We start from the raw sequence: 72,089 nt of genomic DNA on the forward strand, positions 1-72,089 counted from the left end.
ACTTCCAAAGTGTTTGTGTATTTAAGAATACCTTCTAGGAAATTAATATTGCATCTTCAACACATGCATGCTTCTCAAAATAAGAAAAAAAGAAAAGCTTTTTTTTTAAACAGAAGCAAAATAATAAAAAATACTTGTGATATATTTACTAATTGTTTAACTAGAAATTCTATGGAATTCAATTAAGAGTATTTATAATTAAATTCAATATAACTACATAAAGGTTCTTGAATGATGCCCATTTTTACCTGCTGAGGATCTGCCCACCTAAAATCATAAATGCAGCACATGATGTTAGAGAGCCAGTAATACAGACTGTTTCTAAGTCACTGAGGGGGGTGAGGATATATCAATTTATCTGACTTTAGTCAGGTCCTGTGTTACGTGGTGCAAAGCAAAGCTAAACTAGCAAAGAGAAAATTAATTGAACATTTTTAAGCAACAGAATAGGTGCTCTCAGAGAGAAATAAAAGTCAAGGGATAAGCTAAGGTTTGCAGAATAACCACTTCTCTCCTACCCAGGACGCAGAATGAATCAGAGTCTGCCTTTGTTCTTCTGCATCCCCGATCCCAGTTCCTCTCTGCTCAGATATATTAAATTTCTCGGCTATTCCTTGTAGTATATAGGAGAGCAAAATTAGGTCCTTTCTATAGAAAGGGGGAACAAGGGAAAGACAGTCTGAAAAGTCTGTCTTTAACATGCTTGATTTAAATTGGACATTGTATCATTCTGGGGGAGAAGGTGTTTCCTAGCCACAATTGTCCAAATACAAAGAATATATAATGCCATGGTTATGTTACACAGGATAAATTATCATCATACTAAGTCAGTTTTATTTCATATAGAACACTGCTATATACTGTGATAGGGTGAAATGCAAGTGTATATCATATTTTAAAATATATTTCATATATTCACTCAAAAAAATCAAATACTTGTTTTATAATTCCTTTACTATGTTTTATAGTTCTGGATTCAGATGGGCTTTTGGTGAGTAAAGTACTATTATAACAGCAGCAAAACTTGGCTATATCAACACACATAATACTAAAATATAATACTAAAAGAGTCTTAGGTGTATTCAAATATATCATATATTAGTATTTGTTTGAATGTACTTATTTAAAAGCAAGCTAAGTTATGCTAAAATTTATGAGACTTTCACTACAATAAACTTCTAAATTCTGTCCTTTTGGAGGAAGAAAGTATTTATTAAAACAGCCCGAAAGAATGTCTGTCTGAGAGCAACGTTTCATTTTTATAGCGTGCATTTCAGTTCCTCTTCTGCCCATAAAGATAAAATCGGGGAGAAAAAAACGCCGTCTTTGACACCACCCGCAACAAGGGGAGTAAAGAGCACAGGGCTTCTCCACGGATCCTGCAAGGAGCTGCTCCCAGCCAAGAGCCTCCAGGGAAGTCACCGAGACACGGAACTAATAGAGACATCTGCACATGCCGTTCCAAGAGGGATGCCTCACCACCAATATCCGCTTTGACAATAACACATTCTAATAGGTGCCTTACGAATGCTGCAAGACTAAAATTATAAAAATGTTGTCTGTGCAAACATTACTTTAAATTTGTTTTTTTTTTCCCCTCCTGTATTCAATACAAGGCTAAAAACGTAACAGCTTATCAAAATATCACGAATTTTAAGAGTTCACGAGCATCAGATACCTTAACTTGCTCATCAACTACTATTTGTCACAATTTCAGTCCCCTGACATTTCTCTGCTCAGCAGCAACAACGCTACTGTTTTTTCTCACTAGAGATTGTCAACACTGAGTTGCACTTACCCTCTTTGCCCCGAGACTTGCCCAAAGTCCTGAATTTTGGTACAAAATCGCCTCATCCTCAGCAGATTACCCACAACCTGCAGAATTTAAGTCTAACATATTCCAGCATGAATTAAATTAGGTCAACAAAAACACAGGAATTTCTCTGCTCTGACAACATGCAGAGACTGGTAGAGTCTTGAGCTTCTGCCCCTGATTTTAGGTACCAAATACTAAACTCCATTCCATGTCCTATCTAAGTACACTTGGCACAAGCCTCTCACCAAAAGGTTTGCTCCGGCAATAATCTCATCTCCATCTTCCACATATAATAAAAAAGCCATTTATTTCCTCTAACCTTTCTTGTTTCAAAAATCTGAATTTGGTCAAAAACTGTAGCTGTCTTTGAATATTGCAACACACCTCATTTTATAATAAACCAAATATTCAATATTGTTGGTATTAAAAGTTTGTTCTTAAGAAGATTCTTTGCTGAAAGTTGTTCCCCTTAAAAAGACAGCCTTTTTTAATGAATTCAACAAAGGAGGAGCAAACGGAAACACCAAAAGGCAAACACATTTTTTTTCCCAAACAATTACAATATTATTTTATGGGAAATCTGTTCTGTAACAATGAGAGAAAATTAGTGAGTATTCTATTCAGAGATACTGCAGGATGGATTAACATTTATGATCCAGAGTTCAGCGACTTGGATGTTTTCATTTCCTTTTTTTATATTAATTGGATTTTCCAGTATACACTGAAGTGGTAAAATGCATTTAATCAATATGCTTTGGGACTAAATTAGCAAAGTACTAATTTTGTTGTGCAAGGTTATATTATGTATTGTACATTTTTAATCACAGTATTCTCCGTTTATTTCTCATTTGCGAATCTTATGATCCCGCTGTGTATAATGCAAAGAGAAGAGTGAGTCACACAAAGCCTCATGAGTTTGAGAGAGGCAAAATGCTTTCAAAGGAGAGGGTTTATTGGCTTCTCATCCTAACCTGAACAGAACAACATGAAATTGTTCCACAATCACGTTGTCTGGTAGCTTGCAAGACCTCATGCAGCACTGTTACATTTTATTTTTTATTTTTATTTTTTTTTTAAAAAGAGAGAGATGCCTGGTGAAGAGATGTGGGTGCAGTTTTAGGGAGGCTGATCCTAAGTATTCCACCTGTCCCAGGTGTACCCTACATCCTGCCAGGTCAGGTGGCAAAGGAGCAGGAGACCAGGAACAGCCCTGATGGGCATCCTAGGGATACTCTGGCCCTCACGCAGCAGAGAAAGGAGGAGAAAGCTGAATACGCCGCTGCACAAAAGTTGAAAACTTCCACTAAACAACAGAATGGGGCAAAAAACGGCCGAGAAGGGAGCCTAGACCAGATACTGGATATTTTTGTCCCTGGGAAGGAAAGTCTCAGTGGAACGGGCAGACACTCCGAGCGCTCCCAGCCCTGGAGCTGGGCACAGGCAGGCAGGAGACCAGCCTGCCCCTTCAACGTGCCACCACGGGCAGAAGGGCAAGACCGAACACCAGGAATGATGGAGGAGGACGAACTGCAGGACAAGAGGCCAAGGTTCCTCAGCATGAACGTCAGACTTGGGCACTATGGGCTGGTACAGGTTGGATTCGGGTCAAGTGTGGCCAAAAGATCAGACCTCTGCAGAGCATAAAACGCAGAGCTCATTCAGCCTCAATGCTTCTGTGCTAGCCAGGACATAAAACCTGCCACCACAAAGCTACTGTGTTGTACCACTTGCCACCAGCACAGTGAATTTATACCGGGTCAGTGCTTTGCGCTGCAGGGCTACAGCCTTTTCGACCCAACGCCAGGAGCCCCAAACCCAAATTAATTACCTGGTCTGAGTCATTCCCTGGCCTGAGGAGGAAGGCTGTGGTTTACAAGAGCAGCAGACAGGAAAAATGCACCATGACCATTTAGCTGGGAATTTAAGTCCTGGGAATCGCTGAACATTCACAAACGGGACTCTACATACGGCAGGGGGAAACAGAGGTAGTTTGTGGGTTTTTCCAAACTGAGATTTACTTCAGTGGGACAAATTTAGTACCAAAACAGCATCCTACCCTCATCTAGAACATCTCATCTCCTCCCCTCTCCCCTGGAGCATGCCATTTGTGCCTTCAGACCCCTCTCTGCTGTCACCTCCGCTACAAATAAAGGAAGTGACATTTACGGTGCAACACTGCTAAAGGAAAGGCTGTTCACAAGATTCATTTTTAATCTGAGTCTTTTCAAAGAGAAGCACAGGTTAAAAAATAAAAATAAAATAAAGGGGTTGCTTTGGCAGCTGCCGAGGGCTGGCACCACATCCCCATTCCCGCGTGCCCGGAGGCACCAAGGTGCAACGTTTGCAGCACTTCTCAGGGGGTGCCTCTCCTCTACATCGGCTTATAACCACAGGCTGCACCCGAAAGGCACCAGGAGGTCTTGACTTTAATGGCTTGGGATGGAAAGTAATGATTTGCTCAGTAGTGGAGAACCAGTGTTAACTGTCTAAAATGGTGTGAATGGCTCAGATGTTCAAGGGCAGTCTATCAGGCACCAGACGGTGTTATCAGGATCACCTGTCTGTCAGCTGCATTACCTGCTTCCCCCCACCCAGTTCATTTGTTTTAAAGGAGTTATTGCATTTACTTCAAACGAGCCCAGCAACCAAAACAAAGCAAAAGCGGGTCCTGTTGAGGAGCTGCTTTTGCTTAAGGAGGAAAGGGGAAGAGGAACATATTTAAGCACAAAATTGTACAGAAAGGTTTAAAATTTGCAACTGATGCTGTGCACCAAGGAGATAAGAGCCTTCCAGACAAGTTAAAACGTACAGATATGCCAATCAGCCCCAGCTGGATTCAAGGGGCAGCGAGCGCAGGTTACTCGCATTACATCGGGCTATCTCAAGTTACTCCAATGACAATAATCACACACTTGTCTCATTGTGTCAACTTTTTAACAGGGGAAAAGCCATTGTCCACTTCAAGAGGAAACAGCAAAGCAAAGCAGATCAGATTATTCTCGAGTGAATTGTCAGGTTGAGGGAGAGCGCCGCTTATCTGATACCCACGCAGACACCGAGAGCAAACAGCTCACCTGGCTGCACACGGGGAGCCCTTCTCAAAGGCAAAAGACAAGCTGTCTCAATTATTAACAAACAAATTGGACAATCGAGCTGGAAATTTGCCTTCTTCCCTGAGAAAGCCGGAATAATTGGAGGTGGGGAGCGGCGGGGGAGCTGGTCTCTGATGGAGTCGGCACTGTTAAACTTTGGCTGCCCAGCAAAAAAAAAGCCTGTGTGAAAATACCGCGTCAAGGTTGCCTGGAATACAACCTTGGTGCCTCACTCAGACACAACACCCACTTCCAATCAGGTGAACTCTGGGGAAGAAACTTATGGGACACCTGGGAAAAGAAGTTTTTCTTACTCTTGCTTAGAGCCCTTTTGCCCTTTTCATCCCTTACAGCATCTGTGCTGTGGGCACTGAAACTGGCTGCAGGGCAACGTCAGCCCATTTGGGGTAATGAAAGCAGAAACACTTGAGGCTGCTACTAAAAATGAGAAAATATTAGCTGTAAGTGGGCAAGGATCCTGTTCTCCTCAAGCCCTCTAAGTTAGCAAAGGCAAAGACTGCTCATCAGGGCTTTGCATTTCAGCAGCTTGCACTCCGAGGCAACTAAATCATCCCCTCCACACGGATTTTAGCACAGTACACAGGCACCAGCCTCTGTGGGGGAATGACGTCTGCACTGTCAGCTCACATCAACTGGAAACTTTGAATTAGCTTCAGAGGGTATTGGGTCTGCTCTTTGCTGTCTGTAAAAGGCACACGATACCTCTTTCTTTAACCAGCTCTCCAAGGACGCTGACACAGCCCAAAGAAGGGCTGACCCCCTAAGCCAGTAAGGGCGCCGCTCATGAACTAACCTTCCCTTATAAAGGTCTCTCCTGGCTTTGTTACAGTCCGTGCCTTCCTACACAGTGGGCATCTATTTGACCAGCTGAACACAGCGAGGAGAATTCAGGTTTCAGAGGCACTCAAAGAGCTTCACACCACATCCTTCACTGGGCCACCCTTACAGTGCCCACGCAGTGAAGACAAGGAATCAATTGTTTTTTTTCCCCCCAAAGACGAGAAAAGTTCCTTTTGGGGGATAAAAGATGATAAAGCTAAGAGGCTTTTCTTGGTAAGAAGTGACAGTCAGCCACAGATAAAAGGACTAGAGTCTGTTTTCACTCACAATCCCCACCGACCAGTCCCTTAAAGAATAGCACTTGACCAGATTACTGCATAAATTTTTCTTCATAAAGGTACATTAATTTTCCCTTCTGACAGAGAAATTCTTATCAGGATCCAAGCAAACCTTTACAATCACAAATTAATGCCAAGAGAAAATTAGAATTTCTAATGCTAAACTAGCTTCATTCAATACCCAAACATTTTGGTGCACTTAGGAAATGTTCCTCCTAAATCTGATATGCCTATCAAACTCCATTTGCTTGTTCTTTTTCCCAAAAAAAGCTCTTGCAGAGTTGTGGGAGCTCTGAATATGAGCAAACTGCCCGCATTACAGCGTTAGCCAGTGGAGTAGCAGCACTACACTTCAGAAGTTGTGATGGACCTTACGCCCCGCTCTTGCCTTCTGCTCAGTTTTCTTCCATAACTTTATTTTGTAAGAAAAATACACGTACCTTCTTCAGCCTTTCTGCACGAATCTCTACAGCCAGGACTACTCTTGGCATAAGGTTGTTGATGCTGCATGTGCCCTGCCGGCCTTACAGCCGGCTCCCTTACAAGCCCGTGGTGCTGCACTGCGGAACCTCATTGAATCCGGGGCTAAGTGACTTTTACCCTATCGTTCCTCCAGCTCCACATATTTAAGTGCATATTTGCCGAGTGTCTCAACCACAATAACAGCAGTGCTTTCTTCAGATCTTGTGATGATTCACAACCACACATCTTGGATCAGGGCAGAGGCCCTAAATGTAAAGTCCAGCAGTGTGAATATGAAGATAATTAGTAATTGGAACTTTTGCTTTCTTTGAACTCTCAGATTCCCGGAAAAATATTACCAGAGCATTAAAGCAGAAAAAATAAGGCTTTTTTTTTCTTGACACCACCAAACTGTCTGCATCCTAACCTGAGCAGCCTTTGCATTTTTTATTTTCTTCCTGTACCCCTATAAAACAAGAAACATCATCTGTGGTTTTGGTACACACCGTGTACAGAAGTTTTGTACATCTGCCCCCCAGGCTTTTGTGTGTTCTCACTTCAAAGGTGCTGATCTCTTTTTAAATGTCCTTTTTGACGACTCAAATCTCTGATCTGGAAGTTAAAATTGACTAAATGGAGATCTGATAATCAGCAGTTTTACTTCCAGCCGCATCCTGTGCATGTGGTAATAAAAGCAGTGATTATCTTTGATATGGCTGATGATGTTACCAGGATAGCAGACATTCCAGCTGCTTAATTTAATTTCATATCCCAGTGATAGCATCTAATGGCTGTTTTTTAGCTAGTGCTCCAGATTTCATTTGGTAGTGGCCGTTGATACTAGCAAGGTAGTTTTGCCTTCCCAGGTGACTGCAGAGGCCCAGCAGAAGATGGCCCACCAGGCAACCATGCCCTGTTAAAACACCACTCTGTATCACCGATACTAAAAATACCATAAGTGATTAAACCAAAGAACTCTATCAAAAATAGAGCCTCTTAGGAGTACACATAATATCAGGAATTAGAGATGAGGAAATGGCCAAGGATCTTATTACACTAAAAAATAACAAACTAGTACACTGAAACTGTCTTTTCTGGACACAGAGTAAAGGCACATGAGAACAAACTAGAAATGCACTCTGAGACCATGTCCTATGCTTGCCACTTTTCAGACTTTGCTGCTGCAAGAAAAAACACGATCCTTCATTTTTGGAATTTGCTTTTATCCCATTTCCCTGTGTGAAGAAGATATCAGCATTCCTCCTTCCCTCTCAATTTCCATATCTACTCCCTGGGACTTGCTTTCTGTGCATTCCTGGCCTTTAAAGTGCTGAAACAACCATGAGAAATGAGCAGCTAATTAAGTCACATTGACTTTCAGAGCCTTCTTGAAATGCAGTGGATCCGTCAAAGTTTCTCTGTTTGGGGAGGCCTTATTTAGCACTGCTGTGATGAGGCACATTTCTGAGTCACTCTGGAAAATTGGATTAAAACCCAAGCCTCAGATCACAAACTAAAATGACGTCAGAAGCATTTGCCTCATCATTCGAGGACACCTCTGGTACAAAACAATTCAACCACCAGGTGAACAGAGAAACTGCTGAGCTTATCCAGCAGATTAGGAGGGGCGAGGGGATACACAGCCTCACATGATGCCTAGCTTTTGTATAAACCAGTAGCCCCTAGGATTCACAAGCACCAGGATATTTTTGAGAATACCTTATTTTATTTGTCTCTCATCACTAATATTTTTAGAATTAATTACAATCTTCTAGTTCTATCGCTAGAAGGGAATAGAACCTAGTAGACCAGAATAGAAAAATGTCAAATTTTGCAGAGCATTCAAGAGCATGGGACACAGATACTGAAAAAAAAAGCACAGCAATCCTAAAGACTGGTAAGTTTACCTTCTTTTTTGCCTGTCAAGAGAGATGCAGAGCCCTGAAAAGATGTTAGCTGCAGTCAGCCCAAAGTGATACACCCAGTTTATTTCCTGCATGGATCCCACACTGGGTATGGTCACCTGGGAAATCGCAGTTTCTCTTAGATGATGAATATAAAGGAAGACATAGGCAAGATGGAAGGGAGCAGAAAAAAATGGGTGAATCTTGGATGGAGAAACAAGCCAAGTCTTCCAGGGCCAGCACTGATCTGTTCCTGTGGGCTACTCTCCTCCTGGTGAGCTGCAGGTTGCAGCATATTTAATGATTTAATGATATTTAATGAGACGATTGCCTCTGCAAACTGTCAGTCACCCAGACACACAGAAAGGAAAGGTTTCCACTCCCTGCAAAGGACCTTGGAGCAGTATGTTCTGTTCAAGACCTGCTTCTAGTCTGGGAAAAAGTGAGAGCTACAGGATTCTTCACATGAGACCCAAAGCACTTCTTTTAAAGGAGAAGGCAGAGAATATAGAAATTATATTACGGCAAAGAAATCTTTCCCCCTCCATCATTTCTTTTTTTTTTCCCTCCTGTCCTCACTTTCTTGTCTTTTCTTCCCATCATTTAAACACACTTAATACTACCTGTCTTATTAAACTCTCCTGAACTGGATGCTGATAGCTTGTTGAAATAAAGGTATTTCTGTAGCCTGCTGCAGTTAGGATACATGATGAAAGCTGGTAGCTCTCATAAAAAATCCTGCTGAAGTCATTAGTAGCCTCCCAGAACAAGGGCTGTCAGCTAATGATGATTTCTTTTTGAAAAGGGATCTTGAAATTAAAATACCTGTATAAAAAGTACGCATAGGCCTAGGCACTAGGAACAGAGAAAGATTCTCGGGTGGAAGCCAGTGGGGCATTTTCCCTGGATGAGGTGGAGGCTAGGATAGGAAATAGGTAAATAATAATGAGAAGAGAGAAAATGGTGCTTAAAAGGCCGAAATTGGTGAAAATATACTACATTCTGCTAATATTAGACATAAACGTGTTTCTGGGGTGCATACGCAGGCCTTTGCAGGCCCGGCTCTGCCCGCACCCCTCGGCCCTCGCTGCGTGGAGCGCTGCGAATCGCCGGCCCCGTGCTCACCGCTTGGGAGACACTGCGGTGACCTTGGCAGTCGCAGGACCCAGCTGCCCCGCTCCAGGACGCGTCTCCGCAGCGGTGTCACGGGGTGGCAGCTCGTCGCGCGCAGCCGCCGCCTCGGCTCCGCTGACAGCCCTGCCTGTGGGGGCTGGCGCGGGGTCAGCGGCCGCCGCGCTGCTCTGTCCTCCTTGCAGTCACTTTGATTCCTGAGGACGAGGTGCATCCTCTTGACAAGATGCATCTGCAGGATTTGATTAGGGTAAAGCAAGTGTGCGGGGGGATCATATTCCTCCTCTGTGCACTGTGTTGGCTGCATGTGGCCCAACTGGTTTGTAAATGACATATAAAACTTGGAGGTTTCTAGGAAGGGACAAGATACAAGGGAATAACTGCCTACAAATCGTTTATTTTTACCAAGGAAAAAGAGCCAGCTTACCACAACTCCCTACTTAATCTATTTATTGGAAATAACATAATATAGATATTAATAAAATTGCATAAGCTAATTAAAGGCAAGCACCACACAGGAATCACCTGCATGCTTATTTTTAAAAGCACCATTACTAAAATAGCCTATTTTTATACTTTTTTTTGAGCAGTCAATTTTTAAAAAATGATACAATTGCTTCATGAAGCCTCTTGCATATATGAAGGGTCTATGAATATAAAACTGTATTAGGGCCAAATCCAGAAGTTCTTACCCAAGCAAAACTGATTTTAGTGGAAATAAAGCCTGATGGACTAAAGGATTTGGTCAGTAATTTATGGGACCCTTATCTCTGATCCACCTTCTAGGAAGGCTAGCTCGTGGTACAGAGCAATGTAATATGCTTAAATATCTATGATTAATTCGGGTAATCTGGTTTATAGAGCCCGCTTATGTAAATGAAAAGGATTTACCTTTATGTCTGAGATGAAAAAAATATGCATCAGATAGAGAGAACCACATATTACAGAAAATGGTCTGGCTGAATTGTATTAATGTCTCAAAAGTGTTGAGAAATGCTGTATCTTCTCCTTAAGCCAGTAATCATAGTGCCTACAAATTGCATATCTTATCCTACTTTACACATACACAGAAGTGGGCAGCGGTTATTTTGAAGGCCGTATATCTCTAATTTGTACTCCCTACAACACGCCTTTCAAAGCATAACAGAGAACTGCAGCTAAAGACTTTTAAAACGTGGCGAAGGCTGTGAAGGATTAATGCTTTACCTGGTAAATGGAGCGGAAGTCAACTATCAAAGCAAAGCAGCAACATTCCCGTGGTCCAGCCTTAAGCACTGGAGGTTTTCATGTGATGAAGTGGTAATTCAGTTCAAAGTATCACAGAGACTTTGGACTGAGAACTCCCTTTGTACATCTGTCCAACACAAGCTACAAAATTATAGATAATAAAGAGAGGACGGAGCAGCATGACCATTTTGTCTGATCCCTTCTATAACACAAAGCACAAGATTTCCAAGAGTTCTGGTTTGAGGGAAAGCCTGTCTTTTAATTCCAAGAGCCTTCTTCCACCTCCATTAGCACCTAAGAAAATCTTCCACCATCTTCCAATAGAGCAATCCTAAGAAACTTTGATGCAGATCCTTGACAAAGGATTCCCATACGATCGTGGGCTACCCATGCAGAGCAGCAAGAGCTTCCCCTTTTCCCATCAATATGTAGCTGTCCTGGCTAGTGGAGCAGTCACTAAGGAGCCTTCCAGGAAAGTGCAACTTAGAGCAACCTCAGGGCTGCCCTAACTCGTGCTTCAAACAAGCCTCCCATTTCCTTGCTTCAATAGCAAGTTCTGAAGGTGCACAACAAATACATACACCATAATAAATTACAGATTGGAAATTATTTTATACATATACACACACACACACATATATATGGAAAGTCACTGAACATCTGCCTATTACAAGCAAAATTCTGTTAGTTCAAGCACTTCCTATCTCTACAAAAAAAGTGGGATCATTTGCAAGGAGTAACTCTAACTTTTAAATCAAATCAGACTATGTAACATGCAATACTTTCTCAAAAAGAAAAAAACTGAAGGAAAACAAAGGCTGTGCAGCTTCTGAGCATGGCAGACATCACAAAAAGGAAAGGGGGGAGGGAGTTTTAGATTTAACTTGGACATAAAATATGATTTATTCCACCTAGCACTTGTAGAAAGACAACCGTGTCCTGCTATACTTGTGAAACAAACAAGATGATGTGGTTGAATGGGGTTAGACTATAACAGGCTTCAGCAGCACAAAGTTTAAGCTAATATTCTCTGCTTAGTGTAGGTTGCGATATTTACTGCACCTTGCAATACAATCCTAAATGCAATCCCCATAGGTAAAAGTTGAGTAAAACAATGTAAATAAGCAAAGACTCTGAATAAAGCTCTGATTTCATATTAAAGTAAAATCAACACTCTCAACCAATGGAGATGCTCATAAAGAGATAAAACACCTCAAAGCAAAGCATCTGTGTTTGTGCTGCTATTTCATGTCAAGGCAATTACAGTGATGCTATTAGGAAAGATCAGGGAGGGAGCAGTGTTGTCATATAAGAAGAGAAAACAAACCTTTAAGCAATCATGTAGAGCATGCAGAACATCTTAAAGCTGGTGGAGGAACAAAGCTTAGCACTGTCAGGGTATTGATCTGTTCCAGAAGGTGCAGAGTTCTGCACCAGTGTGATTGCCTTCCCTGCTGGGTTTAGAGAGGTCTGAAAGAATACAGTATTGATCTGGCCCAGTTCGTGAGAAGCGATAAACACGGACTCCAGTCCACCAGCTCTGAAAGAAAACTGTTGCAAAACAGCACAGCTCTTATGTGCACTCCTGCTCCATAGATAACAATGCACGCTCCATATCAATGTTCACACCAGCCCCAAAATAGTGCTGTCCAGTGCTAAGAATATCATACCTGAAGACTTAGCTTCTGTTCCCACTTTTCTCGTCTATCACAAGCTTCGCAGGAAGTGTAGGGCATTTTATCATCATGCATTCAGGAAATATTGAATATATAGGGGGGATCTGTCTTGAGACAGAAAATAAATCTAAAGTTCTGCATTACAAAAAAAAATCCACCAGTTTTCCCTCTGTTTCCTATTGTTTAATGTAATACAGTAAAGACTGAAGAATATTTCTAAATTTCTGTTAAAGATGGAATATCACTCATTTATTCTCTAGCCTGTAAGTTAAGTCTGACAGTCTTTGTGGATCTGTAACAACCAGGCATTCAAGAGAAAGCATTTCTGCTCCTAAATCCCCAGAACAAGGCTGCCCTGCAGCAAGCAGATTCATGTCTGTAAGTGCAGGTGGATGGAGAGGTCAGCATGCACCTGCATTTCCAAAGTCTTTGGCTGGAATTACCTCCTCTTTCTAGTGGTGTCATCGCTACTACAGTACTACAGGCACAGGTGGGGAGAGAAGAAAGATTTTAAGCCAGGTTGACAAATGATGCTACAAGCTTTAGGCAACCAAACTACAAAGATACAATGGGTTGTTAACGGGGCTCCGTGAAGTATTACAGAACCTAAGTATTTAGGGAGGGAGGGAAAAAAAGAAATCCAACTGTCACACAGAGTGTTTAGTATTTGACTCCTCTCCTGTGTTAGGCCACCTCAAAAAGCACATTGGCACAGATGCACTGAACCAGCACCTGTGAGATTTTGTTGTCTCCTCACAACTTGTTTTTTTGTGGCTGCTGTTGCAGTCTTGCTGAAGACTTCTGGGGCTTCCTTGAACTTTTCCTGCCTTAAGACAGAATCTCTTCGTGGCTGGCTCTGATCACTGGCGTGACCCCCGCACACCCCCAGCCGCGGGGTTTCACGCAGGGTGGACGCTGGACCTTGCCCCGGGGAGCCCAGGCTTCCATCTTCATGTTTTCACGCACAACTGAGAGCCGCAGGCGCTCGGTCAAATTTTCACAACCCATGAAGGCACTGCATTTCCAAAAGGATGAGCGCTGTGCTGCACGAGCCCCTTCACCCCGGGCTCTCAGGAGAACAATTCCCTGTTTTCTGTCCCCTTGGCACAGGTGCATAACCTCACCTGGGTGCCAGTTCTCTTCACACTCAAAGAATTCCCTCTCCTGCCTCTGCCAGGTCTGCTGAAAGATGCAGATGCATCTTCCTGCTAAGCAGATGCAGGTCTTTTTATCACATCACTTTCATAAACAATGCACAAACATTTTTTCTTTATTATTTTAGGGATTTTTTTCTCTTTTTGCAACTCTCATCACTGAGAACAAAAGAAAACTGTTTACCAGACATAGGCACCTGGCTTGGGTTTTGTGTTCCCTTTTACTCTCTGAATTCAACTCCATTTTTAAATAAAGAGACACAGAAGAAGCAGCAGACCTTGTGGGTCAGCCGGGTCAGCTTTCTCTATCGAGCAGGATTTTCCCATACACTCTGACCCCCTCAAGGATTTTATCTAGCCTGTTTTTTGAACACCTCTAATGATGGTGACTCAGCTACCTCACTAGGCAGCTTATTCAACTGTCCAGCCTAATTGCTCTTAGGTTCATTTTGTTTTTCTTTGTATGCAACATGATTTTTTTTTATTTTTATACCATTTCTTTGTCAAAGAAAGAGAAAGGCAACAAATAATTCCCTCCTCCAAATACTTCCCCTACCTTCCTATCTGGTAATATCTGTAAAGCATGGCAATACTATCATCATGGCTTCTTCATTTACCAAGTTATGTGAGAGCTGCACATGATTTGTTCAAGAGATCAATGAAAATAGCTGCAGATATCCTGGCATTCCTGTTTTCCTGGAGCAGTAAGGATGGTATCCCTCAGTGGTGTTCTCTTGAAGAATAAGAATGGGAAAGAGAAGCATCAGGGAAAATTAAATACTACTGTGGTAGTGATGGAACAAGTTTTCAGTCCATCTCCAAAACACTCATTTTCTTTAGTTCTTCAGTTCGGGGAGCAGCACCTGTAGAATAACTGGTAAGGTAGCAAGGTGTTCTCAAGTCTATGGGACAAATACACCAGTGAGAAAGATTGGGTCCCTTACTTCAGGACCAGAGATGCCATCACCCTCAGAAATCAACACCTTCACAAGGCTGGTAACTGGGCGTAGCTAGAACTTGCCATCAAAACTGGAGGAGCTCAAAGAGCTGCAGACAGGTCACCCATGATGATAACGCAGATTGCTACTTGAGGCCGCGCTCCGCAGCCTGGTGCACAAATTGGCACAAAGCAGACATAGCTCTGGCTGACAGACATGCACCTGCAAGAGGTTCCAAGCTCCCACCCAGTTTTGAGTTCAACATAGCCTAAAACATGGCTTGTAGCCCAGATCCAGTCACCTCATCAGCAAATGTAACCTCTTGTTTGGAAATAAAAATACCGATTGGCCCATGATCTTTAAAGGATTGCAGAGATTTATGACACCGATTAGTACTGAGGTAAAAAGCTGCAGAAAAGCCCAGCATTGAATGGGATTAATGAATATTTATGCTTTGTTTTATTATATTATTTTTGACATCATTCCAGTTTACCCCTATTTATTACGCTGAATGGTTAAAACTAGGATTGACTAAGCTAATTCTACTGAAAGAGAGGGTGAACATTGACCAGAGCTTGAAAAATGGAAAGTGCAAATATTTCTAGGTTGTGTTCCACTCTAGAGAATCCAACAAGAATGAAAAGAGGAAGAAAGAATCGATCAAAAGGGAGGAAGGAGAGCAGGGAAAAGGTGAAAAATGAAGCCACGTGGCAAAGAAAAATAAATAGATGGTGGATGTGAACTGAGAAAAACGCTCAGGTAAATAAATAGTGCCCTACTGCACAAAAGTGGTTAGGACAGCCACTTACGCAAGGTGTTACTTGTAACTCAAATTTAAGTACCAGCTGAGCAACTTATTTAAGCACCTATCTGCTTTTAAGATATCAGCCCCACCAAAGTCAACTAGTTCACCTTGCACTTAAGCACCTTACAGCTTGAGAGATGCCGAGACAGCCTTACCTTCAGCAAAGAGATCATTTTGAAAATCCCCTCAATAAAAACACGCACAGAGTGCCAGGTGTGAGAGTAGGAGGTGTCAGTGCCACTGAAGTGGAAGGCTCACGGGGAGAAGCATGTTCTGCCATCCCCTGTGCTCTCCCCCAAAAAACACAAGCTTGGAGAGGTTTGTGGAAGCTATAGGACAAAAACACCCTTTTGTCCCTAATTTATTTTATGTTAAAGGGTGGCAGATCAAGAGGTTGCTTTACATATACAAAAAAGATGCTCTGCTGTCTGTCATCCACGCAGGCATGCATGTACAAACACCATTTTATGCAATAAAAGAACACTAACCCGGGGCTTATAATTTTTTCCCCCTTGTTCTTTATAAAATGACGCTTATTTTCCTAGCCTAGCATTCTAGGAAAAATTCAAAGACTGTATTTAGATCCCCTATGGGGAAAAAGGCAGTGGGGGGGAATAGGCTTCTCCACAGCCACTAAACGAGAGGAGGGCAGAGTTGCAGCGGAGTTACTGAAGTGAACAACCTCGGTCTGACCAAAAGGAGTCGTTTAATTTTAGGTACTCCCCAAAGGTTTTATTCCTCTTGGCTGCCAGGCCAGGAATGTCAGGCGTGTTGAGATGGGGCACCCTGGAAAGTGCTGAGCGTGAAAGGCAGCAAACAGGTTCCGCATGACTGCTGTTAGGTCTGGGAGCCTCCACGGAGAGCTGCACTCTTTGACCAGATAGGTGTGAACCAAAGAGGGGACTGGGTCATCTCTTTTCAAAGTTTTCTTTGCTTTACAAAGGCTTAAAGATTCCCCCCCTGCCCCCACCCTAGAAGCTCAAATGGCTCCAAACCTTCAGTTTGAAAAGAAATTAAAACAGCAAAAAAAAAATAGAAGCACTTTCTCTTTACAAATAAAGCACACAACAGAGAGAAACCCAGCAGGGGAAGAGAAGCCCTTATTCTGATAGATCCAGCAGCATTTTCTAGGCATTAACTAGACCTAAGGCCACAACGAAGTTTGTCACTGAGTGTGTCACAGAGCAGATATCTCTAAACCTCAAGGTTTAGAAACTGTAATATCTGCAAGGAAAGAATTGTCTTCTGCTATGGATATACATAGCATCACACACAACAAGGTCTGGCTCTTGACAAAGGTCTCCAGCTGATGTTGTAACACAAATAACTAACGGGAATGAGATGGAAACTGTGCTCTAATCCTCCCACTGGCTATTGTAGAAAGACATTGAGACTTGGGGAGAAAAGGAACAGAATTCATACCCTCCACACACACGGCTGCAGTGTCACAGCCTGGGTACCACTAGTGTAGGTCCAGCCCCGTGCCCACTAAAGAAAACACACAGACTTGAACCATTTTCACCGGCCTGAGCAACCCATCACCAATTCCGCATGGAAATTCATGGATTATGAAGCTGCATGAACACAGACCTAGGGGCCATATCTGGCCCAGTACAGGGCTCCTCAACATGTACTGGCAATAAACTTCTGGGCATTTGCCTACTTATAGATGCCACTCACAGGACCAGGAATTTTCTAATGGAGCAAGGTCTTACCCAAACGCTTGGAATCAGGAAAAATATCATGAAAAGTAAGGATGGACAGGATAGGATGAGTAATTAAGATGAGCTACTTCATAGACTATCATTCTAAAATCAGAGGAGCAAGATGAATCTAGCCTAAAAAACATCAACTGAGGTTGAATTTGATAATTGTTACAGCTAATTTATGGGTGACATGAACTTAAAAATAATCTTTGCACATTCACTTTTATTTCAGATTTTGCTAAAAATCAGTATAGTTCTCAGAAATGTAAAATCCTTTTATTTGTTGTTTGTTTTGCAAACATCTTCCTCGTCTTACATGCATGTAAAACCTAAGGAGAGCAACTTTCCTGCCCTGCCAGCCACACACCACGATTTTCACATGGTCAAATGCCACAAGTCACATATCGGGGCCAAGGGAAGATTTGGGAGCGCTTCAGAGGAAGGAGATGACAACAGCCACCAAGGGCAGGTACCCCCAGCCCTTGGTGGATGGGCCAAGAGGGGCATCGCAGCTGCACATGAAGGCAACACAACAGTCACGGGGAATTCACAGTCCAAGCACCGGCCACCTGGATCCAGCAGCAGCATCTGCACCAACCAATACTGCTTGATACCAAATCTTCCATTTACTTTAAGGGCTTTTGGCAGACCTTTTCCACAGGATTTGGCTACATCTGCTGCAAATTTTCAAGGGCTTAAAATTTTTACTAGAATAACATGGCCGCTATTTTTCTAAACACCTACATGGAATAAGCTAAAAGTAGCAGAGCAGATACGTAAAGCAAAGCATATTGAGATTCTAGGTTTGGTCTTTTATGCAGACAACAAATTGTTGCCTGGCCATAAGTACTATATGAATCACTCCTACTTAAATCAATGAATTTCTTCCTCTGAACTCTATTTTTAAATGACTTGATGGCGCAAGAAGCTGAGTTTCAAACTGCTGCCGATTTGTATGAAAATCAGAAGCATTTATCCTTTGTGGAAACACCAGTCTTCAGCAGACAGGACCACTTGAGTGCAACAAGGAACTTTCAAGAATCCTTGTTAGTCCCTTCCGATAACAAGACGGTAAAGAGTCAGTTCTGAAGGCAAATAGCAATTCATCACAGGACTGAAAATGCACAGATCAAAGGTCAATTGCCAGTTTTGCCATACACTTATATAACCTCATACAAGTCATTGCATGCGTGCCTTGACTCCTTACTTATCAAATAAAGCTAATACCCATCTTCTCCCTCCACCCTTTGCTTACATGGACTGTAAGCATTTTAACTTAGAGCAGACCTTGCCTGGGACTCCCAGGAACTACAACACAGTCAAATAGCAGCCGTTTGTTGCTGAGAGAACTTAACAAATGCAGTATTTTAATAGTCCTGCTGGGGATGCCTACAGCTCAGTTCCTACAGGGTGTTTAATTCCTGGAGGGGAGGAGGAGGAAAAAAAAAAAAAAAGGAAAAAAACATGTAAGTCAAACTGGAGTGGGAGGGGTGGAAGGAAACAGATTCCAATTACCAGGTAGTGGGAGCAGAGTCAACCCAGGAGGGCGATTGCTCCCCCTTCCCAAAACAATGTAGGTGGCAGCACATCAAATTTTCAAATTGCATCATATGATAGAGGCACAGTTCAGCTTTCTACATTACTAATAAAAGGTTAAGGTTTCAAGCTTTTTTTAATTTAGATCTGTTGTTTGGTAATTGGAATAAACATTCAAATTTGAGCATCAAATTTCTCATTAGTTTCACATCAATACCTGTGCTGAAACTATGGATCAGTGAACTGAGTTTCTCACTGCCCAAGTGAATTCATTAATCATTCTCTCCTAAGATGGGCACATAAGCAGACAGCTGTTCTAAGCAGCTGTCTTCAGATAGAACTCCTAACATGCATACTGCTTTAAAAAAAAAAAAAAAAAAGGGGGAAAAGGAAAAAAAAATAGGGGAGAGAAAGTAACAACAAAAAATCCCCATACACCTTTTCAACCTTTGCTGTTGTCTTAACTCAAAGATCTACCTGCAGTGACGGGACGGGTCTGGTAGGAGAAAGAAACTGGATCTCCACTCAACAATGCATTCCAATTTGTAAATGGTCACTTTATGGTTACAGACAGAAAGTTTTAAAACCATTAAGACTTAGTTACCACTCCTTATCTGGGGTATCATGAGGAAGAAGAAATACAAAACCAGACACTGATGAATGTATTCAATGAACAAGTATAATCTTAGACCAGACGCAGTCAAACAATTTTTTTTCTGCCTATAATTGCATAGTCTTGGTTCCCTTCCCAGTGTCCTTGTTCTTCTAATAATAGATATTTAGATTTATTTTCATATACCTTGATGGGCTGGGGCGAGATAGACATTACAGTCCACATTAGTCTCCTGTTTTCCATTACAGCCAAAGCAAGTGCTTAGGTAACTGGAGCTTATCCTATTTAAATATATGCAATCAGGAAATTTGAGATTGCTTTGATGGACCATATAATATTTCCTTTAGAAGCTCCCTGATATGCCATCGTCTACAAGTTCATCCATACAGCAAATGGTCTCACTGGGTACCCTTTCCCTAGTTGCGTCACACACTTGAAAGTAAGATGAGACCACAGTAATCTTCCCTTGAAAAAATATATAAACAATGACTTTTGAACTGACCTCGTTCAAAATAAGCAACAGACAGGAAAAGAACGTATAAACATGCCTTGTAATCCCATGGAACATTACAGAATCTTTGCCCTGCGTTAAAACAGATATTTTATATAGCTGGTATATACTGAAGTTTTATTTTATAAGGTGCCAAAGTTTTATGTGATCAAATTAAGTTTCCTAAAGATACAAAACTGTTGCATTAGCAGAGGCATTTGAACAGGCCTAGAAAAAGAATGAATGTATTTTTGTGGCAAAACAATCTCCTGTCTGCATCAAGTGCTGTTAGTCGCTACAAAAATGAAAAAGAAAACAGAACTGAAACAGAACAGTCAATGCAAGAAGATGAGTCCGCTCTAATTTCAGTGGAACCGTGGAGCAAATTTTCATTCAGCTAAGTCAGTTAGAGAACTCTGAGCATAGCACTTAGTTGGGGAGATTTTGCCTATTTCTTTCTTTGTATTTTGCCTGAAAGCTTCAGATAGTGGTAACAGTTAAAAGCCACATAATGGAGCAGCTGAGCTGATAGTAAACTGTACTGGAGACACCACCGGATTACTCTATCAATTGCATCTTGTTTCTGAGAATTCGAAAAAAGTACGGGCAAAACGATAAAGGGCATTGCAGTGTCCTCTACTTAAGTTACTATGACAAAGCTTGTGAGAAGCAGCAATATCTGTAATGTCTCTGCTCATAAACCTTGTCTCCATCCTATCTGCAGCCAGGCACGGCTGCGATAACATTATTAGTGAGCCACAGTGAGACATCAGCTCTGGAGGAGCCTTAGCCGTTCATCAATGGCAAATTTTAGAAGACTGCCGAAAAATTTGCTTCTGCTTCTAAATTGTTTAACTGAAACAACCGTTCAGTTGTTCTTCATGAGAAAAAGAGATGGTTAGTGATGAATTATCTCATTGGGATGATCTACTCGAGTTAAGTCAGCGAGATTTGGACCACTTCTGATTTAAATAATAAAAATAAGCTTGATAAGGGTCTTCATGGAAATATTACTACTTCCCAGAACTACCAAAAGCTTTATCAAATCAGAATTACTTCATCCAAATATCAACACCTTTCCAGGAGGTCAACATTTTGCATCAATTTTGATTATTCCTAAGATTTTTTTTTCTTCCTTCTACATGCACTTTGCCCAAATTTCTGTGACTAAAATGAAGTTCACATTTCATCACAACTGAGCCAATTCCCAGCTCTGAGAGCTTTGCCTGAGTGCCCATGGAAAGAGACTGAGAACGAAATATTATATTTCATATCCCCTGACGTAATCAACCCTCATTCTCTTCTACACTGAGGAAATTTGGATCTTGTGACCTCCATAATCATATTTCCCCTCCTCAGCTCGTACTGCCTGTGACAAGGGTCACCACAATTTAAAACACACAAGCAACGCAGAACTGTTCAGAAATTAGTAATAATGGTCTTTTTGGGTATTAATGATTGCTCTTTTAACTTACTGTGGGAACTCTGCATTAGAAAATTAATTGTAAGAGTAAACATTTAGTCAGCTTAAAAGCCCAAGTAACACTGGTTTTTGTGACAGAATGCAAGACTCAGTAGAAATTACTTCGTCTGTACTTTGTATGAAGAACATACAAAGTGGCCTGAACCAAATGATAAAGAGCTATGTTTGGATAAAGCCTCCAAAGCCAAACGGTGGTTCTCAGAAGATGATCAAAGCACAACTTCTTATTTCCAAAGAAGCCAATAGCAAAGCTCACATGAACTTCAAAAGGCCAAATTGACGGCTTTACTCACACCGAACCATTCCTTAGTTCACATGTAACTCCACTAACATCAGTAGAAGCATGGCTGAAGCAACAGCTACTGAACCAGAATAAAGACATCAGAACTCGACATAATGCAATTAAGTTTGGATTCACGTATCATTTTATGACTTAATTCCTAGGTAGAGCTGAGGGAGATAAAACTCATATTGTCCCATTTTCTAAAGTTAAACATTATTTTAATTTAAGCATTTAATATTTTCCCTTCCTACAAGGAATACTAGACCTCCTTAAATGTTGATACCAAAGACAATTATCTCCTGACAAATCACCCGCAGGTTTTTTTTTTTTTTCCTTCTTTTTAAGAAACAATAATTCATTTGTCATCTAATTCCCATTAAAGTAATAATTTGTAAAAATGAAGATGACTTTGATAGCGTGACCAAACCTTGTATCTCTGGTTAAGTGTGTACAGCAGCTTCCTGAATGAGGTAATTGATCAAAATAGTTTAAGAGCCTTAGTTTTTTTTTTCCCTCTTTAAAGAAAAATATAAAAGGTCAATATCAGGGAGCTGGTGAAATCAGGCACTTCTGTTGAAAAAGTAAGACTGCTGAACTTGGACTATTTATCTCCGTTTCTTGTCTTCCTAAGATAGCACGTCGAAGCAAGGAGTGCAAGTAAATCATATGTAGGAACAGTTCTTCTCCAGGAGTATTATCCTGTCTTCCGTAGATTCTTCTGTGAAAACTACACCTTGCCCACTATGTTCAATTGCTTTTACAGAGGCACAGTTGCATGTTCATCAGCAGGATACTTGCACTTTTATATTTTAACGTATCTATGGTTTTGGCCTCCACAGCATATTATGACAATGGTTTTACCATATAACACTGCACTGTTTCAGAAAATACTCATTTTATACTTGCTCTCAGATCACTTGCTTGCATATTCCTTAGTTGGGTATCCCTGAAAGCATCCAAGGATAAGGCACAAGGATTGACACTGAGCTAGCCTGACCTCTTCCCAGCCCACAAAGCCTTCCGCATTCTCCACCTCCATCTTTCTCTCTGTCATTCCCTCTCATCTTTTACAAAATGTGTTACATTTAGAAGTTAGCCCAACCAGGTGATGCTGCTCTAAATAAATACAAGAATTGCTTCATCCTTGAGCAGGGTGCGTGTAACTGTCAAACAGGTCTGGGGGTGCATGTCTAGGATCCCAAACATAGAGGATCCCAGGAATGCGGTGAGAGAGGGCCAGCAGAGAACAAATTCTCTTATCTTTTGCTTCTATTGCTCATACTAATGGAGTTTACAACTTAGAAAATAAAAATAAGCAGCACACACCAAACTATATTTTGAAAAGAACAGAAAGTGTATCATAGCCATGTACTAATCCTATAATTCCTTAGAGGAGCAAATAACCTTTTCTCTTGATATAGGCATCAGGCATTGATCTGTCACACTGTTTGTTCTAGCAGAGCTCCCAGAGGTGCATTCAGTTTGAAACGTTAAGGCTAGTTCATTAGCCGTCCCTAGCTCGTTTCTCTGAGAGAATCAAGATAATACTGTGGTTAGTTAATGGCTTTCTCTTGTTTCCCCTAGAGCCTGCCTGTCTGAAGCCTGCAGGCCCAAGAAGCTTTCTTTCCCCCTTCCCTTCACTATTAGTCACAGCTGGTAAGGCTTGCAGGAGCCTGAATTGTTTGAAAACAGCCGGATCACACAAATGCTTCAATCCCTCTGCTGCAAACAACTACCTTGGCCCCTATTGTCAGGGAGGAGAGTTCCTGCTCATACACCAGCAGGGAGAGGGATGAAGGGAAAGGGTTCTCCTGATGAGCACACTGAAAATAGCTCAAAAAAAAAAAAAAAAAAAGATTATATATATATTTATACACGCACAGGGAGAGAGAGAGAAAGAAAAAGAAAAATTCCTGAGAAATTCCTGCCAGAGATTGCTGCTGAGACACAGTATTTCCTGGAAGGTGGGAGGCACAACTGCCTGGCTGACTTTCACACGGAGCTGCTATCTCCAGCATCGGGCATGCAATGTCACCTGCCTCGCTCTCAGGTTCTCTTGTTTATCACCACAGTTTAGAGGCTGGGTAGTCACAGACAAGCATCTCTCCCAAGAGCCAGCCCACTATCAGCTCCTAATGGATGCTCACCATGCCGGGGCTTTTGCTTTCTGCTTAACACATTTTGTCCCTAGTCATTCTCACATAATAACTGAAGCAAACAATACGACTGCAGAGGTTGCAGCTAAGCGCTGCTGATAGCGTCACAAGGCTAAATATAACAGGTTGGGCTTAAAATACTCTTATCTCTTTTGTTTTTAGCTCACATTTAAGCTTTTTAAAATTAATATCTGATTCCCGCAAAATGGGAAAGACAATGACAATGTTGACTAGTATCCGATTTCTCCAGGCAGATGCGAGCCAAGTTCCCTTCCCGGGGAGTAATTCTATCAATGTACGTCAGTGCTGATCTGCAGTATCCCCTGCTGTTCTGGTGCCTTACTCTTTTATCTAGACATTCAGCGCTCATTGCCATGTTACCAGACACTACCACTCATGAAAGACCGTATGATGATTTTATCTGTCTCCTAGTATATTACCCATCCGCCACTGGAGAACAAACTTAGACTTGTAAATGTTTTCTCTTGCTGCTACGTTTCTACAGACATTTAGACGCTCTTGCTTTTGACAGTAAGCAAATACCACCAAGCTTCTTTCAGAAATCCTGCTGACGTTAGCAATAGAGACGGTAGTGACCGTCAGATAAAACCTAGTCTGAGAAACCATTGCTTAGTATCAATGTCAGAAAAAAATATATATTTTTTGTAATAATTGGTATGCTCCCTCCCTGACAAAATATAACTCCTAAAGGGGTTGCTGTTTGGGATGCAGGTTTAGGACATCAAGGGAGTCTAACCATGCATTGCTACCAATACGAATTGAATGAACTCAACATTCCCCTACACAGAGGGTGGTGTTTGCTGCAGGCCAGGGAGCACTTAGAGATGGAGCTCAGTAGAAAATTCTTTACTTTTTCTCCTGGGATAACTTGTTTGGCTGTGTAGGTCCCTGAACCCGCACGGAGTACATGTGCTGGCCCAAGGGAAGCTGCAGCTTGCTGGGAGATTGGCTCAGCCATCCTGCAAACCCCATCCTTCCCGCCGTTATGCAATGCCTCTGCTGAAACCTCGTGTAATACAGGCCATAGCTGTGGAAAGGGACACTGAGATGCAATATCTGAACCCACTCCATAAATCATGGCCTCTACTTCAGCCTTCACACACCAAAATTTATGTTAGAGCTGCATGTTATAGAAGAGAGAGACCTGAGAGGGTTCCTGAAGGATTGAGGGATACAAAATTAGCGGAAGGTTTCTGCATCTAAATCACAGGCTGTAGTTTTGAGTCTGAAAAGAGCAGCTCTCAGAAAGCAAATGTTTAGTATTGGATCAGAACAAAATACAATCAAAAACAATGAATCTAGCAGGTCCTTTTTTCCTTTCAGTTGTTCCAAATTTTGCCCTCCTCCCAACTGGTCCATAGTACCATACTAGAATATTTTCTGCTTCTCCAGCTGCCTCCACCAAGGGGCACTGCACAGAGAGGGAAGACACACCAGCAAAGAAAGAGCTTCTCTGCCTCTCTCAAGCCCTACAGACAACAGTGACAATCAACAGGCAGAGGACAAGGAAAAAGGAAAGTATTCTGCTGTCTGTGGATAACACTCACGGTCTTCAGAAGTACACACCAAGAAATATTTGCATGGAGAATGGTGCTACATCATGATGCTTCATGAAATATTATTGTACAGCAAAACACAGTTTTGCTTTCAAGTATTTCCTTTCTACAACAACACATTAAAACGTAGGCTCGTTGGGCATGTTTATGATACGGTAATTTGTCCCTTACCCCTGCCTGATTTCACAGCTCCTTCAAAACACAAATATTAGGTGTCTTATCAGCCTCTGTGACCTGTCACTCAGCTTCCCAAGGAAACTGCACTCCAGTCTTCGGAGCTCATCCACAAACCCCACATTTTGGCAGCAGTTAAGTTCTCCCAGGCCAACTGGTCTAGCAAAGAACCTACCCAACCTACGAGTTCCGACAGGATTCAGTCCTCTCCAGAAATCCAACACGTCTCAGACCTATGCTTGAGAAATCCCTGGATCTCTCTGTAAATCTTGAGTAACCTTCAGCTTCTGTTATACACTGCAATTGGTCACTGATCTGATGACAGTGACTTTTATGACACCATGTCTACTTTTAAGATGACTACCCTGAACACTTGGCTTAAAAAAATATATATAAATATAAAAACATTCTTTGTTGTCTTTTGGCCAAAGAAATTAAAGGAGATTTGAAATTCTGATGATGATCAGCCCTAGCAGTGACTCTGTAGTAATTCTTACAATATTGTAAAATTCCTGTGATACAAAACAGATAATAATCTGAGAGATACACTAATCAACAACCAAAATCTTTTGGAAGCACTATTTAATCACAAAATATATAACTGGTATCTGCACCTAAATCACTAAACATATTTCAATTTTTTTTTTATTATTCACTTTAATATTTTTGGGGGGTGCAAATTGGTACACCAAGCCCCTGACTGCTGATATTCATTAAGAATTAAAAAAAATACTGTCAAGAAGTCTGTGCACTTTTAGAATAAAGAGAGAGCATCCTTTCATCCATTTCAAGGGTGTGCTGGGGACAACACACAACCTAACAGGGCATCTTTCCTAAAGAACCTGTGATCAAGATGTTTTTAGATTTCAGTTTTTGACAAAATTAAAAGACAGAGAAGTTGGTAACATTCAAGTCACTTGGCAATTAATTTTCAGATTTGATCTCCTTTTATGTTTGAATGAATGTTGAATTTTTGCTCAAGTCAGTAGAAAGGAAATGAGTTTATGCTTGCAAGAAGGCCTTCTAGCAGAATACTAGTTTATGGCTTCTCATGAAGTCTTAATTGGTTAGGACAGAGATTTCTTTCCCCCCCAAAGCAAAATGTTTCCTGAGTACTCCAACAGTCACTAAAAAAGAAATCAACATGTAAAACTAACATTTCTAACACTCCTACATGACCAAAAGGATGCAATTTTAGAACTGTGATTTGGAACCTACAAACATTTTAAACATTTGTCTTGTGGTTTATTTGTAAACTAATGAGTCTTGATGCTGCTCCCTGTGCTCATACTGCAATCTGTTGTTGGCCTTTTTGCAGCTTTAAGATCTACACTTTGGAGACTTCGCAGGGGGTGTTGGAAAAATAAGCCAACAGAAGCAGCATGATCAAATTTCACTTTTAACTTTTGAGGAACTAAGATTAAGTAGCATGTCTTTTTATTGCAAGAAAATATTCCCAAGACTGGGGCAATGAAAGATGAATTAAGATCAGCATCTTTTTTTTTCTTAAGACCTTTCTAGATAATCTAGCATGGGCCGCTAGTTTTTTTTTTCTTCTTCTTTCTTTTTCTAAATGGCAGATTGCCAGTAACTAATCTAACATAACAATGGAAATAATCATTCTCACCATTTTAAGAATGCTGCATGGATGGCAAATATATTTAACTGCACTACTAATTGTTTTAACTTACTAACAGCAAAAACCACAGCCCTTCTGCACACATGCAACCCAATGGGTTTAGTGCATGCTGCAGTATTAAGAGGCTTAATACTAGTGTATTATAAAGAACACAAAAACCCCAAAGGGTTGCATGAGAAAGGCTAATTGAAAAGCACTTTATATATAATCTTGCACAATGTATTTACTTTTGCTTTTTGGGATGTAGATGCTGCAGCACTGTATGCAAACTTGTAAAATAAAACTTGTAGTGTCTGTAAGAACTTCATTTCACATATGACCTTTTACAGTAATTGGATCTGAATTATAATCAGTCACCTGAGTCCTGAAATAGATAAAATAGTTTTTTAATGTTAAAAAGTTTTAGCCCTTCGTTGATTATCTATCAGTGCTTACAGTCCTGTGAAAATAAGATAAATGAGAAATTTGGTCTCTAATTAGACTTCACTAGATTTACAGCTTTTAATTTATACGCCAATGCAACTCAGGCCGGCACTAACACAGATAGAGATGGAGCCACAGTTTTCAATTGATTTAACAATTTAATTGCAGCATTAACATCCATTAACATTTAACTAACCTTTTAAACTAACCTCAGGCACAACCTTAAAGACTAAATGAAGTAAAATTGCATATAAAAAGGTACTAACATACAGTTGTAAGAAGCCAGAGTGAATCTTTAGGGAGATTTAGCACTGCTTCCCCACATCAGCAGGAGGGAGTCTGTTTTCCTTCTTGCAAAATTCAGTAGGAAAGCATGCTCTAATTTATAAGAAAAGGAAATAGACACATTTGATGGTTATTAACTCTCATTTATATCTTCTTGTCTATACATGATGTCTGTAAGATGCAATATCCCTTACTCTGGTCATGCACTAAAGACTAATTTTATTACTCAGAAAAACAATATTCCTGGATTAGCTGTGATAAAATGCGATATAAGGGAATATAAAATAAGCCACTGAAGTTTGATTTGAAAAAGAAACATCACATTTTGGAAACAATGGCAAATACTGCTCTTGTTTATGTGGGTATAAATCTAAAGCAACTGCGCTGAACCAGCTGGAGTTACTCCAAGTTTACCCCTCTGGTATCAAGAGAAAGACTCAAAGAAAATAAACACAGTAAGTGCCTAATTTATATGTGTCAAGCACCCCAAAACCCTCCTTCCAAGCAACAGCCGCCATAGGCCCATGGCTTCAATAGTCAAATCCCTGGAGCCAGAGGTGCCACTTCAAGTCTCGGCTTCTCCAGCCCTATGGTAGCCAAGCCAAAAGCTGGCCGAAGGACTAAGCCCCACACTGGAGAAACGCCAGCCCCAGAGGCTGTAAACCAGCCCTGCAGCGTTTAGCATCGCTCGAAGCTTCAGGCTACAGTAAGGGCTGAGCCAACATTTAAAGTTATTCTCTCCTGACAAGGATGACCGAGTTGAAGATTGTTTAAAATGTCACCTGCAGCACATCTGATGTGGCAATTCTTGTTGACCTCCATGTAATCCACAGTTAATTCATTATATAGAATGGTTAATTTGGGGTCTTTTTTGGTAAAGTAGTACAACGCTTACTAGCTTTTATCTAACCCCTACTGCTTTGCAGAGAGTAGCTGCTCACACACACTCAACGCATTCAGTGACTTGGGTGAACACCTACCACCAAGGCTGAGTTTCATCATCAAGCTCTCTGCTAACGACGCATTTGCTGTCACCATTTCTCAGTGTCTAAACTACATTTGATAGGGGCTGAGTGGCACTAGGCAACTTGGAAAGCATCTCTATAACCTTGTCTCTCTTGATTGCAATGCTGAGTACCAAAGGGGTATGTTTGGACATGGAGCACTGTTATATGCAAAGTATTAATGGTCTAAGGATTAAGAGCAGGATGACGCTCTTCATGTCGTCACTGGATGACTCCCCTGGAATTATTAGCCATTCCCGCCAGGATTCTACACTATTCTGTAACTACATACAACATAAATGGATTAGATCACTGATCTGGATATTAAAAGCATTACAATTCTTCACATTGATACAATCCAGCTTGCTGCTCAGGCAGGTCTTTCAAGATTCTAGGCACTTTCAGCTTGTGTTTCCACATTTGAATGTCATCTTCATGCAAAGCCCTCAAGGCATTTGCTTCCAGCTCCTCCTCAAAGTCTGGTAGACTGTAGGTGGGTTAAAAAAAATGGATCTTTTTCTGGTGATATTTGTGCTGATAGAAAATGAAAAATATCAATCATGGCTATGACTGTACTTCATAGCAATGCTACAAAGTCAACAAATTTATTTAAGCATCCTTAAACAAAATTATGGATTATGAATGACTCTTAATTAGTTATGTAATTAGGATGACACAAGTGTATGTGTGGGTGCTGTCCTCTCTTGCTCCCCAAAGGTAAATGACAAGAAAAAAGCAGCATAACAAAGGCCAGCAACCAAATTCTACAGTCTCCACAATGGAATGAATAATTTAGAGAACTCTCAAATCAACACCGTGAAGACAGTTCTATTACCTAGAAAGCATTTTTGCTATAGTTTACTAATAGTTAATGGTTAATTCAAGGTATTACTGTGAATACATACCAATCTTATCACAGACACCTTATCTGGATTTTTATTTTACTGAAAAAGGCACCTTTCCAAGTATAACACACGAATCCATTGATCAGTGTGCACAGCCAAAATAATCTGCAAAAGCAACAATACAAGTTTTTTTAGCCTTCACTTTTCTCTCCAGAACTCCATATGCCCACAAGAGGTCAAACTCGAGGATATGCATATAATTCAGAGTACTAAGACGCTCATCTTTTGACAAATAGTCTTTTCTTTCGAGCCCAGAATAGTGCTCATTCTGCTTATGGTATGATACCAAAATCAGAACTTCATAGCTGAGGAACTAACAGGCTTGAACTTTGTCATACCTCCAACCAAAGATATAAGCAATGCAAATCAGATGCAATGAGAGTCACCAGTGCTGTTTCCTAAGCAAAAATGAATACTAGTGAAATAGTACATTGTTTATTATAAAACATGAACAACTGACTTTCCTTGGTCTCCCATCATCTGCTCTGACCATCTGCCTCTCGTTTCTAGACTCACAACTTCAATGCTGCAGCTTCTGCCATCAAAAATAGGACTTCCATCTCTTTCTGCTTCTCACTCCCTACGTTTCAATTTTGGATGAAAATTCCACTCATGCACATCCTCTCCTCCTGTTTTGAGGAATTAACAACGGAATGATACTACCTTAAGTATAAGTTATCTAAGGCCATCATTTGCACAATGGTACTCTATATAATGAAGAAAAATTTGTTTTAGAGTTCCAGAAGCTCCAAACCAGAAGATCATCTAAAGTGTACATGAAAAATAATCAGTGAAATTAAATTTCTATAAGACTAAAAGGCAGATCATCATACCACAAAGAATATCACACAAAAATGTAGATTCACGAGGCAATAATCATCAGGCATATGCTAACAGTAAGATCAGTGCAAACTTACAGCTTTCAGAAGTGAAGTAACCTACAGAAACAAGCAATTTTTTCAGATTTCCTTCTTTAAAAAAAATCATTATGTATTATTTACTTCAAACCGTGCCCTGCATTAGAACCATTTTAATATCCTTTCAATATCCTGCTATGCAGGGTTTCTTTGATGGAAAGCTGCTGTACGCCTCCCATCCCTCTGTAGCTGGTTCAAGGGATGTAATCAAAGAATGCAATCAAGGGATGAGGTCAGAACTAGCCTGTGTTCTGCAAACTGGAAATTATCAGCTGATATAATAACATTCATCCTAAACACAGCCCTCAGGCTCCCCAGCAGCTCCTAGGAGATCAGACCAGATGTACGAAACAGTCCAGTCTTTTCAGCCATCAGGCTGTACGGCCTACAGCTTGATTCTATTCCCAACCCATAACCATCTAATGACATTTTAGATGCTCTTGGGTGTCATGCCTCTTCAGAAAAACGTGACCTCCCCATAGTCCCACACTGCATTTCCCAGCCCCATGCATATCAACACCTGAGAGCATTTCAAATAACACAAGCATTCCTTTTTTTTTAAAGACACCCTCAGTAGCCAGTTTGAGGTTCTTCTCACAGAATCAGAACGGTTATAATGAAAGAAATGAGGACATATGGCAAGTAATGCCTTTGAAACCCTTCTTATTTTAAGAGAGCTCCAGTGTTTGGGATATGTGATGTTAGGATAAAATCCAGAATAAGCATAACAAAATGTGTCCTCCATAAATATATATACACATATATGCATATGTATATAATGGTAACTAGCAGCCAGCTAAAAAAAAGTCCAGGAAATGAGTCACTAAATCAGACAGTGATATCAGAGAGATAGAGACCTCTTTTCTTATAGCAACTCTTTTGAACAGCCTTTACACTAGATTCAATTATTTCTTCTCTTTGCCATTAAATACCTGTTTATTAGGTTTCCACAATCTATCTCAATTAGATTTATTGCACTTTCTTAGTCAATTCAATGCTCAATCTAGGTTTATATAAATGAATTTTGGCCACACAGCAATTGCTTTTCAAATCAGTTACAACTTTGAGACTGTACTAACAAAGTAGTCACCTGTAATCACTGTACAGTTACCTGTTAATTTGAGTAACTCCATAAAATTTGTTTCAGTTAATATATTAATGCTGCTTTATGTTCAAAATTGCATAGATGGTATTTGAAAGTTAGTTGGAAATCTCCCATACCTCAATATAAAATTTAAATATCCACTAATTTACTCAGTTACAGAGCTATGGTGTTCCTATTCCATAAGGAAATATCTCCTCTGTCCATTCCTCTTGCCTTTTTCAGGAGCCTTCTGAACTAAACCCTTCCTCTTCTCTCTGCCACTACCCAGTCACATCTCCAGACCATCCCAAAATCAGTTTGTAGAAAGTATTATAGTCTCATTGCATCAGGCCTTTTAAAACAAGCATGTTGTGGTACAGATTAGAATTGCCTCCCAGTTTGCGCATTGTGATTTAAGAGTCACTACGGAAGCAAATAAGGCATCCATATTTTCATCACTTTTTCTCATCTAGCTTACAGAGAAACTAAAAATGCTTTAACAGCAGCACACATGGGAGAAAAAAAAAAATCAGACAAAAGACTTATTTTCCTATCAGCACTTGACAGTTTCTCAGAATGTGGACTTTCTTTACAGACAGTACGATATCAGAGTGGCTACAGTGAAACCCCACAACATTTCCTGGTTTATTCCCTGATTGCCCATCTTGCTTTTTAGTGGTCTTTGCTTTTAGAGTCTTTGATTTATTATCATTCTCTAAGAAGCCTTTATAACTCTTGTGCAGCTTTGCATTATACTGGGAATCAAAGTCCCAATACCAACCATCTCCAGGTTATAGAGCAAGCTTCCTCTAGCTACCTGTAATTAAGTAAGCATTCCTACATTTGTATATGCATACCACAAGTTACCCTTTGGGCTAAAAGCCTGACCAGCTTCCTGAGAACACACACCAAGAGCTTCATAAAATGGACAGAAAGGACTACTGTGTTCACCCTGACACCCTGAGGAATTCAGCAGATTCCCAACACCACCCATCAGCTTCCATAAAACCACGTGGCAATTCCTAAAAAGCCACAGGTGAGCATCTCCCATGGACTGCTCAATTCCTCATCTTCTGCCCTGGACTCACTAAGGAGAAGACAGATACTGCAGAAAAGCTTCTTCAGCGGGTCACATCCCAGTTTATGCACTGCACAGCCAGAACAAATTTACAGAGACCACAACAACCAGGACAGTGAGAATAAAACACAAGATTTTGCCGTCTTTTGTAGACAACAGTAATGAGTGGAAAATGGGAAACATGTCAATATACATCAGTTGATTAAGGCAAAATTTTGCAGTTGAGGCAATGAATCAAGATTTAGAAGACAGATTCAGTTGTGAACTTCGCAAACAGGCTTATTTTATGAATTTAGCTAAGTCATTTAATCTTGTGCCAGTAAAGAAACAACAACACTTAATTATTTAAATCATATTTCTGTCTTTTGTGCACAAACTTTTTTTGGAATGGACTCCCATGTTGTGTTCATGAAGCGCTTAATGTAACAGAAATCAGACTGTAGCAGGAGACCAAGTAATAAAGAAAAAAACAGAAACTAAACTTCATACTGAATATATGTTCTGCGATATTCAGCTTATAATAAACATTAAAACTACAAAATCATTTCCCACATTTTAGAGTTTTCAAACAAAAAAATTAAAAGGAGGGGCAAAAAAAAGAATGAATTTGACAGGAAATGTGAAGTTAATTAGCTGTGTGTCCTTAACCTGGTGTTTTAAAAAGTTCCCAGAAAGAATTCCATTTTTCCTAGAAAAGATGTGCAAATATGACTTGTCTGCAAATCCAATTAAAGTTGATAAATAATTCAGTTCAGGTAGCTCAATATTCAAATTGAAAGCCAGCATCCAATTTGAGGGGGAGAATAAGCATTAAAAAAACATCTTGAACACATTGTATTACATTGATACTTTGCAGCACAAGCTGGACTTTAAATGAAATGCACTATTTTTATTCAGATGACAAATCGCTCTAAACTCTAGTATTTAATAAATAATATTATAAAACATTAATAAGAAAAAATATTTAAATATTTATAACTCTGTAGACCACAGATTCAGGAAACAGATCTAAGCACTACTAGGCAGATGCCGTTCAATCTAGTTATATCTTCCGAATCAGCCCCAATCTTTCAGTGAACTCTGTGTCGAGTATTACTTCTCTTTGCATTGCAAGAGAGGCCCTATCTGTCACCCCGGCCTTCTTGAGGAAGGTGAGGAACCTTGTGTGGTTGTTTCAGAGCCTCCTTACTTTCTGCTTTCATAGTTTTGCTTTCATGGAGTACTGGTTACATGATTACATCCAAAGCAAGGGATGAAGATGACAAAGACAGTGCAGCATCAATTTAAACTCAGTTATAAAATATATCTGAGATATGACAGGATGGGAAAGAATTAGTTTGATACCCTGCTAGACAGCTTACTTCTGGAACGTCATCTACGGATTGACTAAAGGTAAGCTAGTGCACCTAATTATACCTGGGGGCAATTGCAGGTATTATTGCACACAAAGCATTCTGCTGCATCCATCTCCTTCCAAAATTTAGAACCAAGTTCATTAGAACCCTTCAATTATTGTAAAAGCTTTAATGTGCTTTTGATCCAGGTGAGTCTGCCTAACAAGCAGAATCAGCATGAATGCTGATGTTATATGTCAATTTGGAAAACACAGTCAACCAGTAAAGGCAACAAGGAGAAGAAACAGCCTAATTTAGTAAGAGGTAACTTGTAAAGACATGACCAAAACAGCTTGGTTAGTTTAGCCTAATAAAACAGAGATATCAATGCTGGGGAACACACATCACTTGAGATGGGGACAAATACCAAACTACTTGTACCAATGGATAGTGCTGGCATAAAAAAAATTGGTGTCAATGGGAAATATCTATTTAGGTCAAGAATGAGAGGGAGTTTTCTAACACTCAGAACAGTACTAAAAGTAGCAGCTTTCTTTTAAGATGGAGCTTCATCATTTGATGAAAGGAATTACATGATGGGGTAGCCTGCAATGACAGAGGACTGGACTCAGTGACCCAGGCAATTCCTTCCAGTATGATGTTCTTAGATTAGCTGCAGCTCTCCAGCTCCTGGCAAGCTGCTAATGAGGCCCCGAGTGCTTCAAATCTGCTACAGATAGTAAGGATTCATGACAATGTGACCGTGGTGGAGGCTGAATGAGGGCGCACACTACGTGTGAGCTGGCACTTAGCATGGTTCACTACCTATTCTCCATTAGAGCTGAGCCAGGGCACATTTTCTGATGGAATGTCTAATGGCAAGCAGTCCAAAGCCAAGGGAGGTAAATAAAATAAGATGCAATGCATTCAAAGGGGGATTTATCTCATTCCATTACCACTCACACATTTTAAACGATACTTTTTAAAGTTTGCTAAAGCAACTGTTTAAGCAAATATGTAAATCTTATAGTAGAACAAAGAACAATGCAATTACAACCATGCATTTTATAGTTCTATGTGTTTATTCAATTTTCTCTACAGAAACAAAACAGATTTCACCAGACAAATCCTGAAATCATCTAGGATATGAATCAGAATTACTTGTATTTTGTATATAGAAATATACTCAGTTTTACTGGTCTCTGAGCTGTTGAGATCCATATAGGATTTTTCTTTTCCTGGGTGGTGATTCATATTATCCTATCAATGCATTAGGGGGGGATTTAAATTCTTAACACCCACCATCACACCAAAGGCAGAATAGACTACTTAATATGAATAACAAGCACCAGAAGAAAAACACTCCACCCCATGTTTCTTCTGCAACTTTAAATTGGACACAAAGAGGAGGAGAGGGGGGAAAAAAAGAGAGCAGAATAACAGTGAATTAATAATGGAGAAACCTGATTAGAATATAATTTGTCCTCATTAGTACAGCATTCCTGACATAAGGCCGCTCCTTGAATCCTGTTTACTTTGAAACTCCAAAGAAAGAAAACCTATATAGTTGTTAACACTCGGCTTTTCAAGGGTAGCTCCGTAATGAGGGTGGAGTGTATATGAGCCGCTTGGTTCTTTACCATCAGAGAACACTGAAAACACATCTGTGCAGTGAAGCATTATTAGGCCTTTCAAACAACCTCTGCGGCCGCTGCCTATAAATCTCTTCCCCTGTCATGTTTAACTAAAACCCAATACCCATTCAACATGAAATCCATCAATGTTATACAGAAAACAATGACAAAGCACTCTCCTTTGTGTCAGGAAAAACAAATAATTCTGCAGGAAAAAGAGGGGAACCTTTTTTGGCAAGCTTTTGCAAGGGTACAGAGGTAGCAAGTGGCAGCTTTCTTTTAAAGCAATATCCCCATGCTATTATTACATTTTTTTTAAGAAAAGAAAAAAAAAAAATCAAGGCCAAATTATCCATACCAGGCATTAGGATCCCTGTTCAAGATAATACATAATGCATCAAGAGAATCTATGTGTTGAGGCATTTTATCTGAAGCATGTTTGTCATCAGGACAAAGTCAGCTTATACCATCCAGCTGTGTGAATCTATCAATGCTAAATTGGCTTTGCATTTTTGAAGCAAAATATGTATCAATTACAAATTCTTTTCTTCTGCTGCTCCCCAGCCCATGGGAGCGCAGACACATGCATATATATGCACAAATACAGAGTGGCTTCAGTAGGTGGATTTAGCTTCTTCCTATTCTCCTTCCTGAAATTCCAGAAGTATGGATTCACCGGGGCAAGGGAAGAAGTTAAAAAGAAGCTTGAAGAAAATTGACAGAGGGCAAAGACACCTTATGGGAGCATGCGAGGATTCACTCCAAAGCCTCATGCAAGGAAGAGAATTCATTATATCCAGGCACATGGGTTGACAGCTGGACATGTATAAAAAAAACTAAAACAAAGATGTGTAGAATGGCAAGAATCTGTCCCAAATTCTCCAAGATAATGAGGAAACATGACTAGCAAGAATGCAACCCATCTTTCTAAAGCAATATATTCAATGCCTTGTAAATGAAGAGGTTTCCTTGATAATTGTTTACCACTCAAGTCTCAACTAAAGCTTGGGAGCCCGGAATACCTCAAGCGACACCCTGACAGCCTGTCTTGCATGTGGAGATAGATACCCATGTCGCACTGAACCTCTTCAGCTCAACAGTAGATGCAACACTTAATACTGGCTGTCTTTTAAGCATCCCATTACTGTAAAGACATTAGCCACCGAACTTAATTAACAAAATCAATCATAATTAATTCTTTCAGTGTTCACAGAGTCATCACAGACATTTCCTTTAGCATTTTACTGTAATTTGCCATTAATGGAGAGCCCAAATAGTCAAATGATTTAGAATGTACACCCACTGTACATAATAAGATGGCATTTTCATTGAGGAGGTGACAGAAGCATCATAAAGCAAAAAGCACAGAGCTTAGATAGTTTATCAATGTCATAAAAACAGTATGAGTGCTTCATCTGTTCAGTTTCAGGATATTTCACTCTAGGTCTAAAATTGATGAGAATAAATCACATGTTTTAAAACAAACAAGGACTTTCCATAGAGTGCACCAAGAGCAGCAGTTCCTATTCACGTACATACCCCCAAACATGACTAGGGCCTTCATATGAAATGCCGCCCGCAAAGCACGTGCTGGAGAAACTCGCTTAGTCTGATTAAAATAGAGGATTTTCCAGAGACATCCCTTTTGTTGTCAGAATTAACTAAAATGAAACTGCAACCAGTGACCAATTCTCATTACACCTAGATCTTTGGCCTAAAACCTCATTTTCAAAAGAGTGACTTTAGGCAGTGAATGCAAATTTTCCCCCCTGCAAGGGCTTGCAAGGCCAAGCACAAGGTAGTTGGGCTTCTAGGCTTTCATCTGATCTGTCTCTTGTTATGATGGCAGGATCAGCTTCATCTTCTAAAGCCATTCCCACTCAACAGGCCTTGAATTGTGCCTTAGCAATTCTCGGGAAGAAAATTCCATGAGCTCTCTCTACTGATTGTCACATTTCATATTTTTCCTTGCAGTTACTGCATGATATGATCTCAGTAATACATTTGTCAATCCAGAAAACCTCTTCAGACCGGGGCACATTTTACCTTAGCGTTACTGAAATCACAGTGTACTGTGATGGTTACAAAATGCTACAAAAAGCGTATGAAATAGTAATTTTACTGATATGCTACATATTTAAGCATATATGAACATGGATACACATTCACATACTATTAATTTAAATGGCTTACTTTGGAGTTAAAGTTACATTTCAAAAAAAGGGTGAAATCTACCTAAAGTTAAGTAAGCCATACTATGACACTATATGTTTCAATGCTTAAAGAAAGGGCCTGTATATGTGTGTACCAGATAAGCCATCAGAATAATTTTTCTTAGCTTCTCTTCTGAATGCAAGCAGCAACAAGTGATAGCTATCTCTGTTCTTCCTCCAGAAATCAATATAATCCTATAGGAGTTCAACTTAACACTAGTTACATAAGAGCTACTGAATAAGATTAAATAATCATTTCATCACCAGTGATGATTAAGTTTATTACTGTCAGCTTTACTCCCAATATCACAAGGAAGAAATCCAAGAACACGGACAGTCAATGGTAATTTATTAATCAATTAAACAGGACTGCTTGGGTAAGCATAATTTGTATGGTAAAAATTGAATTAAACACTTAAGGGAGTAGGTTTTGTAATATTAAAGGTTGTGACATACTACAACAAAGGCTGAATATTCAAAAGTTAGAGTTCTATAATCCAGCCTTAGCATAAAGAAAAATAAAAAGGCTGATCAAACTGAAGAAGGTGAACTTGATGCTGCTCACACAGCAAAAACAGGGGTCCAAAGGGAACTTTAGCATCTTTTATGGCATGCTTTTACAGCTTGCAAAATTAGGAAAGTTCAGTATCAGACTCAGGATGAGGGACTTTAGCAAAAAAAAAAAAAAAAAAAAAAAAAAAAAAAAAAAAAAAAAAAACACCCTCCAAGAGGAAGTTTTCCAAATGTAATTATCCAGATTTATTGTAACCAGGCATGATGTCTAACATCACAAACTGAACAGGGTTCCTTGGTGTTTCAGGGTGTGCTTTCTTTCCTATGATGCAGCATTGCTCCTACAAACTTGCCTCTTTCTCAGTAGGCTGCTTGTGCAATTACCCTTGCAGGGTTCTAGGCACCATCTCTGATCCTCACTTGGCTCAGACCAATCTACTACTTTCACATCCTACAGGCATGGAGTAGATGAATGACATCTGCACTGCTCTGCTAATTTGATTTCTTAATTACAGAACAATGCGCATTACTCCACACGAAATCAGGAGCCCCTTTGGCAAGGCACTATAAAAACAGCAGAGACAAGGAAGAGGAGAATCCTGCTTCTCTATTTAGTGCTCTCACCCTTGGATCACCTTGTGTCTCATATCACTTTATTCCTTGTCACAAAATGCAAGCTGCTTTACCAAGTTTTCTGTGACCCTCAGCAGTTGATACCTTTCTTTGCCTACATTACCTTTCTACTGCAATCGCAAAGCTCTAATAGCCAGGAGATAGTAGGAAAGTGAACATGCACCTGGAAAATACAGGGATTCTCAGAATTTCCCCAAAAACAGCAGTAGAGGGAATGGGGCACAGGAAAAGAGCGGTGGGTCAACCTACTCTAAGAAAGATTTAGGAAGATCACGTGCATGAATTTAAAAGTGGAAGCTATGCAAGTCATAGGAATTTAGCTGGATTTATGTTAAAGTTTTTAAATGCATTCAAACCAGAAGCTTGGGACAAGGAGAATAAGACATGTACAAGACCACAGCACTTTACAGAGGACATAGAAATCCTTCATGTTGACTTTCAGCCATTCTACCATCCCAAATTACCTGTATTTTATTTCTCTCAAACTAAATTTTGTGCTCCCTAATGTGATTGCATTAGGTCTGTGGTCACTCTGTGACATTAAATCTAAAGGAGTATAAAAAGCAGAGTTATGTCTAGTCAGACTCTCACAAAATACTGTCTCTGAAGCCCTTCTCTAACATTCATCCTCACTGGCTGCTGTTGATCTTTCACTTCGTCTTGTTTATCCAAAACCAATACCTATTTTCAAACTCCAATCAATCAATGCTACACAGGGAATGAGACATCCAATTCTCTTGTTTAACAACTTGTTCAACACCTATTGCATTCAGAGACCTCTCACCATTCACACTCCCTCCATTCATGGTTACCTTTTGAATTTAAGAGAAATGAATGAAAATTTACTAGGAGGCAGCAGCATCCACCAAGTTTCATGCTGATGAGAGCAATGGTCATGATAAATATCTTCAGCACCATGAGAACCTTACAGTCATTTGACTATCAAGCCCAAAGCACCAGACTTGTTCTTGATAGTAGGCTAGTGCTAAGTCACCACTCCATAAACGGTACTGCAATTCTTGCCCTGATTTTCTTTTGCACAATAACTTAATTAACAGAAATTAAGGGAGCACAGAACTTTGTGTTACAGGATAGCTAGAAAACAAGACATCGATATTACTATGCTGCAACCTTGGTAGGAATCTGACAACAATAAAAGGAAAAAAAAAAGAAAAGTAACAGCATGGCAACTATTGGTTATGAAAAGCTTATTCTCTCTCTCAATAAATAATAAAAATGCATCAGTATAGTCTCAGTTCATTGCTAGGCAGATAGCAAATGCTGTCTACCAGGCCAGATCCTACCATCCTTATTTGTGTATGCAGCAGAGCTATTTAAAACAGCAGTATTACCATCAGGCTAGCATGGGTTTACATGACATGTCAGATCCTACTACTCTATTTTGAGTGTTTAAACTCCCACCAAGTTCCACCATAGTTCAGGTACATCAATGTGTTTTTAAACACAGACCTAACTGAACTAATGAAGAAGCCAACTTTTACTTCTAGATTCAGGATGGGCTTCATGCAGCTGAGACTTGGGATACTTTTGCAAGCAGATTTTGGGTTTTTGTTAAGCAAATCAGAGAATGTAAGCAAAATTTGTTTGCTGCCTTTCCTCTAGGTATGCAGGTTTCAACCTGGCATGCTCATCCATAACATTGGATCTTTTCTCCAGATTAGATGCCCGTCTCAAGGTCTAACAAACATCATTCCAATTAACTGAACAGCCACCATGGCCTGGAAACCTGGGTATTAAAAAACAAAGACAATTCAGTTCCCAAGCATTGACAGGTTTGAAGTGGCTGCCACAAACAAAGGAGTTGGATATGGATATAAAATAAAAGCACCTGTATTTTCTTTCCTCCTTTTCATAGATGCATTAGTACAGTGCTGGAGGCTGATCTAGCTAACAAGTTCATAGCTAGAAACTGGGGTTATTAATATCACTGTTAAGATTTTATTATTATTATTGCATCTGATCCTACTTATATCCAAGGCTGCTTTTTACTGAATAATCAACTCGCCAAATGAAATAGGTTGTGACTGCAAATGGGGGAAGGCAAGTTGTGTTTTAAAATAAAAAGTGAACACATTTTGTGACCAGATATCACATAATTTGCAAATGTGTACTCTGGAACCATATGTTGTCTGATACAGTCAACATTTCTTGCCAAGCAGCATTCATATAGCTGATCAAACACTCCTGTCCAATACTAAAAAAGAGAAAATTCTGAACTGCTATACTACTGCATATGCATAAGATGCTTTTCTCTCTCTCATCAGGTGCCCAAAACAGTATCATTTTTTTCAGTATTTGTTTTGCGAAAAAAAAATATTGCAGCAAGATTGAGGAAAATGCTGTGACCATTTTGCCCTGTATCTTTCTTGTCCTGACCATTTCTCACATGGAGAATTTGCCCAGTTTGATCCTTGCAGCCATGATAACCACATGACTAAACACGCAGCGTGTAACCCAAAATGAAGCAGATTTAAACAGTGATGGAAGCGAGATTTGAGGTCTTTGAACCATGGCTCACAAAGACTCCCCTACATGTAGGGGAGAGAGGAAACAACAGAAGACAATGAAAGACTAAAGGAAATTGAACTGTGCCGTGAAACAAACAAGAAAAACAAAGGGCATCTCATTTGGTGCAGTGGAATCTCCAACACAAGACAATTTTTAACATGACATCTTAGGTCTGACTTTGTGTAGGTTTCAGTCAAGTAACAGAGGATTAAATTTGAGCTCTGCTGAACTGCTGCATCGACCAGAAAAATCAGGAGAACAAGGAATGCTCCGTGATATACAGGAGGAAGCTCATGAAAGCTGTTTATTTATCACTGCTTCCTAAAATGGTATTTTCACTCTCAGAAATTTTCATAATTAAGCTTGTGACAGCTCCTGCTATGCAGTTCCTCAGTAAGGAGGACATAAAGAACACCAAGGACTCATTACAGACAGAACAAAACTTAACTCATTAACAGTACTTGGAGTGAGCAATTTCAGACCATTACTTTTAATGGGATTAGCCTTTCTTGTATACAAAAGGCAGCACAGCTCAGTCTACTTAAAATCATTTCCTTATTCTAACATGGGCTACATTCATGCTAACTGGGAAGCCCTCGTTCTGGCTTCGCTCTTCATTGTCCGAGTGGCACTGAGCACTTTACCAGAAACAGGGCACAATAACTCAGTTATTCCTCATTTATTTTACTTCTCTGGTCTATGTATTTCCTTTTTCTCATTTTACAAGGCCTTACCTTTGATCATCAGTGAGGAACAGGATTAGCTTACTAATTCTCCACTACTGTCAGCAAGATGGCATGGGCTCAGTCCTCTACATTAAAGTAGAAAGAGAATCCTTGGAGGATACAAGGATGAAGACTTCCCATGAGCTCCTAAAATCCTGCTAGTTTATACATCAACATCAGTATGGTATCACTAAAGAAGGCCACTGCAGCCATGCAGCATGTTCCCAACCTGAATAATTAACCATCACTGACACTTGTTAGAGCTATTTATGCACAGAGGAAAATACTGATATTAATAAGCTGAAAGCATTGCAAGTTATGCTAATGGTTCTTTTAAGGTCAGACAATTCCCAAAAGCCAGGATGCAAATGACTGTTCTGTAAACACAGGAAGAAGTTTCCTTATAAGAGTTGCAATACATTGGCTCAGGAAGACTGAGAACAGCCCAACTATATTTTTTCATGGCATTTCAGCTTCAGGTCTGGAGCACTGACATTGACAACGGTAATATTGATATTACAGAATTACTTGGACAGAAAAATTTTAGAGAGAAAATGTTAATACTAGAGGATAACTTAGAGTTACTTCCAAAACCAAAGTTTTGCAGGAATACAGATCTAAAATTCAATTAAAATGTTCCACTTAAACAGATGTTCAAGGTTCAGTATTTCTAATGCAGTGCAACTTTGATGACTCTACTACTGCCAAGCACTTTTATGAAGTAGTGTTCATAGGACCAGGTAATGAAGCCCACTTACCACTCGGTATAGATAAATAACTATGCCCAGTACATGTACATTGGACTAAATATTGTGATAAACACCTTTGTAATTTGTGAATAGCAGAGACATCAGGACTCCAGGGGACTCCAGTGTTTTTTCTCCTACAGACAGCTCTTGAATACGCTGTCAGCATGTTAATAAATAAGTAGCACTTAAAAATAAAGAGTATATGCCAATTTAAGAAGTGTACAAAGGGTACCCAAGGGGGCAAAAGAGGTGAGACAAGACATCCATACCTAGCCAAGCACGAGCTTATTTAGGAGAGAAAAGCAGCATAAACAAAGGCATCGACAGGCTGCCTGTACATTCAGGTGCTTTCCAACTCCCCCATGTCACAACTCAGGCTGATCATTCAGAGGAAGAGACTTTCAATCAATATTTGACATTAATAAATATCATTAGTATTACACAGACACACTTCATTGCAGGAAAGGGCTACCCATTCTCTTTTCTGTTTAGATGTGTTGTTTTTTTCTCCTACTCACAGGACAGAGGCAGGTATCTATGTCTATTCTGGATATAAATTGCAAAGATGGAGGAATGAGTTGCAAACTAAAGGGGCTAAAACCACAGTCTGTGTCCACACAGGCTGCAGCTGACTCAAAGTACCATGTAACCACAAGCACAGGTTTGGCTGAGCAAACTCTTATAATAAACTCTTCTCCATATGTATTTTAAAGGGAACAGTTGGTTATGCTTGGGATCCAGACAGCAGCTGCAGGTTCTGGAGTTGGTTTCCTCCCAGCATATTCAGAATTGCATTTCTAGCCTTACCAACTCAGGAGGTGAACACTGTTAACTGCTGAACAAAGCATCTTCTGAACCTCATAGGACAAGGTCCTTTTATTTTCAGATCAGAAAACAACCATTTAATGACTACAGTAAAAAGCAAACCATAGATTCATTTTTGGGTGAAGTTGGATAAAATAAGTTTTCCTGTTGTCTTGCCATAGTTGGCCTGAGAGCTTTCTCTGTCTCTAATGAGACTGGATTGCAACACCCCATACAGAGGCAGAGATGGAAACGGTTTTAGAAAGGATTTCCACTCACAAAATGAAAGCCTTAGGAGTTCACTTCAGAGACAAGATACCAATAGAGACATTATTAACATCACTGACATGCACACAAAGGAAGCCTGAGGCTCAGAGCTCTGCCTCTGTGTGGTTAAAAATGTAAGCACTTAGCAGGGAAGGAAAATTACACTGGTCCAAGGTTCAGGACTTGCCATATTTAGTCATGGACCGCTGCCAAAATAAGCATTGCTGGACAGGATGATCTGGGAGAGAACAAGATTTAAAGTCTGATAGCATCAAGACTGAAAACCAAATCTTGCAGAGCCGCAAACCTAACAGAGAATTTCAAAAGAACTCCAAATATCCTCCTAGAGCCAATATATTAGTTGTTCAGATCATACTCTTTGATACTGGTTGGCTGCTTCTTGAAAGTCAAATAAATTATTTGAAGTGATGGGACTGAATTCTTGCTGTGGGGTTTTTTTTTTTTTTTTTTAAAAAAATCTGGACTATAAAATTGTCCCAAGCTTATTCTTACTGGCCCATTTCCAAAATGTTCTTTTCAAATATGGAGCTACGGTATCTTGTACCTATTCTCTGAAGACCCAGCAGTAGAGATCCTGAAATTGTGTTCATCTTCAAATAGGAAGTGCCTGTTTAGATGATTTGGACAAAGATGCTCATGGACTACCCTATAAAGCTTTATGGTAAAATAAATTAAGTATATAGCAAGCATATAGCAACTACAAACTCAGTGAACCCAGTACTGAGGGGCGTTTTCTATAATTTCCTTATCCTCACTAAAAGCAGTTGAAGTCACTACATTCTGGGTAGAGATTGACCTGAGGAGCATACCCTGGATGTCCCCATCTTTCCTGCCAAACAGAACCCTGCAGAGGGCACAGATGGAGAAAAGTTTCATTTTTGAATCCTAACAGGACTTTGGTATAATGCTGCATTGTCCTTTACAGAAAATCTCCAGCATTTCTAAGCTTATCCTTCAAGATTTTTGAAAACCTAGATCATATATTACAAATAAACAGGGTACTCTTTACATTTTTATGACTTTGGTTTAATGGCCCAGAGAGTATTTAAAATAGGCAAGGCTATTTTACCCAGATGTTAAAAGACTTAGGATATATACAAAGGGTTAAAACAGTTAAATAGAAAGATATTTGTTTTAACAGAGTTGTGCTTTAAAATTACTTCTAATTTATCCACTTACCAGATATGTAAGGAGGTAAAATGATCAGTGGTAATGTGCAACAGAAAGATATATACTTTTTTAATTGTAGCCAAGAGGAAAAAAACAGCATGGAATAACTTAATTGTTGCTAATTATAATATCACTGAGGTAATTACAATAGATTTTGATTGTCTCATTTTCTCACCAGAGGAGGGCACAGTACTGGCTTTTCTCTTAATACATATTTGTTTTTAGGGAAGAGCTGACAATTACACTAATTGTAGTCACAGCATGAAACTTTGTTTTTAAAGAAAAATTTGTCTACATGTCACACAGAATAAACACATCCTTTTTGTTTCGTTAGGTGCAAATTAAAGACATATTAATTGCTTTGTTCACTGTAACAATACAGAGATCTTCTCATGCAAGCATGACTAATTCTGCCAGAGTCTCATCAGCTGGGAAGGAGGCAATATCCAAAGCAGACATGGCACAAAGAACCATTGCTGCTTGGAGGTTATTACCAACATATTTGAATATCATACATTCACCTGCAGGGCAACACCAGGCAGCTGTTCTGACAGTATGGGCTCTGCCCAAAAGAACAGCAGGAAGCAAGAAAACTGGGCCAAACCCACAGCAAGTCCAACTTGCTGTAAGTTTCTCTGACATCCCTTGGATTTTCCCCAGCAGCTCCCAAACTGCATCAGATAAAAGGTTCAACATCCTTAATCTGGCAACAGCCCATTTTAAATGTTCCAGAGGCAGATAGAAAATGTGATGGACAGTCCTGACGTGGACATAGGGAGGGGATACTCATCTCTGAAGGTGCTGCCACATCCCATGCTCTGTGGGGAACTAGCAGAGGAAGATAGCCTAACTCACCCTATCAAAGTTCTCTACTTGTAAGGAACATGGGCTACTCGGTCATATTCTTGTTCTTAAAATAGATTAAGGCATAAACTGTGGTTTACCCCTTTAAAGTTTTGTTCGTCATACTTTGTAGCAGCAAGGCACCATGGTCTTCCACTATTTGCTCTTGAAGCTGAGGACTGGCTGGCAGAGCTCAGAGAACTCGACTTCAATCTAATCAAACCAAGCCCTGATCCCTACCCTTCTAGCCTGAGAAGCTGGCAAAGATGATAAGCAAGATGAGGAGCACAAAGCACACTGACAAATGCACTTTGCTAGGGTAGCAGTCAGTCCTAATACACTGCTTGGCCCATGGAGGTGTTAAAGCAAGTTAGATGGGTAAATGCTCCCAGCTCTAACGCACAGAAAACATATGGCCATGTAGATGAAAGTACTATTAGACAAAAGCCTGAAAACTATTACTTCAAAGAGTTGTTCAGCTAGCAGCACAATCTTCGTTTTCTACTGTTTACAACTTGCAGTAAGAGAAAAAAGTGCATACTACAAGAGTCTGATGAAGTCGTACCAATGTACCTGTTTCTATAACATCAAAATATCATGTTTTCTGATGGAAACTCAGCATCAATTTACATGCAATATCTCAGACAAGGTTAATATTTCAGATATTTGCACCCTTTGTTCATGATCTGCTCAGGAACTGACTTACGTTTCAAGTATGTGAAATTTTACTTTTTTCCCCACCCTGCAAATATACAGCAGTGCTGGGGGGAATGGGGGAGAAATCACACAATTCACTATGCATCATCTTTATAGTACATGCTTAAAGGCTTTCCAGACTGCACCAGCTCTTGGCACAATCAGGCCCCAAGGACCTAGTCCTTCCAGGTACATTAATTTTCAGTTTTCACTCAAATCAAACAGGGAAAAAGGTGCCCACTCAAAAGAAGCCCCGAGTTTTAGTGTAGTAACTTACTGACAACGCAGCACTAACTCATTTCTCTTCTCAAAAACAAAGGAAAAGAAAACCCTTTTATCTTCAATCAATTTATTTAAAATATATATGACCAGAACCCATGACAAAGGTATCCTGTTACACCGTTCCAAATGTGTTCTGCAACAGCTATTTTCCTTATAAACAACTCTCAAACTGAAAGAACATGAAATAGTGTAGATTTGAACTGCTTGCTTCTTTAGAAAACCTCTACCTATAACACAGGCATTAATATTTGACTTTTATACCCATGTTACACATGTATATTTGCCATCAAAGACAAGCTAAAAGCAGAGAGTAGCTACAGGTTTTACATACCAAGTTAATTAGCAATTCTTACCAAACAGAGTGTATCTTTTCTTCTCAGGGTTCAGCTTGGTCTCTATTAGACATATTTACGGGAAAAGTCAATGGATAAGACATTAGAGGCCAACCTCAAAGTCAGAATAAAGCAACCATAGACCTTAGAGAAGTGCTTTATTAGCCAAGAATTGGTTGGTTATTGATCTTGGTCTATGTCTCTGGTCACAATAGCACTTACCCTAATTTTTCTAGTGTAAATATAAGTAAATTTGAATGGGTGTTGCTGAAAACAATCTGTAAATCTACATTTTGTGGTTTATGTTGTAATTGTAGTTACGGGAAGGTTCAATATCTGGAGCATGGTAAGGAGACAAGGCTGTGGCATGGCAACCTCAGCTCTGCAAATATGTCCTGAAGCACTTTCTCAGAGGTTATTAAAATGACTACAGCTATCACTCTGCTTAGAAGCAGGGAAACCACATGGGTACTCATAAGAAACCGAGAAAAAAAATTGTAAGGAGAAACGTTATGCATTTAACTTCTGCTTTTCTTTTCACCGAGGTCAATCAGATAATTAAGCAGAACAGATATGCAGAGTTTCTTTACTTTTCTGCAGACAAACATTAATTAATTACTGCTTGCCTCAGCACTACCATGCTTTCTTTCCTATATTGCATTTTTTTTTATTATTTAGTTTCATCTTTAGGATTTATTTTGAGATCATTTTCCATTTACTTCATGGCCTACTGCTTAAGATATCTCTCCTATTTGTCCTATTGGGAGCACCTGTCTTTACCATGCTTCTATAGGGTTAATGAGGGTTAATGGCTATTGTATTTCAGATTGATATTACCAAGCAAATTTCAAGTGGAAATAGCAAAAACATAATAGCTAGATCTACTGCAGCACTTGTCTTCATTTATATTAACGCTGAATTAACTCTAATGTCATATTGCCTAAAAAATGAGTACTCATATGGCATAGGGCTAGAATTTGCACTATTATTAAGCTGTTATTTGCTTCCAAACTTCTATGCAGTAGTCAATATCAGGAAGATTTTTATTCACTTTACATACCTTGGGAGAGAAGCAGAAGTCTATTTCTTTGCACACAGGTTGGCTACATCAAAGAAAGCAAACTAAGAAAGGGCATTAAAGAGCTTTAAAATCACTAGTCCACCTCCAAGCCAACAGAAAATGTCTCTCTGACTCTAGACAGGCCTGTAACAACCCTTCTCCCTGGGAGAGGAGATTCACAGGACCAGAGTCAGAAGCATGAGCATCCCTCACTGAGCAGAGGCCATGAATTATCACTTCCCATCACCCTAGGAAACAAACCAACCAGCTCAAGCACCACTCCTTATCCAGCCTAGATATAACTAAATCCTGCCAAAAGAGAACCGATTTAGAAAACCTATGTCAATCAAATGGATAGTTATGTTTGAATCAGCTCAGTGGTCTGTTTTCCATTCTAGCATTACTCCTTTCTCTGTTGACTTGATAATTGCATCATTTTCACCCTGCCCGTGACTTTTGTTCCACTGAAACTTTTATATAACTGGAGGTTGACAGTGGGGGACACAGACTTTTCCAAGTGAATGTAGGTGGGACTTCAAAAACAGAATTTACTTCTGAAAACATAATACCTCCTCAGAGTCTGGTTCATGCACTGAAATACACAGGAATCTTTCATACATTTCCATCTGCTCCTGCATAAATCACTACTAGAATCCACAAGCTGAAGTGGCTCCAATTTGCACCTATCCATCTATTACTAATGATAATAAGCCCAGCTTTACAAAATCTTTCAGTAAGATTTGAATTTGCTTTCAGCAGACCATAGATCAGTCTCCAATGAAAAGCTGTCAATCCAGGACACACCTGTGCAATTCTAAACATTTTTTTCCTTTTCTCTTTTTCTTGCACCCCAAAATCTTGACAAAAATAACAAAAACATTACAACTTCAGGTGGTTACTATGTATTAAGCAGTCAAGAACTCTCTAATTAAGGAATTTCTTTCATCTCTCTGCTATGAATTCCTCAGGGGAAGAGCTGGTTAAGGGATTCCCATTCCATCCCATTCTCCTCCTCTTTCCACAGTTTCTTCATGTTTCCTTTCAATGTCCTTACAATGTCACCTTTTGCACAATCCACCATTTCATACATCTGGACTAAATACTGGTCCAAAACTAGCTAAACTTGTACAGATAAGAGCAACAGGCTCTTAAAGTGGCTTTACCATCAAAAGACTTGTAACATGGAACCACACCCTTAAATAAGTTTAGAGCTTAAGTGATTAGAAACTGTTGTGAAGCTAAAACACTTTGTAACTTCCCTGATCATCACTATTATTGTTCCTCTGATTCTTCAAGTGTAGTGAAAAAACATCTGGTCCTGAGCATTGTTAATGCCATTGAAACCAACAGGAATGAAGGGAGCTTAATATCTCACAAATGGGGCTGTTAGTTCCCAGAATGTGCTACTACATTGCATCACTAGTGGATTCTGTTGACAAGACACAAAATAGTATTTATATTTATTCATGCAATGCAAGGCAGACCCATTCTGTCTGCATCTCTAATGACTGCAAAGAGACTATGGATGAGAATAATCACAAAACCTGAATGGAGATAATAAAACCAATAGTGTTCAAGTGCTGAAACAAAGAGAATCCCCAGTGGGGCAGTGATCTTCTGAATGACTCAAGTAGTTCTGCAGCAGTCTTTGAATTTCACTTTGACGTTTAAATGAAGAAAGGGAGAGAAAAGCACAGGCCAATTTCATTGATTGGTGTAACTCAGGAATCTAACATAAAAGCGCTGGGATGACTCACAATACACACAACATCTGAAACCAAACTCCATTCTCTCCTACTCCCATTTCATTAAAATAACCTCCTATTTTATTCTGTAAGAGTATTGTATAAATCATATGTACTCGGGTTTGAGAATCCCCCCACGCACAGGATAGAAACAGTCTTTCTTTACTGGATTTCATTTGGGAGAGGAACTGGAGTCCAAAAAAATTGCAAAAAAAATTTGGTCAAGCACTAAAAGAGCCAGTCAAGGGGTTGTCTCCCCTGCATTGACTTTTGAGGAGAAGTTTCTGCTCTCTGCTCCTTCATATGCTGCAGACAACCTTCATGGTGGTTTTTTTTTTTTTTTTTTTTTTTTTTGATAATACTAGTAGTTATTATATTTTACATCTAGCCCTTCCAACACAAATATACCCATATTTGACAGTCCTTGTTTCTGCTGGTTTATCTGGGGGAAAAAAATAAAAACAAGCAACAACCACCAAAACTCCTCAGTTTAAGTGGAAACAAGGGGTACATTTTTTCAGAGAAGGCAATGGACAACAATAGCTGGTGCCTTGGAAATTCCAGTTGTTTACAAAGTGACACAGAAGATCTGGTACAAATGGATAAACTGCTCCAAAGCAGAAGTTCTTGAAAGTATGTGCATTGCATTAACTTATTGAAGGTATGGACTATGAAATCATTATGGGAAGCATCTCTGCTTTACTTTTTGACTGATAACCTTCATCATTAAAATTAATGCCAATGTAAAGTCAAAATTGTACCTATTAATACAACTCTAATTGATACTGTAAGCAGACAAAAATCTTGCTACGGATACAATCAATTCTGCACAGATCCTGTTCTTTATTGACTGTGGGGATAGTACTTTTTAGCATCATTATTATTATTTTTCAGCATTGATGCCACCATATAGGTCTAAGACCCAAGGGAATTAGGCCATTTCATTTCTGCTTCCTGTGACTTTCCTAGCATACAGCAGCAATGCAGGAGGATGCTGTTAGTACACGGTCCCCTTGGGTAGCTAGTTATGAAACTTGAATTGCTGCACTTAAGCAAGACTGTCAGAACGCTTGGTCTCCTAGACACTATGGCTCCGGCTCCATCTACAAAACTTTAAGTGCCACTTGCTAAAAGTATGGAAAAAAACCCCATATCCTGTCTTTGTGTATATAGAAGATCACTATTAATGGTGCTCTGTGAGAGCATACAGAGGCTAGGCTAGGAAAACTAGGGGTATTTTTCAGACAACAGTTGACTCCTTACATAAAGCAGAGTCAATTTTTACAGATGGACCAACTTAATTACAAAATTTGATGTAAAGAATAGCCTCAAATTTAGCTCACCTCTGCAAATGAAATTACCTTAGGACTTTTGATACGTTTCAACCATTTTGGGGAAATTCTTGAGTGTGTGCTTGCCATTCCTGTTTGCTAAACCATAGCTGCACTTCTGCAAACAACACTGCTAATTCCCACGGGCACTCGTGGCAGCCAGGAGCCATTCCATAGCTGTGGAAAGGGAAGCAGGAATCCCCACCGCTCTGCCCGAGGCTTCAGGTTATGTCCTCACAAATACTGTTACTATGCCAGCGTACCCAGCTCTACCACATCTCGGGAAAAAGTAGATCTCTGGAAGTTAATCTCTGGAAAACCTGCCTCAGCTTATTCCCAAAGCAATAATTGGGACATTGACTTTCTGTTGATCCTTTGAATTTTGCCCTTAAACAGGATTCAAGTACTTTGCATGTGTGGCCTATTCAAAGAGCAGCAATAGGAACTAATTTTCTTTCATTTCCAATTCTTACCTATTTAGGCATATTTATCTCTTCCTTGCTATTCAATAGCCCATGACAATCACGGCATCCCAAACAGAGGACAACTGGTTTGGTCTTTTCTCTGTTTCACATAACCTTCCTCTAGTCCCTTCTTTGTGGCTTTTCATAATGCAGCTACAGACTTGCTAATATCTTCATAATTTGCACTTGTTTGATCAACAGCAATATTAAAGTCTATGGGCCTATGGTTTTAATACTGTTTTCAGTATTACTCACATTAATAAAATTTAACAAAATATGTCCATGAGACATTCTACGAGTTGACAGTTCTTTTAGAATAAACTTCCCCAAAACAATAAGCTGCTAATGGGAAAGAATAAGGCTTTCTTTTTTTTTTTTTTTTTTTTTTTTTTTGAGAAAGATGCACATGGGCACATGCACTCATACACGCAGTTTAGGAACTAGACAAACCCAAAAATTTAAGGACATATGAAGTCAGATCTTCAGCTGGTACAAATCAACACAGACCCCTAATTTACACTAGCTAAGAATGTGACCCCTAAAATCTTTTCCTGACACTTTTGATAAGGAACGAACATTACATTTCACTATATAATTGGATCCTATACTTAAGAATGGCAAGATTCTTTCCTGATTAAAGAGACAGGCAGATATAAACCAGATTTATTGCCTATTAGATTTTATGTTCCATTTTCTCTTGTCACAAGAGAAGTAATTTTGTGTATATAGCCTGTCCAGCACAAGTCATTTGTTCCTTCAAACACACTAATTCAAGCATAAATACATAGATCTATATTAAATAAGCCACACCTCCCCCATTCATATATCTAGGAATCCTACCTAAATCTTTTCACATTCCCTAGATTTGCCCTTTCTTTATGGAGTTCTCTTTTTGAAGCAATCTCTACTCTTTTCCCAATAAAGTGGAAAACCATGTGTAAAATATTTGTGGAAAAACAGTATTTTAAAGCATTAGAATATTTCTATATTAGATATATTCTAATGAAAATGTCTAGTGTAGAGAATATAACTTAAATATATATTCAAAAATATTTATCAAAACCTTATTAAAGTATTTTAGCATGCAGTAGTTTTCACTGAAATCCAAAGATACCTTTTCTTTTTGAATATAACTTCATTTTTTTGTGCAAATGTGCATGTACATGGGAAGGAAGAAGCCCATCCAGCCTTAGGAATAATGACAGCCAGAATGAATTGCAAGTTGGTCTTAACAAACATGTTCTCAAATACATTACCCTAGTGCTCACTCAGCCCTCTGCCTAAGTGCTAAGTGGTAGCAGGCAGCACCAGCAGCTCAGCAATCTCTGTAATTAAACATTCAAACACAGGCAATGCATTTCTGCAAATGGGCCCCCCAACTTCTCTTTGCTGAGCACTTTCTTCAGAAGGAAAATCTCACACAGCTGTTCTAAGAACACTGCATGACATCTGCAAAATGTCTATTGTACAGCCTGGGGTGAGAAAACAGCCTAAAACACCAACAGGCTGGATCTGACCACTAATTGAAGCCATTGTTTAGGAAAATTACTTGCGTGTGGTCTAACAACTCATCTGAAATTAGTGATTGCTGCAAATGAAAAAGCAGAATTACATACCAGCCCCCAGCTCCCTCCTTTCCCCCAAAGGGAATCATGCTAGAAACAAACACTTACCATCCCATACAAATATAATACTCTCTTATATTGTGTATTTTACCTTTTTTTCCTCCCTTTAAGTGCATCAGACACCAGCAACTCGACTCCATTGCATATTACAGACACTGTCAAAGATATTAAATAGTTTTTTCTTAGTTTGTGAGATAATCAGAAATGTGCCCCTCATTCCTGTTTTCTGCCCAGTAGGTTTAAATAGAACAAGCCATTTGTATCTTTATGTCTATCTTACACCTTATTTACACTGAATTTTTATCTTCCAGTGCATCTTATTTCTTGTTGGCATTCCCCACCATGCAGTTTACATGGTGATGAAGAAATAGCCTTGCAGGCATTGAAAGAGAGATACAACATGTTAAGACATAATTCCCTGCAGGGCATTCAAGGCTGAATTTGCTGTCACAATGAGTCCAAGCTTCCATAACTATCCGTGTTTTATGTGGATTTGAAACATAAAATTAGATTCATCTTAATCTTCTGAAACAGCAATCTTCCCATGAAAGCTGAGAGACAACAGCACATGAAAATGGCAAGAGAAGGAAGACAGAAAAAAGACAAGAACTGAATAAAATGAGATGCTGCACTCTTGTAGCCGAGGAAGGGAAGCTCCCGTATGGATAATAATGTATCATGAAGACTTTGCTGAAAGGGATTGAGCTCCTGCCAAATTCCTTGTTTACACACAAGTGATCTCTAGCGAGGCTTCTTAACACACCAAATCCACAGGAGCGCCGCGGAAGGCAACGCTAGGGTGGAAATCGTCACTGTTGAGAGGACGGTTTGTGACACGCGGCGTTTTGCAGGAAACGCCTGATTTATGGACACGGCCTCCAGTCACCTGGGCAGGGACACGGCGCGCCGGCCGAGCGCGCGCGAGTTCAACACGATAAATCTCAAGTTTCCCCAGTCAGTCCGAGAGGGGAGCTTAAGGAATAGACTGCCCTAGTTTTCTAGGATCGAGCTTTGCAGCTGGAGTAACTTCAAAATTTTATTTATTTTCTTTCATTTTCTCCCCCCACCTTCTGCCTCCTGAGGGGCTTGAGATTTGCCATCTTTGTCGTATTGCTTTGCTGCTGCCCATGGGACATGCAGAGAGCTGACTAGTTTGAAATAAAACAATAAAAAATGTCCTGAACCAAAACCACTTATTTTCTGTTTTCCCCCATTTTAACATGCAGGGAGGTATATTCTACTGCATGCAAGTGAATCTGTATAAGAGAAAGAAAAAAAATAAAACAACAAAATAAAACAGCAAAACCAACATGCTGAAGTTGGATGGTTTAAACCAACACAGAAACCACGCTAACTGGAAGCTTCCCAAATAATGTGGGATTAGCATGTATTTCTGTTTAAGTTTGATCACATGCATTTATATTAAAATTACTTCAGCCATCACCAGCATGAATACATAATCTAATGTCTTAAAAAAAGGCAAAACAAAACACCTAGATTTTAAGCTTTCAAAGGGTCTCAAGCTAATTTTTTATTTTTACTTCCCATCTCCTCTGCCATCAAAAACTTCAAATACTCTGTGCACTCTCAAAGTATCCAGTTACTGACGTGTACTCTTCAAGTACCTTTGGTCTCAAATTTTAGAGATAGCAACATCACAACACAAGAATATAGATATTAGGATACAGTACTAAATTTCCACAGATATCATATCAGTCGTATTGCATGTTATTATGGTAACATATTCCTGTCCAATTAAGAACTCTTTTACCAAATGTAATACCAAACTCAGCCAGAAAAATTCACTTCAAACCATCAAGATGAACTTATTTTCTTTCTAATGCTTTTTATACAGATCCAGTAATGAAGTAAACTCAGAGCAACATTAAAACACATTCTGAACTTTTAATAGGCGCCCTCTATGCAGTCCTGAAAAAAAAAAAAAAAAAAATCAAGCACAAAACATCAAGCATTTTGAACTCCAAGGTGACAACCCTTCTCTCCAGCAAATATATTCTTTGGCTCTTACTACAGTCCTTGTGCTGAAGTAACTCTTTGATCTCCAATACAGAAGTTATTTGGAGCATAGAAAGCCACTTTCCTGAATCTATGGTGCTTTCCCACACCACCATCAACCATGTCCTTATGGAACAGGGCCTCACAGGTCAGTGGGTCCTAGATGCATCTTCTCCCACATCACTCGCATACACCCACACACCAGCCTTGGAGGGTTGGAACAATATAAAACACCCCACATCAAATCCCACACCTAAAACAGAGCCAGTGGAGAGTGAGGATCCAGCTTCCATTTCTGGAAGGAAAAAATCAACTCAGCTCATCAAGGAAATGAGTAATAATTGGTCAAACGATTATGCATAACACACACAGAGGCACTGCCCTAGGTAATGAGCTCTGCTGACTATTGCTCCTGGCTGCTCCTCTTGATATTCTCTATATGTGGGTTCTGCAGCCTCAGATCCAAAACTTTAATGAAATGCAGTGCTCTTATTACGGCAGCTAAACAAAGATCCCAAACAAGTAAAGACTTCATTTAACTGTGTTTACATTGCTCAACACATATGCAGAGAGAGACCGGCATGGATATATTGCAGAGTTTTTATGCACATTTTTTTTTTTAACTGATTTTATTTTCTGAAATAACTATTTTCCTATGAGGTTTTGGCTAAGCTATAGGGATTACACAACACTACACGTCCCTAAACTTACAGATTTAATGTATTGTAGTCACTATTCATTATGATCTTTATCAGAGCTACACTACAAAAATTAGAACCTCTTCAAAAATGGGGGATCAGAATGAAAAAAAGAGAAGTCAATTCTCCATTTTTGTAAACATTTTCCTTTCCTCGCAAGATGAGTCAGTCACCACAAGTACTAAAACAGTAATGTGGAAAATGGGCTCAAGAATTATTTAATTTTAAGTCTTCCACAATGCCAGGCACATTAAAGAGCTGGAATTTTCTGTATTTAGATACACTTGCCTTACAGAAATGGAAATTCAGGTGTGAACATTCAGCATGATTCTGGAAATCCTGAAATCCTAGTACAGGTCTATTCAATCTGATTTCTTCTCCTATTCAGGCTGATTTCCTCAGCACCAAAGTGTTGATTTAGCATACTTTGCATAAAACACTGCATTTCAAGCACAAAATGACTTTTTTTTTGTTTTTGTTTCCTTTATATAGGTAGCTAACATCAAGCTAACATCAAGCTAACATCAAATTCAAGTTCCTCTGAAGAATCTGAAACAACTTTACACTTCAGGATGTATTGTCAGACACCACAAATTTTCACAACAAGTTTTGAATTTTTCTATTCATGCTTGCTTCTGTCATTTTCCACAGAGAATAAAAATTGGTTTCCAGATCTATAAAAAAATAGTGCAAAGCTCATCCTGGAAGAGAAAAACAGGCAGTTTAAAGTTATAGACCATGTAAACTATAAGGCTTCATAAGCTTCTGTAAAAAAACTCACTGGATTTAGCTACAACTCACTTTGCATTTTGAGCACTGTCCAGACAAGAATGTCAAAGCGAGGGTAACTTTTACACAATACAATTGATGCATTCGATGCAGCTTTTCCAGGTTGCTTTGTTAGTCAGGCTGATTGCTGGGTTTTTTCAGAGATATACATAGAAATAACTAGAGCAAGTGACCTCAGAAAAGAAGCATTTAACCTTATCCTTGATGTAAACATCTTACTCCGATATTGCTATGTTGGTAAAGGAAAACACGGCAATTTACCAGAACAAGGTCAATACCACAATAAGATAGATGTTTCCCTTTTAAGGTTAACTTCTAAGGGGATTGAAGCATTCCTAACATAAATAACGAAACTGCACATACTACAGGCTTCCCCGTAAGACACTAGCATAGCAGTCATTAACCATAGCTGGTCAGTCATGAAAGAGAAAGGTGTGCACGGTTGTAACTGTGCTGTAAAGCACAAAGTTTGTATTCCACATGAATTAAGGAACAAAGTGTAGTTTCCTCAATACTATTTCTTTTTCATTTACGGTTTTACACATACTTACACAAAATGCGCCTATATACACATAACTTTACAAACATGCTTGCACATACACATAAGGGAGTAAAAACATGGGCAATGTTTGACAAAATGGCATTTTCGATATTCCTCTTAATACATTAGCAACCTTTATAATCATTAAAGAATCAGCATCTCTTCCTTGCAAAGCAAGTGTCATATGACTTGTTAACAGTTACTACCCCAAGCACATGTAAGTTATTATAGTCTAGTACATATTGAGGAAGCCTACTGCACACAGAAATTACCAGATAACACTTAATTTTTGCATTCAACATTTATGCAATTAATTACAGAACACTTAACATTCTCCCTAACTTCAAGCTCTGCATGATCATGTTTGATCATGAGGGAATTTAAAACCATTTATATAGCCAAGATTCAAACACATGAAGAACCAGAGATGGTGATGGCTAGAAAGAACAGCAGGAAATATATTAAGTGACACAGTCTGACATACAAAGCTATATAGATGCAAAAAAGCCCATACAGACACAAAAGGCAAACTTATTCACAGTGAGGTTATGTGCATATATATGAAGTCTGGTCATTTTTACTTAGAAATATGTAGAGATATAGCTATATATTAGGGGACTGCATTGGTCGAACAATCATATCAGAGATGAAGCTACAGGAGAAGAAAGCAACCTTAAGATGTAGTATTTAAAATAATAAATGGCAGACTACAGTAGCACTAAATTCAGTATAGGATTTATGCATTTGGACCAATTTTTTTTTTTTTTTTTTTTTTACAGATATATTCTTACTCTGCACTATTAGAAGATTTCCTCATATTCTTGATTTTCTTATTGAGTACAGAAAAGGGAATGGTTAGAGTGTGTCACAGCAGCTGCAGTTTGTCAGATTTTGTTTGCCAGACATTATGAATTCCTGATAACACCAGGACTTTCCTTCAGCATTTGCGGCATCATCCATGACCTGCTTTCCCCAGGACTATCTCCTCAGGGCCTTGCAGAGCTCTTCCCATGGAGTACGGGCCTTCGGGCAGACACAGCCAGACCTCCCTTGCCCCAGACCACGGTACCTCCAAGGAAACCCATCGATCTAGGTCAGTCACCTTGCCGTAGCCTTAAGCTTAGCAGAATGGATAGGAGGCTCAGTTACAGGATAAAGTAGGTCTTTAATATGCAAGTTCACTGTCCAGAGGGACTTGAGAGAGACATTTAAGGCTATGGTTTAAAGACTGGTTTTCAAGAGACTAATGAAAACTCATTTTAAAAGGTGCTTAGAGCCCCCAACAGTTCCAAACCACTTCAAACAAACCTGCTTCTAATTGAGGTGCAATGGAAATGTCGAGATAGATATTTATAAACTTGCTGCCGTATTGTGCTATTCACCTTTTACATGGCACTGGGTGCCACCAAACCACCTAATGTTGAGGGTACCCATATGCTACAGAATAAACCCACCATTGCCACCACAATCACTCACTCTGGTGCTGAAAAGCCACAATGCCCAGAAACAAGGTTGGCAGAGACCTTCAAATAGTGGTAACAGCTACATTTAGAAAACATTACTGCCATGAATCTTTCTTTGGATCCTCAAATAAGGAGTCAGGATTGAATCTTTGACCAGGCTATACTGAGAAAGAGATATCAATTTCTACTGGTCCAGAATGCTTGTGATCAAATACATCCATTTATTATCTGTGACAAGGTTGGAGATGTTTGGCAAATTACTTTATTATTCTGCAAAAATACCAGCTTCTCATTAATATTAGCCTGTTTCTTTAAAATCAGAGATTATAAGCAGCTTCTTCATCTAACTACATCATGCTATAATCCGATGTGCCCTATAAGGAGCTGTAATATTTAAGGTCTTTTAGCTGGTACCTCTACATCCTGATTATCCTTTAGAAATTAAAGGCTTTCAATACACATTTGTAAGAGAGACTAACAATCTCCTGCCACTTGAAGGATGAAGATGGTAAATGATGGTTGGGTTTTTTTTGTTGTTGTTCTGATGCTGCCAAGCACACTGATGACTTTATATTCTGTGTCCATGGCTCAATGACCCACAAATCTCCTTTGATATGCCAGGCTGCAGAGAGAACCAAGCCGAACGGATCAGGAGAAAAGTGAAAAACGCTCCAGCAAGGGGCCCCCGATGAAGCCATCATGTGACAGAAATCCTAAGACTCTGCTACAGAGGAGAGAGGGAAAGAAGGAGGGAGGAAAAAAAAAAAAAAAAAAAAAAAGAAATAGGGCATTGTGGTGGCACAGGCTGATAGAGACGTCAGCGCCGCTTCGCTAATCTCACGACGCTTTGGCCCAGTGTGGGGGCAAGCGAGGCCCGTATTCAGCACGGCGTGACGGGGAGGACCACCCCGAAAAAGCGGCGAGGGGGCAGGCGGCTGGACAAATCAAAGCAGAAGAAAGTAATTTTCGATAAATTAAAGAAATCTCCATGGAAATTAGCATGAAACATTTTCTAATCTCCCGCTTTTCACTGCCGACAAGGGTCACTGGTTTAACTCCTCTCTCTTATTTTATTATTCCCCAGCCACATTCCTCTGCTTTTTTATATCCTTCAATTTTTACTACCTCTTTTTCTTCCAGTCTATCATTTTTAGCCTTTCTTACAGCAGCTTCTTAACTCTTTTAGGACTTTTCCTAGTAAATATTCTGGAGAATTAATCAATCCATTAGAGTTTAAAGGACATACTCCAAAGCAGTTGCCTTTTCTAACTATCTGCAGCATTTTGTCTACTGAGTGTCCTGTCATTTTAACTGTGATCAAAGTCAGACATTCCCTTTACAGTAAAACCTGAAAAAGGCCGTTTTCCACAATCTCCTTTAGAGATAGAGTGCTGACACTGCTAAATACTGACTGCTAATGCAGCGGTGGAGTTAACACTGCTAAGTCACAGCATTATGGCTTTTTGATTTTTAATTTCTCAAATATATAAATTTATCTTCTTGCTGCTATTCTGTTTTTGCTAAGAATGCCAGATTAGCTCCCCTTTTCTCACCTTTGTTTTAAGATGTCACACTTGGTTTTAAATTAAAATGGATTAGGAATATTAAACACGGGCTTTCTAAAATTAAATATGAAATAGCCATCTCCATAAACAGTTATTGCTGCTACACAACAGAACACTGAAAGCAAGGTATTTACCTTCTAACAATGGTAACTTCACACTTATAGGCAAACCACCAGTGAAACTACACCGATCCATGAGTTATGACAAGGAGACAGAAAACATGAATGAAACCTTCATTAGAAGGAGGATTTTCATCTACAGTATTAGTCCAAGCTCAATTCTGGTTTAAACAAGTATCATTCTTCCTACCTCAGTAGGAAAGAGTCAGGATCAAATTTATCTGAACAAGTCCTTATGTACACTAGAGAGATTTTATGCCATACAATATAGCCAGCTTTGGAGTTTCCAGAGAAGGCAGGTGTCCAAGATCTGCTTCATCAGAATAAATTTGTAAGAACATCAACACATATTGCTGCATGAAGAAGGTAATCTTTATAACCAGGATGATAAATAGGAAGAGTTAAGTGTTCTTTTTTCTGACACTTGTAGATGGTATTGGATCTGAGAATAGATCCCCACAAGTTTCCTAGTAGGTCACAGAAGTATGTTCCCTGAAATGGTTTCTATAAAAAGTGGTCCAAATATGTCATTTGCTATCACTGAGGAAAGAAGCTCTATGTAGAATGATAACTGGTACAGTTTCTATCAGTTTTACTACTTGCACAAGCAGTGTGCTACATGTCTCATTTTCTTGAACAAGACAGATGCCTCTGGTGTGAAAAATACAGATGTTGGAGTACACAGCAGACAACTGTGGTTTATCAAAAATACACTACTGGCACTGACTGATGTCAGACTTAATCATTCAGCATCCTAGTGGGAGCGAGTGAATTATTGGATCTTAGTCATGTGTGGTTTATGTTTAAAAAGTAATACGTCATCTTGTTTCTTCTTTACAGGGGTTGGAAACTATTGAGCAGACAGCAACGCCTCAGGCTGTAGGTAAGAAGCTGAACAGAACTCAGAAATTAAGGTGCATGACAAGAGGTATAGACACAGACAAGCATCCATGCTTTCCCAGAAAGAAATGTCAATGAAGGGCAAAAAAAATTCTGCATTAGAAAGATTGCATCAAACCAGGAGGGGGAGACTCAAAGAGCCTATGCTTATTTGATAACATTTCCATATTTAATCTCAACAAAATATACACAACGTAATTTTGTGTTTAAATATATGCATAGTTTAACAAACAGATTCTTAATTTATTCACTGCTTATCATATTTTAGATGATGTTTAAACAACACTACACGCATACACGTGCACACAAGCATAGGCAAGTCTGTTTTATTAGTCAAGAAGAATTCACCTGTATAAAAAAAGTTATTTCTAATCAATCATTTGTTTTGAGTGCCAATGCATCAGGTGCTATGCATTTCCACTGGGGCTTGTCTAAGTTTGAGTCCTTATTTTTCAGTCCACTGTAAGTTCCCCTTACCCAGGGCCTTAGAAATTGCCAGAAGAATATAAAATTCAGGTATGGTTTATCAAAAATAAATGGAGACTATTCCCTACTGTCTAACATGAGATGGTCAGTAAGCAATCATTTTCATCACCCCATTTTAAAATGCTCTAAAAAAGTTATATTAAGGTATTATTTCAAGTAGAGAAATAAAGACTTTAGCTTTCCTTTAGTAAAGAATTCAGTCAGAGATGCAGCCCTTTGCCCCACTTCAGGGCATACCATTACCACCAAATGCCTGTGAGTCCCCCCTCTAAGATCTTGCAAAAAGTGTCTAGCTGACACTTAACTGACTTAACGAGCAATGACTTTTTTTTCTCTTTTTAAGAATTTTCCCATCAAGAAATACCATTTATGAGCTAATGTTAGTTAGCCAGTTATGGGAAGTCAGGCTGTCATCCAAAATTCATGCGATTCGTTTTCTTCTGAATTAGCTCTTCATGAACTTGTGATTAGGTAAACATCATAATGCACAGAGGAAAAAGTATATTAATCTGACTGCTGCTTCTTCACCCCCATTAATGGTGGATTTAAGTTGCCAGAATCCATAAATGCAACAGCTTCCTTTAAAAGCAGGAAAATAATTTTCCTGTATAAATGGAGACTTTCAGAGGATCATTATTGGGAAACCGACATTATATTCTGCACAGAATTAGGTCTCCTCCAGACTTCAACACATATTGGCTACAAAATATGAAGTCAAGTAATTTAGCATTTATTTCAGCAGAAGTGGCTCACCTCCTAATTGAGAAGCTTTAGTCCAAAAAAAAAAATAAAATAAAAAACACCACCTAATCATCTTCTAGCACTTTCACTGAGCTCTTCACTCATGCTCAGGGAGTGAATATTCACCTATTTCACTGAGTGTTATTACAGGCTTTGCTCAGACCACAAGCCATGAATCAGAGCCTCACTATACAGCGAGGATGTAAAACAAAGTAAATTTTTACTCCATAAAATGCACTAAACATACAAAGTCCTTACTCCAAAAGGACACATATACATGCATTCAAGTTGCAACTTTTGCCCCTCTCTGGATCAAGTCCAACTGTGAAACAAATATGCCCAAAAATAGGGCCAGCATAGAAAGTATCTGCAAATTTAGGATTAGCTTTGGCAAACTTTGGACCAAGAAAAAGCAACATTAAGAATGCTAATATTTCAGCCATTCCTGCCCTCTGATTGGATGCTGATTCCTAGCCTAAAGTCAAGATTAACACAAAATTCACGGAGTATTGTCAGGAAAAGCTGTTTTAGGAAGGCAGCAATAGTATTTTTTTTTCAGGTTAGTTTCACCATGTTTGTATTTAGATTGACCAATGGGTTTAAGAGAGTTTCATCTCCTGGGACATGAATTTATATTACAGACCAAACGCAATTATTGACAATAAAATGAAGGGAAATATAATTCATATTTTAGGATATATCCCTCTAGCCGTACACATTTACCATCGTCATGCGTGCTGGCAATGGAGTACTAGCAGAAAAGCTTCCACTTGCTCAAGAACAGGTAGTATATTAAGGAAGTTAATTTAAATACTATGCGTAACTCATGCTGCCTAGAGGGCTTTCAGTCTACGTGACTTCTTTGTAGTGTATCACTGAAAAGCATTTTTTGTCCTGCAGTAGCTTGGCTCAATTCGGATGTATCCAGACCTGGTTGGTAAGCTTTTCTGGTTCACAGGGATTATCAAGGGCATATAACAGGAAGAGCATGAGATATAAATGCAAAAAGAATTGAGTTAGGCCATTTTGCTTGGCACACAGACCGCTTGCATTTGTTACTCTGATTAATGCTTAGGTTAAAATGTCAATAAACACAAAGTAGAACTGACATCCTTCTGTTTGAACATAGCGTTTCTCCACAACAAAACTCAGGTTTCTGCATGGGAATTGAAGTTACTGAAGGAGCTGGAAGGTTAGGGACAGAAATTCAGGACTTTACTACACTGGCTCCCTACAGTTTCTTACCACAGAATAAGAACACACACGTCGCAGATTTTAACAGATACTTTAATAGTTGGAATATTAACCTCAAGACCCATGTTATTCACTGACCTTGTTTCATTTCCATTTCTTCTATAGCAGCTTTCTCAGGAATACATTTCCATGAACTGCCTACAAATTTTGAACAAAAACAGTGCCAAAAAATCTTGCACGTCTGAGAGGAGGAGTAAGAGAATATAGAGGAAGCTTCTCTGATGAAAAGAATGACGCAAGGAGAACAGGTTTAAGAATTCATCTTCAATCACCTAAATCTTAATCATCTAAATAAAAACTGATTCAGCTACTACAATTTTATAGACTCCTCTAAATAGAGGAAATTTAACTACTTGGCCCAGTCTACATTCTGTTGAACACTGCAGAAGATAAACACACCTGCGTGTTCCTCATAGCATGGTCATAGGCACTAGCTTACAGTTACAAGGAAGGGGAGAGATCAGAAAGATGCATGGATTTCAAAGCAGATTTCAGAATGAGAATTACTAGTCTTCTGCACACAGATATTTCTTTGAAAGTACTTTTCAAAAATACGGTGCTCTTTCTGAAGTCTACTATGGACATGTGATGCTGTTCATCTGCTTCAATGTAAGTTAGCACTAACTCCACTTAATAGTAGCTTTAAAGCAGCCTGTAACTAACCCAAGCTAGGAATTAGACCCTAGGCATAAATACAGTGCAGCACTGAATGTGTGTGTGGGTAATTAATTGAAACTATAATTATATTACTTATTACACTAGCAGAGAATTACTGTGATGAAAGGTTAGACTTTTCTTTACTGTTTTGACATATTAAGAAAAAAATTAATATTCAAGCACAAAATACAAATATGACTACCCCAAATTCATGAATTTTTCTTTACCAGAGGACAGAGGTACCATCAATTGGTTAACAGGCTCCAGAGAACACTTTAGCAATAGGAGGAAAGATTATTCATATGAAATCAGTTTTTGACCTCTGTGTGTTCATTCATATCTATGAGATCATTCTTGTATGCAAGTTATTGCTTTATGGTATTTATTTTGAACATATGATCAGATCAATTCTGCAAACATCCATGGAAAAATGTCAAACTAGAGAGCTAGTCTTTGTATAGACCCAGAGCTACTCAGGACACCCACACAGGTGGTTACCACAGGAGCTGTCCTAAGCTGTGTAAAGGTTACTCTGTCCAATAGTGCAAAAAAAATCCTCTCATTGAAAAACAAATGATTGTATTGCCTGGTCTTTGGAAAGCCGAGCCCTCCGGAGGAATACAACACAAGTGTTATCCCTTCCCATCGCGCAATGGTGTGGGAAGGCTTTAGGTCTGCTCCATTTTTCAATGCCCTCAGAGGAGACATGATCCACACTTCTCTTGTGATAGAGAACCGCCTTGGAAGGAGAACCACCTTGGCATATAATGAGTTGCTGCTTTCCCTTCCCTGGTGCAACAGGTAAAATTCAGGCTGCTCTTAACACATCCTTCCTCTCCACTTCTCCCCAGCCCTGGCACCCTTTCTCCTAGGGATGCATTTTCCAAGTAGCAATCTATTTGCCACACACTTCCCTGAAGCACAGTTTTAATACCAGGTCTATTCATCCGAGGCTGAAGGGTCCACTTCTTATTTCTCGAATCAGCATGAGGAGGAGCAGTAGTGACAGACCACTGGCTTGTGCCACAGGCTACCTCGCTGCATTCAAACCTCCCATCGCTCCCAGACTTCTCTATTAGTTATACTGGAGCCTCCAGCCTTCCGAAGTCTCCGAGCTGGCAGGAACACGGATGTCCCTGGGCTTCCCTGTTAGCAGCAAACAACAAGGCTCTCTAGGGCAAAACTAATAGGGAAGCTCAGAGCAAGCGTGAATTTCAAGATGAGGAGCAGCTGGGCTTTGCTGACAACTTGCCACCTGATCTCCCAACATAGGAGAAGCTGTAGGGCATGAGGAGAAGGCTGGGGGCACATTTGGAGGGGAGATTGATGTGATCTGATATGAACCTGAAAAACGGCCAGTTTGTTCAAACAAGGAGAATGAAGGCTTTAATGCATACTAGCCCCCAAAAATGGTCTGTTTAGAAAACATACATGACAAGTTAAGAAGTAACTCAGCCAGGCTAATAGCTTTAGGGATGAATCTCAAGATCCCAAATACATCACAGAAGGCAGCTTTCTTTTCAGAAAAAAAGTATACAGATTCGATGTAGAGAGACATAGCGTTTTTTTTTTTTTCCTTTCCTCACACAGCCTTGTATTGGGTATTTTATGTGATTCTCAATCTTAAAGGTTAAAAGCAGGAATAAAGTGAGCATTAGTATTAAAAAAAAAACACCAATTCAAAACAAACAAAACCAGCAAAGAATAGCACAAACCCATCCTTCCTTAACCACAAAGGCACACTTATGATGGCAAACATGCTTGTAAACTAATGGATCAGCACAATCCACCAATACAAGGAATTGAATTGAACCAAGACATTTAGGACCCACCACAGGGCAAGAATTCCATGTTTTTCCCATTACCATCTTAAAAATGGTGCAGCTCAAAGTCCTCACTGCAGAGAGGTTTCTAAAGGCCCCAGCATACAAAAGGATTCTAAGAGGTAGGGTTAGATACTGTCTAATAGAAGGTACATAAGCCAGCATTCAGACCTTAAGTAAATTAGATTAGAGAGATCCAGGTCTACAAGGGTCATTTGATTACTTCAAAGCTTGTCAGTGACTTCTCTCCCTTTCATTTTTACTAGGTTTTTGTGACTTTTGACATTCTTACCATGACAAAATTACAGCCATGACACACACATCCAGCAGGCACGAGGGTCAGGATAGACCTTGGTGGAGCTACTGTTTCCACTTGACACTCACACACTTCTGTTCTACAGACAATCAGGGATGATTTTCTGCCACAAGGAACAGCTGCCAAATCTCTTCTCTACCTTCACCTCTGCTCAACAAAAACAACAGAACACACCTCACCTCTTACCCTGGTGTGCCTAGTTTTTCTTGCTCAACATACAGCTTTTCTCTCTAGCTGTAATAACATGGCATTTGTTTTTTTTCTTTTATGCTCCTATATGCATAGAAAAATGCAGAAATAGCAAACAGCCACTGAAGTTAGAAGAAAATAGCCTGAAATATCAGTCAACTCCAGCATACTCCACAGATGCCTGATGCACTTGCCCCTGCTCTGTTCAGCATTTAAGAGGCCTATCTGAACACAACACAAGGAGAATATTCACCTATGAATACAGAATTTATTTTTATCATTGATTATGGATATGTGGTTTTACAACCTGTAGTGGCTGGGGTGGAAGGAACAGGAGTATGGTGTGTGTCAGCAAGCATTGCTCACCGATCTCACTCTCCTCTAGGCAACAGGAGAAGTAGAAGGTCACTCACAAGGAAAAATTCCTTTTAGGTTTGAATTCACAAGAATGGAGATTGTACAGGATAAAAAAAATAAATTCTCCATCCGAGCATGGGGTTGGGCAGCCCTTAGTCCACAAGGCAAACCTTACTTCTCATGAAAACATGAGCTGGAAAGGTAGAAAAAGTAGGAACATCACAAAGTCTATGGGTCTCTCACCTCTGCCCTACACAAGATTTTGGTATTTTTTTTGCAGTCCATCTCCATCAGTTTGCTAGTAAAGTAAGGCAGCTCACATGTACTAAAACACCCATGGATTATTTGTTCTGATTCACATATTAATTAGCTTTTGCTTTAAAAATCATACTCTAGCTGCTTGGTGCCAACAAACCAATGAAGGTAACTCAAAACATCTGATTTTGCTCCACAAAACAAGAATCATCGAAGCAGCTGCAAGAAAGAGCAGGGCTCATTGTTCTTACTAACTCATAGTGCACTTAACTCCTTAAAAGGGACTGTCAGAGCACTGCCAGTGATAGAGAGGTGACTTTCATCTTGACAAGAAATATCTCCATACCCAGACTGTCAAAAGCTAATAGGAAGAATAAAATAAAAGAAGTGGAATGGAACCAATCTTTGATTTTTTTTTTTAAACCACCAGCTTCACTTGAAAGAAATATTCCCTACCTTGACTTACCGTGTTTTGCCCAACTTCTCACCAGGGCAGAAATCACTGAACAAGCAATATACTTTTCATCATCAAGTATCTACCCACTGCGAGAGGTGCTGCACTGTGGGCCCAACGCCACGATGTTGTGAAGTGCCTTAACTGCCATCAAACCCAGTTTAGCAGGTAACTGGTGTCACCGTGTTTCTTTACAGACCAAGCTGTAAGCACAAACCAACTGCAGCTCGACCACAGAAACCCCCTGGGTGATGGCTATAAGAATATTGTTTTGCTCAACACCGCTCAAATTGGAATAAGATGCTTTTTCTTGACTCAAAATATTCAAAATGATATAGCTCATATAAACCCTCACTTTTACTTGTTGGAAAGCATGGAAAAGCTTAAACATCTTGTCCCATAGGAAACTGGTGGCACACCTCGATTTTGAGGTTGGCAAAAAGTCATCCCATTCTTTATTTTTCCTCCAAAGTCTCCCTTCTTGACCTGTAATTCCTCAGTAAATAATAAAAACTAGAAAGGTATAAGTAGTCTGGAGGGTACTGAGGTGTTAAATTTATCTAAGAGCAACTATAACCAGTATAATTAAATCCACTGTTATTTAGATCTTTTGGATAGTTATTTTAAGAAAAAAAATCAAGAAAAAATACTTTTTACGTGAAGATAGGACATTTTTGGTCTAACAACAGAATTCCATCGAAAGAACTAGAAGTATCATTTGCCCTGAACTTCCTTATTTTGATTTTACTGTCTAGCAAGTTCAATATTGAATGCAGCACCTTAGGAAACGTTAAGCACAGCCAGTTTGCCATCTTTCTTTTCAGAGTGGCTTTGTTCCATTCACACATGATACCTCTGGTGACTCCAATCTGCTTCTAGATCTACTGGACTGCTGTAGGATCTGAAACAGCTGATCCTGTAGGATTTACAAACTGGGATATCAAGAGATATGTTGCAAATACATTAAATGGGCCACCTCATTTTCTTTAGCTCAGAACTATTTTTTTTTTTTTTTGAGCTCTGCAATCATCTTTTAATCAGGTGCCTTTGGCTGATTTGACATCTGTCTTTACTTTAGAGCACTGCTTCATAGAGCTAGCCAGGTGGCATTTTGATCCAATACTTATTTCTAACATTATTTTAGTTGAAATTACTATAAGAACTTTGCCTTCCCTAAAGAGAAATTCACAGAAGTGACATCTGCATTTAGGCAGCTGATGCTAAAATAACCCACTGTCTATACTAGCTATGCAAGATACAAATGTGAAAGGGATTTTGGCTCAAGATAACCAGTGAGATAACCCCCTCTTAAAAATGCTCACTGTTTCTTCTAAGTGATCCCACATCTGAGGCCTGCAGTTGCCACATTTCAAATCATATGAAATTACAAGTTAGGAAGCAGCCTCTCCCCATGGGCTCAAATACTACTTCATAAAGGCTCAAAATAGGACATAGGCTGGAGGGGAATTTTATACTCTCCAAAAGGGAATTTCTTTTGTTCATTTAGCATGGCATCTGTGATCTCTTCTCCCCTCAAAATGTCCCCAGAAAGTTTTTGTTTATAATTGAGGACACATCTATCAAATCTGCAGCCCAGTTTTGTGATAGGCTATGCAGTACATGCTTCAGCTCTGAAAAAGAATCAGGAACTCAGTGAAACCCTCAGCATTTACTGAGAGCAAACTCATTCTACATAGCCTAATGTTTTTAGCCTCTCTCACACTCTCAATAAAGTTTAAAATAAAGTTCTAATCTCTAAAATAGTCTGTGGATTGTTTCAAAAGTCATTTTAATTTAAAATAATCTCAAAACTATGCTTTTTAAAAATACCATAATGTTGACATGCTCCTGAATTTACATCGATTTATTTCCTTTGTGATCTGAATTTGATTTTGAGCACTTTTTTCTCCATCAAGTTCTATTTCCTTACGGTACCCGCTTTCAATAATCCTTTGTCCCTGGTAAACCCTACCTTGGTCCTGCAAAACTACGAAAATATTTCAGATTTCTACAATAGAACTCAATTTGTTTCAGACAAAATATAATTTGGTCTCAATCAGCAGTCAGTAGCCACATTGCCAATTAGACTGAAGTACACTTTACAATAAAATGTGCAAGATTATTGGGGAAAAAATACACAACAGTCTTGACTGAGTAAAATAAAGTATAATTGATGCATCCTTCAGTATGCAGCATCGATTATTTATTATTACAAACTCTTCAGAACAGGATGATTTGATGTCAACATGTTATTTTAGGAAGTGCACAATTGAAGAAAGCATTATTTGCATGGATTGATTCATAAAATATGTTTACTGAGATGTGCACTTTTACTTGAAATGCTTCTGAATAATAAGAGAAGTCAAGACAATCTTCAAGCATTCTATTTGAAAAGAATATCCAAGTTTTTAAATAGGCTTCAATTAAGAAAACAGTTTTTGTATAAACCTAGATTTTTTTGTGCAGTCTTTCTGGCTGTACTTAAGAAAATAGTCATAGCAAATACAGGGTCACCTTATTCCATGTCACTAACTGAATTTGGAAACCCCTCTTGCATAGCAAGAATCAGTCCTATCTGCTCGCATTGATCTCCTTTCCAAACAGAATACCATCATGCCTTGATGGTGACATATGGAATGAGAAGAAAGTAATAATGAAAATCAATGAGTCTAAATATTCCCCCCTTTTAACTCATCTGTCAGTCCCTATGGCTATGTGTATGTGTGCAGGAAAGAGGGAATTAGATGCATCTGCAGCTTTTTTGTTTCATGCTATTTGCTGCTCTATACTGCAGCTTTGAAAAGAAAACCAATGTCACCTGAACTCATTTGAGAATTTCAAATGTTTAAAATAAATGGGACTGTATGCATATATCTACTCATAGGCAAACCCTTATCCTCATTACATTACTATTGCCCAATTTTTGCATAAAGGATTTTATCCTTTATAGGATAAAAAGGATAGAAGAAAGCCTTTAAAATAATTAAAAGGCTTGATTACTATTAGCATCTATTACCCTACAAACTGTCGTTGCTCAGAATAGCTCAAAAAGTCAAAGATGCAAAAATAAATAAATAAAAAGTAAAAAGGCTCAACACAAAATTCCAATGAGACTCAAGCCAGCACGAAGCAGGTGAAGGGGGCGCTAAATCCACACTGGAAGAGCAGCAAGTTCCATTAGGAAAGGTGCTCCCGGATATCCCGCCAAGCAAATCGGGGCAGTCAGCACCAACTTACACAGCTCCCTGCCAGCCAGTGGGAGCTTCAACTCCCATCTGCCCTTTTAAACTTGTGTTCTTTCCACTGACCATCTTTCAAAATCATCTTGGCTGTTTTGTTGCTTTGATTTTTTGTTTCAAGTAACTCTGCATTTCCCCTCCCCCCCCTTTTTTTCTTGCTTTTGGTTTTAAATAAAATTATTCCGTGCAACAAACTTTACTTCTTCCATTCAGCCCAAATTAGTTGGGAAAAGCTGCTCAGATGCAATAGTGATGACTGAAAGACAACCTGAATTCAGCTTTTAGCCTTTTAAGTTAGGAAGGCAGGACTGGTTTATACAGCAAACTTATCTCTGTGTCTCAAGTAAAAATGGGAAGATTTTCATTTTAAAAGTTCCTCCCTGCAAAAGCCCTGTTTTTCATTGTTTTTATTATCTTTTCAACAATTTTGCTTATTTTCTGGGCATAAGAAAACATTTATTTCCCCCTTCTTAGGGGAAATAAGGTTTTAGTTTTTTTTAAAAGCAAACATCAGCATTAGTTTTGCTGCAGATAGGGTTTCGGAACAGTTGAGCCCGTTT

This window comes from Tinamus guttatus, unplaced genomic scaffold (genome assembly GCF_059628265.1).
Source record: "Tinamus guttatus ecotype Peru unplaced genomic scaffold, ASM5962826v1 Tinamus_guttatus_pri_ptg000004l, whole genome shotgun sequence".
NCBI classification, from domain to species: domain Eukaryota; kingdom Metazoa; phylum Chordata; class Aves; order Tinamiformes; family Tinamidae; genus Tinamus; species Tinamus guttatus.